We start from the raw sequence: 71,865 nt of genomic DNA, 5'->3' as shown, positions 1-71,865 counted from the left end.
AACACGGAGGGGTAAAATGGTTATTTCCGATTTTTTTTTAAAATAATTTAATTTAATTTTTTTATCAAAAATTCATTTTTTTTTCTCGGGGCTGTCGTCTAAATTATGCATATAATTGAACAACAATATGCATAAAGGTAAACACAAATATGCATGACACTGGATAGAAATATGCATAAGAAAGTACCAATGTGTGACCCGTCAAATGACCAGCGACGAGAGCTACCTAATAGTGTCGCATAGTACTATGCATATAGTTCAACACGAATATGTATAAAGAAAAGCATAAATATGCATAACATTACACACAAATATGCATAACATTTTTCGACAGCGAGAGACACCAAAGTGTTTGCATATTGATATTTTCCCATGCATATATCTATCCAGTGTCATGCATATTTAGGTTTATGTTTATGCATATTGGTGTACAATTATAGGCATAATTTTGACGACGACTGCGGGAAAAAAATGGATTTTCGGTTATAAAAAAAAATAATAAAAAAAAAGATATCCAAAATGACCATTTTACCCCTCCGTGTTTTTAGCCTTTGAAGGCTTTGGAAGCCTTGAGAGACTGCTGCCATATGGCGCCACATTCCTAGTGCGCCACATGGCCCCATTATGTGGTCCAAATTTGGACTTATATATTATTAGGGGAGCGGATACTACATAATCCCACCTCTATATATATATAACTAATTATGCGTCATGAAAGTAAAATAACCATTGATCAGCAACATATTTATAGCAATAAGGTTTTTGTAGGGGAATGGCATGATTAATCATATTGCTTTCCTACACATATGATCTAATGGATAGTTTCTATAATTCCAACTATATATATATATATATATACTTCAAGACAAGGAGACACATAACTCCAAAAAAATAGGACAAAGACAAAGAGCTACATGATTTATTTATTTATGGGAAAGTAACGTACATATGATTTACATGGTGTTGGGCTAAGCTTATAAGTTCTTTAACTTATAAGTTATTTAAGAATTTTTAATTATTTTTTGAGAAGTTTTTTGACAAAATAAGTTTTGTTTATAACCCTTGATAATAAGTTTGCAACACCTCGTAACCTTTCCAAAAATAAGTTCATTAACCCAATTTTAATTTTTCATGATCTTAAAGGAACAAACAAAACATAACAAAAACTTCAATGTTCACAAGAACTCACTAATTATTACTATATCGCATGCATTTTAGAGCTGCTGTTTTTTAAACTTGTCCTATTTTAATTTTGATCCGGAATTAGTTAACATTAATATTTTGATAGAGATTAGAGATGTTACTTTGTCCACAAGGCCTAGGATAATACTTTAGAGATTAGAGATTTTTGTTATTTTAAATTGTTCATGTAAATGTACTCATACAAATTAGCAAGAAAATAAATCCAAACAATAGAGATGGAGCTAAAACAGAAGTATATCATAGGCCTTCATGTGGACAAAGAGAATTTCAGTTATATAATTGACATGCTCTACAAGAACAGAGAGAAAACAAATTAGTTCTATGGATTTATATTGTGATAATAAAAATAATAATAGTACATATACATAGGAACACTTAAAAATATACATAAATATGTATAGTATAATTACATATCGAATGCTCACTCAGAGAAGGAAGGAAGGAAGGACCCACGTACGGTGGTTGGTGGCGGGGCACCCAACCTGCCTCAATTTCATGCATCTTGACACTTACACATCATATTATATTAACATAATAATTGAAATTAAATTGTCCCCCCACCCTCCCCCCCCCCCCCCCAAAAAAAAAAAAAAAAGAATCAGCCAACTCCTTCGCTCAATTGTAGAGTTTCATCCGGTATTCGCAAAATTGGAATTAAAAAGAAATCTTATTTTATCATTTTCTATAATTAAATATTTTAAATAAATTAAACTACTGCTATTTCACTATTTGCCAACTGTATATTGTTCCGCCTTTTTTCTTCCTTTTTTCCTTCTACGCATCTTTAGCCCTCAACATCTTTTTAGCATATAATAGTTCAACATTTGCAAATTCGCGAGGCCACATTTTGAGATAACTTAATTAATTACTACTCTTTCCGTTCAAGTAGAATAGTCTTTTCGGCACGGAAATTAAACAATTTATTTTTTGAATGTAAAAATGTGTAAATGTGTGTGGGGCCACATTATTAATAGTGTAAAATCATTATTAAAAATAGAAATATGACTATTCTAGTGGGACGTCCCGAAAAGGAAAATAGGACTATTAGAGTTAGGGGTGTAATCGAGGCGAGCCGAGCCAAATAGTGTCTTGTTCAAGCTTAGCTCGTTTAGCTAATCGAGCTGTTTGATTAATTATCGATCGAGCTTTAATCGAGTCGAATACGGTGCCGAGCCTAATCGAACTTTTAAATTTAAATTTTATTTAAAATTTTAGTTATTTTTCTAATACATAAGTTAATTTTCAAATATATAAGTTATTTTATTCACAAAAATATAATATATTTACTATTTTCTTGTAAATAAATGATGTTAATTAGATACTTAATCCAAATATTACTACATATAGTATAAAATATAGTAGTAAGACATTTAATGAATAATCTTATGTGTTTAAGATATATAAATCACTTCACGAGCTAACAAGCCAAGTATCGTCCTGCTCAAGCTTTGGCTTGTTTAGCTAAATGAGTTGTTCATTAAATTACAGATTGAACTTTTATCGAATCGAACGTTAAATAGATTACGAGTAGCTTGGCTCGTTTACAGCCCTAATTAGAGTGGGACGGAAGGAGTACTATATAGTTCTACAATAGCGTGAGTTTTTTTCTTTTTCGTTATATCCCCTAACTATTTATAGCTTAGTTTTTATTGATTATGCTTTGTTATTATCATTGTAGCAAATGATTTATTCTTGTAATTAAGAAAATCGAAAATCAATAGGCATTGGTAAAGCATAAATGAACGGATAGTCATTTTATCGGTGAATTGTTGTTGAATTATGAATTATACCTAGTGGTTGATCGGAAAAGTGAGAGAATCGCTAAGTGGCTGAGAACACGAGAATAAAATGCAATAGTATTGAAAAGTAGAGATAACGTAGATTACAGAGTGCGTATGCATGGGTATTTATAGATTACATGATAGGGGTAAAATAATAATTTCGCCCGCAAAGCATGCTTCCCGCGTGGTCGAGGGCATAATAGTAAATCTGCCCCTGCGATTCCTCTGTTCTTTTGGTGATCTCTCTGGCGAAGGCTATTCCTCTGGCAAGGGTCATTCTTCTGGCGAGAGCCATTCCTCCGTTGGGTATGACTTCTTTGACGGAGGCCATTTCTCTGGTGAGGATCGTTTCTCTGACGACATTCGTTCTTCTGGCGAAGTCCGTTCCTCTGGTAAGGGTTAATTCTCTGCTCTGTACATATTACTCCTCATCAGGCATGAGGACAAACGGAATTTTGACTTTAGATTATGGTAGTCTTTGATAAATTGAAATGTACTACTATTAGTAAAAAAAAAAAAATGGGTATGCCAAGCAACAAGGTAGAATTTTGTGGAGCCCCCTGCCTCCAAACTAGAAACCAAGAAAATGTTCAGAAACATGTTGAACCACCTGAAATTAAATATGTATAGTGTATAAGTGTGTGTGTGTTGGGGTAATAGGATAAAATCATAAGTAAGAAAACACTTTTGATTTTTCACACATTAAAAAGGTTGTATCAACTAGCTAGATAGAGGAGCAATAATATTATGTGTATTATTGGAGATTTTGAGAAAATTTATTATTGCATGTGATAAGTTTTGATTGAATCATTGTCCAAAAGAAACTCCAGAGAAATAACATTGGATTCCACAATACATGAACCAATGCATCCAATAATCTTCCTTGTGCCTTGCCTCCTAAAGTGTATGCACTTTTTCCATATATTCTTAGTATTAACCAATTAACGGGGATTAATAATCATTTAAATATTCTTCTTTCTCAACATCATCATTATTATTATTATTATTATTATTATTATTATTATTATTATTATTATTATTATTATTATTATTATTATACTACCATTGTCAGATATCAGGTTTTAATATAGTATATTTTCTATCCAAAATTTAGAAAATGTGTTAATTACGACTAATATTATATTTTGTTGTTAATCTTTCAAATTTAATAATAGATTCTCAACGGATTGTCGTTTACATTGGTTTTCGACAAAAAATTCATTTTTTATCTCTTTATTTTATTGCATATTTTTTTTCCGCCACAATTTTTTTTTTTTACAGGAGTAGACATGAGTTTTAAGAAAATCAAATTGTGTATTTAGTGAATGGATGAATGATCCCATGAATTTAAAAAAAGAAAAAGATAAGTAATGATAATTAATGAGATTATTTTAAAAAATTGTGAATCCATTAATGACAATTTACAAGTGTAAATATGTGAAAATTGTCTGAATACTTAAGGATTATTTTCAAAAATGGACGAGAAAAATGCTTCAAAAATAAATAAAAGTAGAAAATAAGAGGGATGTTTCGTAAAAAGGAGAGAAAATATTATCTATCCTACATCTAGGAAAGTTACTATTTCACCCGTGAATAAGCAAAAAACCTTATTTTTAAAGTTTGGTCAAATTTTACGTCGTATAAGATTTTACCAAATGTTCTTAACCTGAATTTTCTGCTAGAGCTATGTGAATTTTTCTAATAAAACCATGTATCGCAATCTATAGGCAAACATGAACTATGGAACACAAAGGAAAAAGACAAAGAAAAAGAAAAAAAGTCCTGTAAAAATTCATCTGATTTCAGTATATTTTCCGCAGAGAAGAAAAGTTGGTGCAATCATACTCCAATTAATACAGAGAAATGTATGCAGATGCAAGGTTTTGAACCTAAATATTACAATCTGGAGAAAACCAGTAAGCAAATTTCAGAGATATTGAATTTTACAGAAAGGTCTTGCTGAAAGCGACAGAATACAGAGGTTGAATTTCATGATGCTTTCTTCGATTTATACATTCTGGCACAGAAGACGTAGACCACCAGATTGAAGAAGCTGAGGGCTGCCAGAAGCCAAAAGAAGTAGTCCAGATGACCGATGTTCAAGTTGTCCGGTATCCACCCGGGCTGCCCTCCTTGTGTCGTTAGAGACGTGACCACGGTGAGGATGAATGAGCTCAAATAGTTTCCCAGCGCGGTCGTGAGGAGCGACAGGGCCGTGCACAGACTGCGCATGGCATCTGGAGATTGGTCGTAGAAGAACTCCAGTTGCCCGATGAACGTGAAAACTTCAGCAGCCCCCAGCAGGAAATACTGAGGTATCTGCCAGAAGATACTCATCGGGGCAGCTACTGCTATATCCACCACATACGACAGACGGACGATCTCTACGATAGCAGCAGCTGACATGCATAGAATCGAGAGGAATAGGCCGACTCCCATCCTCTGCAGCTCCGTGAAACCTCTGTCTTGGCCAGTGACCATTTTGGCAACTGGGACGAGGACCTTGTCGTACATTGGGACCCAGAAAATAACACTGATGACATCAAAAGTTGACAGGGAGGCTGCAGGGATCGAGAAGGAACCTATGGTGGTGTCCATTACCATGCCTTGCTCCACGAACATTGTTGACATTTGAGCATAGACAGCAGCAAAGACTATCCCGGTGGCCCAGATGGGAAACATGCGAATCAAGATCTTCAGTTCCTCAACTTGTGTTACTGTGCAGAGATTCCAAGCATTGGAATTGGAATAATCTTCGTGTTTGCTTTCAGCATCCGAAATTACAGCAGCTTTGTCGAGGCACCTTCAGAAGAAAGGAGCATTATCAGTGACATGACAAGCAATGATTGGCAGTTTCATACATTGGAAAAGAAGATAGTCTCCATATGTTGGAGAAACAGAAACAACGAAGCTTCAAACCTAGTAACAACGTCTAACTACAATTCTGGGGAACAACTATCATGCTATGGAAATGCTTCAATGTGTGTATATAAAGGTATATAGGAGAAAGAACATCAAAACCAAACAATACTAAAGTAAATTTGGATATTTCATTTGCTTCATTCTGCATTATAAAGGAATATCACATGAATTAACAGTAAGGCAGAATAGTTTTGTTAAAGCAGTAAAAATCAATGATCTTGAGAAACTGTAAGCAGAATTATAAGATCTAATCATCAACGCAAAGTTCATTGATTATGTAAGGAAAAAAAGGATTTACTTTAGTTCTTCAGTGTGCAGCAATTTCCGACTTCCTTCAATTGCAGAATTTTTATCAGGTAACTCATATAGAAGGCTACTATCATCAGGGACAGCCAGATTCCATTTGCGGAATGATGCAACCAGGACCTGACACATCCTTGTAACAGGGCTTCCTCCTGGTCTCTGAAACCTATAGAGATTGGTGCCTGAGAAGAAACTTGCTATAGCAAATCCCATAAACAAAGCAGGGATGCCAAAACCAAGACCCCACCCAGCATTATCTTGAATCCAGACAATCAAACTACTTGAAATCAAGGCACCAATGTTGATGGAAAAATAGTACCAATTGAAAAAAGAACCCTTTTTAACACTCTCTACATGGTCTGTATCATCAAACTGGTCTGCCCCAAAAGATGAAACACATGGTTTGATCCCTCCTGTTCCAAGTGCTATAAGATATAGCCCAAAGAAAAATATTGCATATTGAGCTGCTGAGGCAGAAGGGCATACAGAGTCAACACATTCAGGAGGCTTAAAATATGGTACAGTTGCAGATGCTGTCAATGTGCACATTCCCTTCATAAGAGAAGAGAAAGATTGGAATAATAAGATGAGAGCAACCAAAGAAGCAAGTATCATATGCAATAAAAATTAAAGTTAAAAACAACATTTATATAAAGTTAATGTAAGGGTTGACATATAGACACACTGGTGCTAAATAACGAAAACATCCAAGCTCAATAAAAATTTAAATGATTAATTCAAGCATCTAGACAAAAAATAATATCATAGTGTACCAATCCTAGAACAGCTAAAACAGCTTTAATCTACAGTTTTCCAGCAGATTCAGGCAGTTTTCAAGTTAAATCCTTAGTATGCAACCAGATCAACACCTCTAATTGCTTCAGAGGATTGACACAATTCTTAAAAAGTTAAATGCCTGTCAACAACATAGACAACCGAAACAAGCCCATATACTTGAGCTTAATGATACTGGGCATTCTTCACCTCTCAAAAACATTCTAAAATTCTGTTTATTAATTGTATGATGATAATATTTTACAGTAAAAAATCTGAAAATCACTTGCTTGCCTGCCCTCAGTTTCTAGACAACATATTTAAATGCTAGAAACTCCATTATTACTAACATTTACCAGTTCCACAAAAAGGTCAGACTAAATTCAAATTGTAAAAGATTCAAAATACAAGTTTGCTTGCACTAATGAGGAGATTAAAGTGTTCCGGAATAGCTAGTTCTAAGGGAGAAAATGTGTCAAAGGCACCAAAAAATACAAACAAACGAGGAGATTGTGATGTCTTTCATGTTTTGGACTCGTTGGGATAAACCAATTTCAAGAAGCTGCAAGAATAATTCAACTTTCTTACTTTGTTTAGTAAGAGAGTACACAGAGATTAGAGGACTATTTGCAAAAGCAGGCGCATAGTTCCAAATTACAGGAGAAAGTTGAATGAAAACCCACTCCTAGTTAAAAAACGATGCCTAACCATGTGAGCACACTAAAGATAAGAGAGATCCAGCCAACCAATAAATCCAATAGTAGGAAAAAATAATGTAAATAAATAATGAAATGGTGAAAAGGTTAGGAGATCACAATGAAGTAAAGAGTGGAAAAGGCAGCGATTGTCCAATATCTTCCCCAGTAAGCATCAGCCAGGACGGCCCCAATAAGGGGAGTTAAATAGCAGGTGCCTTGCCATGTTGTCACAGTTGTAGCAGCCGCCACATTTCCTTGGTGTAAATTTTTTGTGAGATAACTAACAAGATTAGTGGCAATCCCATAGTAAGCTAAACGCTCACAGCATTCGGTCCCTGCCATATGATACATACAAAAGATCAGGACTGAGGTGTAACAACTAATAACTATCTAATTAGTACAGCAATTATAATACCTAAAATGAAAGGACATGCCTTCCAATTTCCAGTTTTGCTCTTCAAAACAGGGTTCCCCTTAAAGTCGACAGAACCATCACCAGTACGTAGTCCATCACTTCCACTCTACAAAAAGACACAGAGAAAAAAAATTACAGTCTGCAGTCAAATAGACCACTTCAAAGTAAATGTAAAAATTCACCTTCCAAGATATACAATTTAGTAAATTTTCTTTTACACGAAAGACATTCACAAAATTTTACATCAGCCCTAACATCAGGATTCAGGTCCCATGATTCCAATCTTGATAACAACAAGAAAGATCAATATTTTAAAGAATTCTTGAAGGGAAGATCATCTCACATTTTGGGGGGAAAAGAAGTAAAAATAAAGAATACCTATTTCTTTATTGAGAAAGACATGAAATTACCAATAGAAGCAGTTGCCAAGTCAACTATCCAAGCATATTAAGATTGATCACTTGATTTTACAAAAGTTAAATAGTAATAACAGTAAATCTACAAAACCACTTCCCAGAAAACCACCTCCCATGATTGCCCCAAAATAAAAGGATACTTAAATACTGCTGAAATAGAAATTTTATTAAAAAAAAGGATACTTAAAATAAAAACTATTTTTCCTTTTTTTGGAATAATTGGCTCACCTAACAGATACTGGATGCACAGAATAATAACCTTCAGCAAAGAAACATTCACAAGTACAATAAATTCAGATCCAAAGGATAAAATACCTATCAACTCAAACATGTTTAGGCTTTTGGCCAAATGTAATTAAACAACTTTACAAGTATATGGTTGAAATCAACTGATAACAAGAACAAAAAAAATCTTAAAATGTAAAACATAAATAAATAAAGGTGAAGCACCTCTACATGACCCTCCTCCAGAAGCAATCTCTCCTCCTCGTGACTACCCATTAGCTATTAAGAGTTGGAATTTGTTTGAGCAGTTTATGCGCCTTATGTATTGAGAATTTTGGATGGGAGACGATGACGATGACGATGGTGATGAGGATTGCTTGAGGTGCAGGGCTATTATTCGTGGAGAAATGATGGAGTCTTTTTCTTCCCTTTGATTTTCCCTATGCTGTTTTTGGGGAAGTGAAAATTTAATTTGAATAAACCCAAAATTTCCTATTAGATAAATGCGGTTGTGGATTTTATTGATGGCCAAATATAATTGAATATTAGGTGCATTTGGAATGATATTGAATAAGGAGGTAGTTAGACCAGACAATAAAATATCTACTTCTGCTCGTGCCATGGTATGAATATTTCTTCAGTTTTTGATCCACATAAAAATAATTCATAAAATAATTAATAACATAGAGACTATTACCTTAAATTATACTTCATTCATCCCACTTATCTTGACACATTTAATTTGGACACGAAAATTAAGAATAAAAGGTTAAAAATGTAAAGTGAATAAATACCACTTTTTTATGTGTGTATAGATGGTAGAGATCATATACTATTTTTTGAAAAGTATCATTATAAATAGGGCAAACTAAAAAAGAAAGTGTGTCAAGATAAGTGGGACGAAGGGAGTACTTCTTTCATTCCAATTCAATAGGCCATATTTTCTTATTTGAATGTTTCTGTCATTTTCTTTAAAATAAAAAAATAAATACATAATAAACATTGCTACTAAACTCATTATTTACATCACGTGTCATTAGAAACTATACATAATTATCTATCTTTTCACCTAAAAAGAAATATCTTCAATCTCTCACCTACTTCTTTTGACAAATACTCCTATAACCTCAAAAAAATTATTTTCTCTCATATTATCATAAATTATTTGTTTCTTACATCCATGCACAAACCATGTGACAGAGGAAATACTAATTACTATATAGGCACATAAATTTTGTAATAAGCATAAACAATTCTTTATTAATTTCTTGTCATATATCCAAGATTAAATAAGATGTATTATCAATAAAGATTTTGATTACATTATAAAGTTTGCCAACTTTGATAATTAAAAGAGTTTAACCTACTCTTTTTGATGAGAGATTCAATTATCTTTATTTTTTCAATTTCTCCTTAGCTTAATGTCTCTTTTTCTTTTACTTTTTAATTTTTTTTGCAAATCTACACATTATTAAGCAAAATACTCAAAATTTGAATATCGAATTCGAATCAAACCAAAATTTAAAATTTGGTTTGGATTTTTTGAATTGTTGAACCAGATTGGATTGAATTTTATGCAAATTTTGGATTTTTAGATCATGATTGATATACTTCCTCTGTCTCATAATAAGTGTCTACATTTTTTTTAAGTTGTCCAATAACAAGTGTCTCCCAGCCCTGCTCTCCCTCTCTGCTCTTCCTCCTTGCTCTCCCAGCTCTGCTCTCTCAGTTCTATTCTCCCAGCCCTGCTCTCCCTCCTTGCTCTCAACTCCTCCTCATTTCTCTCTCAAAACCACCGCCTCTCTTTTCCCTCCATAGTTTCCACCGCCACCGCACGGCCGGAAGGCCTGCTGCTCTCGTCTCCCTCTCTCTCTCCCAGCCCTCGACACTCGACACACTCACATATTCTTGATACAGCAGTTCGAAAACGAAATCAAACGAAGCTTTGAAGTTCTACTTCTTCTTCTCTTTCTTTGTAAAAATAGACTCATATTTATGTATATATATATATATATATATATAGAGGAATGTTATGCTACATACCTTATGTGAGCACCACTCACGTTTAGCCCTCGTTAGCATTATCTTTTTTGTTTTAGACATTTATTTTTATTCTAATACTTCATAAATTGTTATTAGGATCATTAATTTTATAAATAACATAAAAATCAAAGTCCGATTTATTCATATTCCCTCCCTTCCGTTTAACTTCAAATAATTAATAAAAAAAGACAAATTAGACTTTGATTTTTATGTTATTTATAAAATTAATGATCCTAATAACAATTTATGAAGTATTAGAATAAAAAGAAATGTCTAAAACAAAAAAGATAATGTTAACGAGAGCTAAACGTGAGTGGTGCTCACATAAGGTGCTCACATAAGATATGTAGCATAACATTCTTCTCTCTCTCTCTCTCTCTATATATATATATATATATATATATATATATATATAGGGAGAGGTTCAAATAAGAACCACTAAATAAAATTAGAACAGAGAACCATTTTAAACCATTCGATCATCAAGATCTACGGTGGATGCATCATCTTGGTGGATGAATGCAGATCCTGGGTTCGAATCCTGAAGGGAGCAAAAATTTTATTATTTTCGGATGCATTAAATTTAATAGTGAATGCATTAATTTATATAGTAGATGCATTAATTTTAATGGTTCTTATGTTCTCACGATAAGTGTGGTTCTCACTATAATCGCACCCTATATATATATATCCTATATATATATATAGGATATATATATATATATATATATATATATATATCCTATACATATATATATATCCTATATATATCCTATATATATATATATATATATATATATATAGGGAGAGGTTCAGGAAAGAACCATAAATAAAAAAAGAACGGAGAACCATTTTCAGTCATTCGATCATCAAGATCTACGGTGGATACATCATCTTGTTGGATGAATGCAGATCCTGGGTTCGAATCCTGAAGGGAGCAATTTTTTTTATTTTTTTGAGTGCATTAATTTTAACAGCGAATGCATTAATTTTTACAGTGAATGCATTAGATTTGATGGTTCTCCTGTTCTCACAAATAATGTAGTTCTCTCTAGAACCACACCCTATATATATATATATATATATACACACACACAGATACATGCACATGAAGTTTGTAAATGTCACTTGTTACAAAATTTTGAATACAAAATCTGAATTGCTGCGTGGAGAGTTGGCTACTGGGAGTTGTTTATACATGAAATGAATTGGGATTCTTAATCGAAATGTGAAGTAGAGTAGCAGGGGAGTTAAAGGTGGAACCTTTAGAGGTTTACTCAAATTCTGTGATGGTTGGCTGCTTGAATTTGCTGGGTTGCTGTAGTGGTTAGAAACATGAAAAATCATTAACAATGAACTTGTTGTTCTTAAGGAAGAAGAAGAAAAGTGGTTTAAATCTTTACCTTGCTCTTGAAGCTCAGTCTGGGATGTTGGAACGAGAGAGAGGAAGTGAGTGAATTGAGAGAAAATAATTTGGCTATTATATAAGTGAAGTTGCGGAGGAGTTAAATTTTGGGGTTACTGCAATGATGAAAGAGAACATAGTAGGGCGGCTAGTAGGGGGTTACTGTAATGATGAAATAGAACATAGTAGGGCGGCTGATAGGGCTAGTGAGTGCTGATTGGATAGTGAAAATCTCTCAGGATTAAAATATCAAAACTGTAATATTCGTCGGGGTTTGCTAAATAAATAGCTCGTGTAAATGCTTGAATGCTTAATTAAATAAATATGCAATGCATATAATTTAAATAAATAAATTTACAAATACTCCTTTTTGTTAATCATCTTTGTTGGGATTAAAACAATTTCATTTTCTTTATCCGGCGTGAATCATCTAAATTCTAAGTTCCAAAATTATTCTAAACTTAGCTGTAAGGAAACGGGGTATTACAAAATGGATGGTATTTTCGTGCAGAGAGATTCATTGCAGTGGAAATCCTAACGAAGGTCGGTGGGTTGATGGGAAATTCTCAGCAAAATCCGGTGGCTTTGGTGCAGGCCAAGTTGAAGAGGTAGAATTGAGGTTCAAGGGGTGGCTGGCGAAATAGTCTCTCCCGTTTGAGGCCGTCGTCATCACCGTCACCAGCGCCGCCCAAGGCACCGCTATGGGAACACCTTCATGGGAACGCTCACCGGAGGCGATGGGTCATCTCCTCTCATGCTGCCGCCCAACGCTGCTAGCCTTAATCCCGATGCCGACATCCGCCGCTTTGGATTTCGGCGGCGTGGAAAATTGGCCAAATGTGGTAAATGAATAAAGGACGCAAATTACTTAAATTAGGAGTATAATTAGTTCTTTAATTAAGTGAGTGAGTTAAAAAGTGGGGTGGAGTAAAGGGTAGTGATTTTAAATAAAGATTGAGGGTAAAAGGGTACAAAAAGTAAAATATGGCTTTAATTTGTGGACAAAAATTTAAGGACAAATTGGGCTTTAAATTGTGGATGGATGGAGTATTATTTTTTGTGTATGCATCTATTATAATTATATTGAATATTATTTTGATTACATTATAAAGTTTGCCAACTTTTTTAAGTTATAATGTTGATTACATCTATTGGTGACCAATGCTATTTTCCTTGGATCCCAACAAACTCACCCCTTCACGGCCTATGTAATCTGCGATTTTGCCGCTTGTGATTGCGCTAATCATCGCTCTAAAAGTAGGTATATATGGAGCCAAACAATGAGTACTGCAAACATGTATATATAAAAAAGTGAAAGTTGAGATCGAATTCAGACATCTTTGTTTGAAGCATTTGAATTTAAAATGAAGTAATAATAGCAAGCTGTGAGCAAACCTCAGCTAAGGATAAGTTGACATCTTGTCTGATAGCAAATTGAGCAGGCGATGAATACCCTGCCTCTGAAAACACCATTGATCAAATGAGAGAGAGGAGATGAGACATGAGAGAGAAGAAGAAGTTAGATGGGACGTACGCAAGATCCAAAGGCGTAAGAGCCACATACTGCAACAAATGTGCTGAGATAGACCATGCATCTATCCTCATTTGCAGCTGCAAGAAGTGGAGCTCTACTCTCTTCTTCTCCTCTCTCGACGTCTTGCTTACCAGCTGTTAAGTATTGACGAAGAAATTGCGATGAACACAAAAGATTTACGTGGTTCGGGCTGAAACCCTACATCCACGGGACCAAGAAAGGGAGCTTCTACTATTGATTCGCGAACTGAGAATTTTACAAGGTGTTACAAGTGTTGACTGGTGTTGTTGTTTACATTAGACACCCAATTGCTCATTATATAGCAAGCTTTGAAAATAACGAGCTGTAAACAACCATCAAAGAAACCGTTATGCAAAACAGTTAGCTCTGCAAAAGAAACTTTGACTCTGTCTCTGGAGTGTTGACTCTGCCTTGGCAACTCTGACTCTGATATGCCTCGGCTCTGACTCTGGCATCAGTGGCCTCTCTGCTCTGCCAGTAGCGAATCATCTGCTCTGGCAGAAGATCGATTCCTCTGATGAACCGATTCCTCTGGCGAAGCGATTCCTCTGGCGTGGCGATTCCTCTGGTCTGCCAGCAGCGAATCCTCTGCTCTGGCAGCAGCGATTCTTTTGCTCTGGCAACTTCACCAGAGTAAACTTTTACAACTCCAGTGTATACAAACTAGATTATAAACTTACGAAATCATATACAACAAATCTCCACCTGATTTCTTAAGCTAATAATCGACAACAATAACAAAGGCTCCAGTTCTTCCTCCGAAAATTTTAATTCTGTATCAAAACTTCAAGTCAGCAGATTTACCAACTTAAGACAATGCTCAAACTTAGCAGTAGGCAAAGCTTTAGTCAGCGCATCAGCTGCATTCTCCTCTGTCCCAACTTTTTCCATCTTCACCAGTCCTTGATCAACTATATCCCTTATGAAATGCATTCTGACATCTATGTGCTTAGATCTCTCATGAAAAGTTTGATGTTTCATAAGATACAAAGCACTCTGACTGTCACACTTCAAAGTTACAGAACTTTCCTCAATATCAAAATCGTGCACTAATCCTTTGAGCCACACAGCTTCCTTGACAGCTTCGGTTGCAGCCATGTACTCTGCTTCAGTGGTTGATAATGCAACTACAGATTGTAGTGAAGATTTCCAACTAACAGCTGATCCAAAGAGTGTGAAAATGTAACCTGACTGAGATCTCCTGTTGTCTGTGTTAGCAGCATAGTCAGAGTCAGTGTATCCCATCAAGAAAGGCTTGCTGATGTCTTCCTTCCTCTGGAACAAAATAGCTCTGTCTGCACTGCCCTTTAAATACCTCAGCACCTTCTTGAGAGCTTCCCAATGCTCTCTACTAGGATCCACCATATACCTGCTCATAACACTTATAGCTTGTGCAATGTCTGGCCTAGTGCAGACCATTGTGTACATCAAGCTTCCCACTAAATTTGAGTAAGGTATATTTACCATTTGGTGTCTCTCTGCGTCATTCTTTGGTTTCTGTTTATCTGAGAGTTGCAGATGAACAGCTAGGGGCACTGTAACAGCCTTTGATTCATGCATATTGAATTTCCTTAACATCTTCAATATGTAATATTTTTGACATAACCATAGCTTTCCAGCCTTCCTGTCTCTCACGATATCCATCCCAAGAATCCTTTTGGCTGCACCAAGATCTTTCATTTCAAACTCTTGATTCAAACCATCTTTGATTACCTTGATTTCAGCCTTATCTTTGCTAGCTATTAACATGTCATCTACATATAGCAGCAAATATGCAACAGTAACTTCATTCCTTTTCTTCAAATAAACGCAGCTATCATATGCAGACTTTGTGAATCCCATCAACTCCATATGCTCATCAAACCTTTTGTACCATTGCCTTGAACTCTGTTTGAGACCATATAAGCTTTTCTGAAGTAAACACACCTTGTTGCTTGTCTCTGGATGTACAAACCCCTCAGGCTGGACCATATGGATCTTCTCCTCCAACTCTCCATGTAGAAATGCGGTTTTAACATCCATCTGCTCAAGCTCCATATCAAACTGAGCTACAACTGACAGCATAACTCTGATGGAAGTATGCTTAACCACAGGTGAGAATACTTCATTATAATCAATTCCCTCCTTTTGAGTGAAACCTCTTGCCACCAATCTTGCTTTGTACCTGGTCTGCTCCTTCCCAATAACCTCAATCTTCTTCTTGAAGATCCATTTGCAGCTTACTAATTTCTTGTTCAGTGGCTTTGACACCAGTATCTAGGTACCATTCCTTTCAAGAGAGTTCATCTCCTCCTTCATGGCTAAGAGCCATTGTTCTCTCTCTGGTCCCTTCATAGCCTCTGCATAGGATTTGGGCTCCTGATACTCCAGCTCCTCTGCAATGCTCAAAGCAAAGTATACCATCTCATCTTGGTTATATCTCTGAGGTGGCTTGGGCTGCCTTCTTGCTCGATCCCTTGCTAGTTGGTATGAGCTTAGATTATCAGAGCTGCTCCCAACATCTTCATCATCTGCAGCTTGTTGGGAGACTTCAGTTGCTCCACCTGATTCATTATCAGCATGGCTTCTATCAAACAATTCATCCAACAAAATTTTACCATCTGCATTTTCTTTCTCTGGATCAGATCCTACTTTATAAGGCATGAGAGCTTCATCAAAAACTACATCTCTGCTGATGTATACTCTCCCCATTCCTGGTTCAGTGCACCACAACTTGTACCCCTTCACACCCTTGGGGTAGCCCAACATCACACATTTTAAGGCCCTTGGTTCAAGCTTCTCTTGTCTGACATGTATGTATGCTCTGCACCCAAAGGTCTTCAAATGTGAATAGTTGGATGTAGAACTATACCAGAGCTCATCTGGAATTCTGAATTCAATAGCGGATGAAGGAGATTTGTTGATCAAATAGGCTGCAGTGACAGCAGCCTCTGCCCAGAATTTCTTTGGCATCCCTGAGTCAAACAACATACACCTTATCCTTTCCAGAATGGTCCTATTCATCCTCTCAACAACCCCATTTTGCTGTGGAGTTCCTGGGACTGTCTTGTGTCTCTGGATTCCCCTTCCAGAGCAGAAATCATTGAATTCCTTGGACACAAATTCCAAACCATTATCAGTCCTCAGGTACTTCACCTTGGTTGCCTTTTCAGTCTCCACCTCATTACACCACACTTTGAATTTCTCTAGTGCCTCAGTTTTATCCTTCAAGATGAAAATCCACAACTTCCTAGAGTAATCATCCATTATAGACATGTAATATCTCCCTTTTCCAAGACTTTCAGTTTGTGTTGGTCCCCACAAATCAGAGTAAACATAATCTAGAGGAGCTTTAGATGTATGTTTACCTGTATCATATGAGAGTCTCTTACTTTTGCTTAAGATGCACTGCTCACACATGTCCACCTTGAATGGAATAGGGTTGCTGATCTTGTTCTGTTTCAGCAACTGATTGAGCCATTTCTCTCCAACATGAGCCAATCTTTTATGCCACAAGATTGAATCATCCTTCTTCATGGAGTCAGACTGCCCTGTGATGGCTGTGGCTTCTAAGTAATACAAACCATTCCTCCTCACCCCCTTCAAAATGACCTTGTTGTCTTTGGTGACAACAACTCCACCCTTTACAGATCTCCATTCATACCCCTTCGTTTCAAGAGATCCAAGGGATATCAGATTCCTTTTTAGACTAGGGATGTACCTCACCTCCATCAAAGTCCTGATGGTGCCATCATGCAGTCTGAACTTTATACTCCCCTTTCCTTTGATTTCACAGGTCTGGTTATTTCCAAGAACCACTGTTCCTTCCGATTGAAATTGCAAATCAGTAAACCAACTTTTAACTGGACACATGTGGAAAGAGCACCCTGAATCCAGTATCCATTGGTCATCCAAATCACCTTGCATTCAAAGCCTCTGCAGTGTCACACTGCTCTTGCTCCTTGGGCTCTTGCTTCTTGGTAGTGTTGGACTGTTTTTGGTTTTTCTTCCAAATGTGGCAGTCCCTCTTCCAATGGCCCGGCTTCTTGCAGTGATAGCAAGTTTGAACATCATCATCGGAGTTCTTGTTTCCCTTCTCCTGTTTACCCCTTTTGAATTCCTTCTTGGATTTCTTGGATTTATCCCCTTTCTATTTTACAGTCAAGCCCTCACCAACAGACTCTTTCTTGTGAACTGATGTTGATGATGCCTTCTGCAGTTCCTTAGATTTCAGAGCAGATTGAACCTCCTCCACTGTGATGTCACTTTCTCTTCCATACAACATAGCATCCTTGAGTTGATCATATGAACTCGGGAGAGCATTGAGTAGGATAATTGCTTGATCCTCATCTCCTATTCGCACATCAACATTTTCAAGATCATCAATGATCTTATTGAATATCTCCAATTGATCATCAATCGGTTTTCCATCCAAGATTCTGTAGGAGTACAACCTTTGCTTCAAGAACAACCGATTCGCAAGCGATTTTGTCATGTAAATCGCCTCCAACTTTTCCCACACCGCCGCTGCAGATTTCTCCCTGGCTACCTCCCTCAAAACCTTATCACCTAGGCATAGGATGATAAGGCTATGGGCCCTCTCACGCATTTCTGCTTTCTTGAGTTCTGCCTCCACAGCTGCCGCGGAATCTCTTGTAACCGCCGATGAAGAAGATTCATCATCCCCTTTCAGAGCTGCCGCCAAACCTTGCTGGGTCAACAATGCACGCATCTTGATACGCCATAACCCAAAATCATTCTTCCCCGTAAACTTCTCGGTCTCAATTCGTGGCATCGACATTCCTGCGTCGGTTGTGGATCAAGAATTCCCACAGACGGCGCCACTTGTTAAGTATTGACGAAGAAATTGCGATGAACACAAAAGATTTACGTGGTTCGGGCTGAAACCCTACATCCACGGGACCAAGAAAGGGAGCTTCTACTATTGATTCGCGAACTGAGAATTTTACAAGGTGTTACAAGTGTTGACTGGTGTTGTTGTTTACATTAGACACCCAATTGCTCATTATATAGCAAGCTTTGAAAATAACGAGCTGTAAACAACCATCAAAGAAACCGTTATGCAAAACAGTTAGCTCTGCAAAAGAAACTTTGACTCTGTCTCTGGAGTGTTGACTCTGCCTTGGCAACTCTGACTCTGATATGCCTCGGCTCTGACTCTGGCATCAGTGGCCTCTCTGCTCTGCCAGTAGCGAATCCTCTGCTCTGGCAGAAGATCGATTCCTCTGATGAACCGATTCCTCTGGCGAAGCGATTCCTCTGGCATGGCGATTCCTCTGGTCTGCCAGCAGCGAATCCTCTGCTCTGGCAGCAGCGATTCTTTTGCTCTGGCAACTTCACCAGAGTAAACTTTTACAACTCCAGTGTATACAAACTAGATTATAAACTTACGAAATCATAGACAACACCAGCCAACCATCATAGAATTTGAGTAAACCTCTAAAGGTTCCACCTTTAACTCCCCTGCTACTCTACTTCACATTTCAATTAAGAATCCCAATTCATTTCATGTATAAACAACTCCCAGTAGCCAATTCTTCACGCAGCAATTCAGATTTTGTATTCAAAATTTTGTAACAAATAACATTTACAAACTTCATGTGCATGTATCTGTGTATATATATATATATATATATATATATATATATATATATACATAAATATGAGTTTGTTTTTACAAAGAAAGAGAAGAAGAAGAAGTAGAACTTCAAAGCTTCGTTTGATTTCGTTTTCGAACTGCTATATCAAGAATATGTGAGTGTGTCGAGTGTCGAGGGCTGGGAGAGAGAGAGGGAGACGAGGGCAGCAGGCCATGCGGTCGCCGGAAGGGAGGCGGTGGCGGCGGAAACTATGGAGGGGAAAGAGAGGCGGTGGTTTTGAGAGAGAAATGAGGAGAAGTGGAGAGCAGGGAGGGAGAGTAGAGCTGGGAGACACTTGTTATTGGACAACTTAAAAAGAAAATGTAGACACTTATTGTGAGACAGAGGAAGTATATCAATCACGATCTAAAAATCCAAAATTTGCATAAAATTCAATCTAATCTGGTTCAACAATTCAAAAAATCCAAACCAAATTTTAAATTTTGGTTTGATTCGAATCCGATATTCAAATTTTGAGTATTTTGCTCAATACTGTGTAGATTTTCCAAAAAACAATTAAAAGTAAAAGAAAAAGAGACATTAAGCGAAGGAGAAATTGAAAAAATAAAGATCATTGAATCTCACATCAAAAAGAGTAGGTTAATAATGTACATCGTGCAATGCACTATAAAAATAGAAGCATAATTAATTTAATTTTGTATGTGCTTGTCTTTTTGAATTAAAAATAAATAAATAATTCAAAAGCTACAATAGCCGAAAATCAATTTTATTTTTTATTTTTAATATGGCACGTACAAGCACGCGCTTGATGTTAAAGCCTTTGAGTTGGGCTCGTTTTTGCGAGCTGCCTATCGAGCATCAGGCTCGACAGCGGGGCGAGGCGAGCCCCTTGATCGAGCCCCACCGTAGATGTTCTCCACTGTAGATGTTCTTAGAATGTCCCAAAAATACACAATTTTATTTGTCACAACCCAAATCCAAACGACAATTTTGATTTTCCACACAACTATCATGTCATGGTTAATTTGGAATTTGTGAGAAATTCCAAAAAGAAAAAAAAGTTCATGTGTTCTAGGACAAGTTTTAAAGTTCACATGCAAAATTAAAATCTGCCCAAAGTTCATTTATATCTGATGCAATTACCCTTAATAATAATAATAGTAATAATAATAATAATATTGGTCAGCTATTTTCTGCGCTCACTTTTTCAATATATCAATCATTATCATGATATTTAATACAGGTTCAAAAATAAGCCAGCATTAACAACACACCTACAGCTGATAAATGTCTTCCCAAATTGTTTTTTACTCACATATACAATCCTTTTTGTCGCACATTTCCAAAATCCACAACCAGAAGATGTGTATCAATAAAACTCTCCACAATGGCTGAAAATATAACCAAACAACAAATTTCAGCATATGGCAATTGCAAAATTTTGGTAAGCATCAACATAGAAGTCAAGCCACTATTAGAGTAAAGGATGGTCAACTGTTTTTCTCGGCATTCAAGCATTCACAAGAACTAATGGGAAGAATCTATCAACTTCTAGGGGAATTCTTCGTTTTGAGCACCAATAGCAAGAGGGTTAAAGGTCATATCTTTTCTTAGCAGAGCCCAATATCAGGAACATTAAGATCACCAATTCATATTAAGCTATAAAACAATTAAAATGTAACAATAAAAATCAAGATACAAAGGATTCAAAAATGAGATCACGATAAAAATATGTCAGGCATTATCTTCCTCTAGAGTGATGAAGAGGAAAAAAGACATAAAGCAGCTTTTATTATGATCAGAGATTGAAAATGATGAGCATACATCAGTTGAGCACAGTACTAATCTTGAGTAAAACGGAATACTACACCAATATGACCAAGTCCCAAAACAAAAAAACAAGGCTGTCTAGAATACGTTTAGTACCTCAATGAAATCATTTCTTTTGAGGTTCCCCTTCAATTTGAAGTTCCTCTTCCTTTTCCCCATATTTACGCTTGAACTTAGCGATCTGCCCTAAGTTCTGAGCCATCTGCCGCTTTGCTCGCAAATGATAAACTTTACCAGTCTCATGAATCTTGGTCATCATCACAGTCATCAGACGACCACTTTGGGTCACGTACGATATCCATTGCATTTGAGGGTGAATCCCTTTTTTCATCTTTCCCTGTAAATGCACAATTGAAGCACAACTTAACTGCTAACACCATAAATTCAAACAGGGGTATCGCAGATTGATGATGTATTGAAATGCTAAAGCAGGAACGAGATCTTCCAATGTTCAAGAATTGAGGAAGGACAAAAGTCTTTTAGGCATATAATCAAACATGTTTAGGGTATTACTAATCTGCAAGAAAATTGAGTCCCACCTAAAAATAAAACATGAACTATCCAATGTTGTGAAAATCGCTGGAGGCGGACGCCTTGAGGCGCGCCTCAAGGCAAGGAGGTGCGCCTCTGTACGATTTTTTTGTACACACGCCTCGTCGGCGAAAGGCGGCCACCTCGATGCGCGGAGGCGCTGAGACGATGCAAGGCGGCGCTGAGTCTATGCGAGAATGTAGAAATCGGGAGAAGCAGGCATATTCAAATAAATATGATTTCGGCAACACTTTCAAATTTTCAGACATGATTTCAGCAATTTTATGCATAAACATGGATTTCAGTAATCACACCAACAAAGTTCATACAATATCTTCACCATAAAAAGAAATGTAAGGTGCAATCATCTTCTACAAATACCTTTTCTTGAATCTGCTGTTGTGCCCCACTCTGGAATTGAAGATGCAAACGCTGGAATTGAAGATGCAGACAAGGGAGAAGGGGAATTTGGGTTTAATCTATCAATGCAACCCTGGAATTGAAGAGGGAGACGGGGAATTACGGTTTAATATATCAAATAATAATAATAATAATAATAATAATAATAATAATAATAATATATGAGGGGTGTTTTATCTCTATTTTATCTTCATTTTTTCATCTTTCTTTTTTATTTTATTTTATGTTCTTTATTTTTAATTTTGATATTAATTTATTTTATAGTTTGTAAGTTAAATTTATTACTATATGGATAAAAAAGATTCTTTAATAGAGTAAAATTTTGAAATAGCCAAAATGAAGCATAAAACACAATTTATGGCCACACATTGAAAAAACACAAAATTTGGCCATTTTTATTGATTTGGACGTTTTTACCCTTAATGAGGCAGACCGGGTAGGATCAGGCACGCGGGTCGCGTGCCGGGTCGGGTTAGGCACATATGGCACTATTAGTGCCATAAGTGCCAAGATTTTACTTTGGTTTTATTTTGGATTTTCGTTGGCACTTATGGCACTATTAGTGTCATAAGTGCCATACGTGCAGCACAAATACAGACACAACAACATCATTTAAACCCTAAATGGATAATCTAAACCCTAAATGGAACATCTAAACCCCAAATGGATAATCTAAACCCTAAATGGAATATCTAAACCCTAGGGGGAAGTGTGCACTTATGGCACTAATAGTGCCATACATGCAGCACAGATCAGATCGGATCAGATCTACCGATGGCTGAAATCGAAGGAGGCGGAGATCAGATCTGCCGATGGAGGAGGCGGCGCCGCAACGATCAGATCAGATCCACCGCCTAGTCTCTTCGTCGGCGCCTGCGAGAGAGAGATAGAGGCGAAGAGGACAATCAGAGAGAGGTTGCAGATACGTCGATCGCGGTGAGATAGAGGAGGAGAAGAGGATAATCGTCTCTCTAATCTCTTCGTCGGCGCCGGCGAGAGCGAGATACAGGCGGAGAGGAGAATTAGCTTCATTCACATCGTCGCAACTTATGAAACAGGCGGAGAGGAGAATTGGCCGGATGAAAGTTCACGTCGCAGGCGAGATAGAGAGAGAGAGAGGATGAAAGCTGAATCATGTGTATGTGCTGCTGCATGGGTTAATCCCTAAATCTGGATTCGGGTCAAAGGAAGCTGTTGGATCTATTGGATTAAAGGGTAGATTAGGTAGAGCACATAAAAGATGGCCAAATATTGATATTTCAAATTTTGTGGACAAAATTTAAGTTTCAATCACCAATAGGGCCATCCGGCCCTATTGTTTCTTCTTTAATATTCCAAATGAATGTGTAGTACTCCCTCCGTCCCATTGATCTTGTTCTATTTTCCTTTTTGGATTGTACCATTAATCTTGTCCTGTTTCTATTTGAGATAATAATTTTAGAGTAATTTTACACTACAAATCAATATGTCCTCACACCTTTACACACTTTTACTACACTAATCAGTTTGGAGGGCTCGAACTGAGGAAGGCACTGCTATTCAGAAGGACGACTCCGAACAGACAATGGATGCTCGAAAGAACATTGGGGAGGTTCCCTTGGAGGCGGGGGTTCCTACTAATAAACCTTCGCTTTCCCCGTCAGCTGGTTCTGCGGACGTTGCCACGTTCAATGCTTTTGAGGTCCTTGAGGAAGGTTTGGATTCTGAGATGGGAAAAGGCCCGAATGATATGAGCATAATCAAAGAACATTCTAAGAGGCCGGAGAAAGCCCATGTCTGTGAGCAACAAGTAGGCGATAGGAGCAACTTAAACTCCGTCTCTAATGTGGGGGCTGATCGGGATTCTTTCCAAGCTGATGGCGAGACTATTACTGCTCCGGCTCAGTCGACTGAGCATAACCAGACGTCGGAGCACAGAAAGATAGCTGAACAGGACCAGGAGGCTGCTCCGAGAGACGCCCATCAGCACAACAGAGTTACTCCAGTTTTTGGGACGGATCAAACTGAGGAGGAGTCTCTTGATCAGAATACGTTTGGGGTTCATCCTACAGTGAATACTTCTCGTGGCTCCCAGCAACAGCACCCATTTGACGATCACAACAGAGATCATTTGGATGGTCAGGGCAGTGACAGCCCCTCCAGGCCTGATCGGAATCAGAACAATCAGAGTTGCGCCCCTCTCTCGACAAGCTCCGGCCGCAGCCTGGGTCCACATTCTCCGCACCCAAAATTCATCTTTGCTTCGAGGCCACCTCGCCCTCAATTTCAGAGTGCTAGGAACGACAGGTCCTCCTCGACATCAGATTCTTTAATGGTCGCCAGACGGGGCCGCTCGTATAAACCGACGGAGTTTTTAAAAAAAGTTTCAGATGCTCAATTGGCTGGAGCCTCTATACAGAACTTTATCATTGACTCTTCCCCGTCTGATGCTTTTCAGCGTATGACCGAGGTTTCGGTCCGGGCTTCATCCAAACATTGGGGAGATGAGGATGTTGATGATTTTTTTGATCCTTCTCAAGAGGATGACCTCACTCTCGGTTCTCAATGAATGTCCTTTGTTGGAACATTAGAGGCATTTCGTCGTCTATGCCTCTTCTTTCTCATTATTGTCGTACCTACAGCCCGTGTCTCCTGGGCATTTTGGAGCCTAAGACTCGGTTTTCCAGGATTCCTTCTTCTTTTTGGCGTTCTTTACATCTTGCGCCGGTTCATCAGAATAATAGAAACAGGCGTCGTTCCAATATTTGGGTGTTCGCTGATGATTCGCTTACTCCGGAGGTGGTTTTTTCCTCTGATCAGGTGGTTGTCCTTAAATGCTCCATTCTCGGGATTGTCTGCACTCTGGCCTTCACTCATGCTTCATGTGATTATGTGGAACGCCGTCAACTCTGGTCGGACATTGAGCATTTCATTGTTGGCCTTTTCCTCATGATCGGGGATTTCAACTCTATTTTAGGGGCTCATGAGCGGCGGGGACGCAGAGTTCCGGCCTCTACTCCCTGTGCTGAGTTCCGTGCCTTCATTGATGACCACGATCTTATCCAGCCGGAGTCCTCTGGGCCTTTCTTCACTTGGACTGATCGGCGAAGGTTTCCTTCCCCGACTGAGTCGGTTCTTGACAGGGCTCTTTTCTCTCAAGCCTTCGCTGATCTCTGGTACTCGGCGTCTTCTCTGGTGCTTCCTCGACTAGGCTCTGATCATTCCCTCATTCTTTTAAGATGTCTGGACTCTGCCACTACCCCGACGGGACGTCGTTTTCGTTTTCTGAATATGTGGTGTAATCATGAGGGTTTTCTTGATCAGGTTCGGGCTTCCTGGGCTTCCCCGCTGGACTGTCTCTGCCCGATGGTCAGGGTGATGAAAAAGCTGAAACGCCTTCGGCCGATCCTCAAGACTTGGAATAGGGACACCTTTGGGAACTACAATGTTGCTCTTGCCGAGCTGCAACAGGATTTGAGCTCTCTCCAAGAGAGTATTGACGAGCAGGGGTACACGGATGACCTGTTTGATCAGGAAGTAAATTTGCAAGCTTGCATTGGTTCTGTCCTTCTTCGCAAATCCGAACACTTGCGGCAGCAAAGTCGGGTTTCTTGGCTCTCTGATGGAGATAGAAACACCCGCTTTTTTCATGCTATGGTTAAATGGCGTCGCTCCAAGCAGAATATCAAGCAGCTGAGTATTGATGGGATTATTTCGGAAGACCCGGTCACCATGGCTGCTCATGTGATTCACTTCTACGAGGATCTCTTTTCTGAGCCGACTTCTGGGATGGTGGATAGGTCGTGGATTTCTGGCTACATTCCTGCTTTGGTCTCTCCTGCCCATGCTGCGTTGCTCACGGATATCCCTTCGGCGGATGATGTTCGCTCGGTGGTCTTCTCCATGGATAGGAATAGCGCCCCCGGTCCCGATGGTTTTAACGGGGCTTTCTTCCAACATTCTTGGGAGATCGTGGGAGAGGATGTTGTTGCCGCGGTCCGTCGGCTCTTCACGCATGGATATCTCCCTCAGGGCCTCAACTCCAACCTGCTTTGCCTTCTTCCCAAGAAGAATGATGCGTTGCTGGTCTCTGATTTCCTTCCTATTGTGCTGGGGAATTTCTTTTTCAAAGTCATTACCAAGATTTTGGCGTCTCGTCTGAATATGGTGGCGGTTGACATTGTCTCTGCTAATCAGTTCGATTTTATCTCTGGGCGCTCTATTCAGGAATGTATTATGCTCGCTTCTGAAGGGGTTAATTGCATGGAGCGATCGATCCAGGGAAGGAACATGGCCCTGAAAGTGGACATCAAGAAAGCTTTTGATACTCTGAACTGGGATTTCATTGAGACGGTTATGCTCAATTTCGGTTTCCCGTAGATTTTCTGGCTTTGGATCAGAGTTATCTTCGAGTCGGCTCGGATCTCTGTCCTCTTCAATGGGGAAACTCATGGTTTCTTCAGTTGCTCTCGTGGGGTCCGCCAGGGGGACCCTCTGTCGCCGATTTTGTTTGGTCTGGTTGAAGAGGTCTTGAGTCGACTTCTCCTGGAGGCTGCTGACATGGGCTTTATTGCTCGGATGAGGATGTCTCGCTCCCTGCTCTTCCATTCTCATCTTCTGTATGCTGATGATGTTCTTTTGTTTTGCAAAGCTACGAAGCGCAGTTGCAGGATGATTGACTCTATTCTTCAAATCTACGCTTCTGTTTCTGGACAATTATGCAATAAAGACAAATCCACAATTTTCTTTGGTAGAGGGGTGCCTGTTCAGCTGAAGCGTCGTTTGCAGAGAGAGTTGGGGTTCTCCATCTGCTCTCTGCCTTTTGTTTATCTGGGGGTCCCCATTTTTGCGGGACGTGCTTCCATTGGTCGTCTTTCTTGCATCCGTGACCGCATCATTGTGCACTTTCCTAGATGGCAGGGCATGCAGTTATCTATGGCTGGGCGTATTTGTCTTGTCACTTCCGTCATCCAGAGTGCGGCTGTCCATAGCATGTTGATTTATAAATGGCCGGCCAAGCTGCTTCATGATCTGGATAAAGCCTGCCGGTCCTTTATTTGGACAGGTTGCACTACTTCTAAACCTAGATCTTCGGTGTCTTGGAATAGAGTCTGTGCTGCTAAGAATCAGAGAGGGCTGAATGTGAAGTCCTTTACTCACATCAGTCAGAGCTTCATGCTCCGTCTGGGCTGGTTGCTGGTTACCTCGGATTCTATTGGTTTTCAGCTTTTTCGTCAGCGCTATCTGGATTCCTGTTTGAGGCCTCGCTCTCCTTGGTTCTCCTCCTCGATTTGGTTAAGCACCCGCGCCGCTATTCAGGATCTTGTTAGAGACACTCACTGTTCTATTGGTTCTGGTTCCACTGTGCTTTTTTGGCTGGATAATTGGTTGTGGTATCGGCTGGTGGACATAATCGAGATTCCTGCTAATGTTCATCAGATTCTCAGGCAGCCAGTCTCGGATTACTTCTTTGATGATTCTTGGCATTTTACTCTGGATTTCTTGCAGACTTTCCCGGATCTTGCTTTTGATATCGTGTCGGTTCCTATTAGTGATGGGAAGGATCATCGGGCCTGGATTCATTCTCATTTTGGAGAGGTTTCTGCCGCGCTCGCTTTGGATCATGTCCGCCCCAAGTTTCCTTTGGTTGATTGGGAAAGTTGGATCTGGGCTCAGTTCATCCCGACGCGCCGATCCATTGTGACTTGGCGAGCGATCCTGGGGCGTCTCTCTACCGCCAGCTCACTACGCCGTTCTGGCTTCATTGGCCCAAACTGGTGCCCTCTTTGTCGGACTACGGATGAGGATATTGATCACATCTTCTGGGATTGCGATGTTGCTAGACAGGTCTGGCAGTATCTTTTTCTCTGGTTTAGTGTCGACGCTTCGGGGTTTCATGATTTCGGGAGTTTGATCATCTGGGCCATAAAGAGACAGGCTAGCAAGCAGGTGGATAATCTTTGGAGAGTTGGGGTTATGTCTACTGTTTGGAGTATCTGGAATGCTCGTAATAAAGCTGTGTTTGAAGAGGCTCCGGTTTCTGTTGTGGCCTTGTCGATTCAGATCAAGGCTTTTATTTTGGAGTCTTCTCAAATATGTTTAGGTGAGATGGCTAACTCGGTTGAGGAGCTGCTGATTCTTCATGGTCTGGGGGTGCCTGGCAGACCTCGCCGGCCGATCTCTTTTGTCTATGTGTTCTGGATCCCTCCTCCAACCCCCTGGCACAAAATCAACATTGATGGTTCTGTTCATGGCTCTCCTCCTCTCCTTCATGCGGGCGGGGTCATTAGAGACTCTTCTTGTGTGCTGGGTTGCTTCCACTTCTCTGCTGGACGTGGTTGGCCTTTCGAGGCCGAGCTTCTCGCTCTCATTATTGCCCTGGAGCAGACGGTGGTCCATGGGTGGAACTATGTCTGGGTCGAAACGGATTGCACTTACTTGGTTGATCTTTTCCGCTCTCGCTCCGACACTGTTCCCTGGAGGTTCTTTAGCCGCTGGCGTAAGGTACTTTCTTCTATTGCGGGATTTCATATTATCATCACTCACATCTACAGGGAATGGAACCGAGTTGCTGATTGCTTGGCTTCGTCGGTAATAGAAGAGGGTTACTGGGATTTTGCAGTCCCGAAGATTCACCAATTTGTTCGGGATGACAAGAGGGGTCTGCCTTATATTCGGATCGTCTCTTGAGGTACTTCGCTTTCCTGGGGTGTGGTCACCTGTTTAGCCCTATTTTGTGATGAATTTGTGAGTCTTTTTGTTGTGCATTCGAGCATGCTTCGTGTCTTTTTGATTTATCCTTCACTTGCTCGATGTTATTTGGGTGTGCTACTGTCGTGTGCAGGAATCGGGAGATACCGAGCGTTTTGGCATCGTTGGGAGCAAGTTCTGGCGAAATCAGCGAAGGCCACCTACGGCGGCCGCCGTCCACAGCGCCGCCGTCTCACGGCGGCCGCCGTCCTGACACCGGCCGCCGCCTCCACACCGCGCGCCGTGCTTTTTCTTGGAGTTTCTGCGAAGGCCCCTCACGGCGGCTGCCGTCCACGGCGCCGCCGTCGCTGTGTAATCCGGCAGTTACGTTTTTGGGCTTTAAAAGTCGATTTTTAGGGTTTCTTGCACAACTTCCGACCCCAGCAGCCTCCACCTGCGATTTTATGCTTTTTCCCTTAGCTTAGGTAGAGAGAAACATTTTAGATACTTGTGGATTCCGCTAGATCGTTGTTTTCATTTAATCGTTTGTAAGTTCTTCATTTTGATTAGTTAATCTTTACAAGCTTTCTTGTTATTGCATTGCCTAGATAATCGAGCACTTAGATAATGATATTTGATTTATGCTTTTGATGTTTTCATCGCCTAGATAATTAGTGTTTATGATTGTTGATTTACTATTGCTTTCTAGATTGCTAGTTAAAACCCTAGGTTTTTGGCTTTCCTGCGTTCTTAATCTGCTTCCCATCTTTCGCCTAGATAGATTTATATGCTTCCTGTTGATTCTGCATTAGATAATTTACAAGCTTTATTTAATTACGCCTAGAACTAAAGAGAGAGTGTCAGACCCAATCTACCCGATTAGAGTGTTTAGGTTTTATTTCCTGTTTTCTGTGAGTAACATGATTAGAGCCCTGCTAAGCCTTCCTTGAGAGACGACTTGAGTCACCTTACCGCCCTAGGACGACCTCGTATAAATTCGAGTCCATCCGCTAGGTATTTTAGGATGAGTCATCACCCGCCTCCTTTGCTTGTTTATGCCTGTTCTGCCGGTCAAGGGTAATGACCTCTTCCTTTCCGGTTTTTTCTTGTCTGTTTCACTCTCTTGGTTGGGCTGGGATCCCGGGGGGACACTGGTTTGAGATTGTTCTGGTTGTTGACCTGGCCCCTTTTGTCCTGTGGTCCTTGAGTTGGTTTGCTGCTAAGGTTTTGGTCGCTTATTCTCGGCAAACCTTACTCGCCGTGATTTGTCCGGTTGATGCTAGCAGGAGTGTCTTCATTGCAATAGACTTAATATCTTCTCTTGTTTATTTGTTGACGTATGTTGATGGTCTCTGCTCCTCTGATGGTTCCTTCATTATGAGCATGGGAAACCGCGCGGGAAGTCTTTTGGTCACCCCCATTTGTTCAATCCCGTGAAGATGACCTTTAAAGCTTGTCTGGTTATTGTGAAGTTTGAAAATTGGGTCTTATGGTTTGTTTGAGAATTGATTATAAAAGTAATTGCATTAGGAGGTTCACTGCTAGCGGGGAACTGGGTCTGATCGGCTTGTTGGGTTTGCGGGTTGTAGCTTCTTTACTTTTGCTTCGGACTACTTTTGCGGCTGAGGGTACTTTTGGGGCCGGGTTTGGTTGGTGGCCATTTGGTTGTGGTGCCTCTCTGGGCTCCCTTCTCCCCGTGGAAGTGTTTGAGGTTCGAGGAGGCCTGTTGGTTGGGTTATTCCTTTGTCTGGCAGTTGTTTCGTGTTCTTTCTTTTTCTTTCATCTCTTGTTTTTTTTCTCTCTCGGTCTGCTGCTCTCTCTTGGTTGGTGTTTGCAGGTCGGCTGGAGTACGGCGACTTCGCTGGTGCATTCTTGCGCTTGATCTCTCTGGCGCTTGATCTCTCTGGCGACTTCTCTGCTCTGGAGAGACTTATCTGCTCTGGAGCGACTTCGCTGCTCTGAAGGGACCTCTCTGCTCTGGAGCGACTTCTCTGCTCTGGAACGACTTCTCTGCTCTGGAGCGACTTCGCTGCTCTGGAGCGACTTCTCTGCTCTGCTCTGTCCGGGCTGACACTGGCGGTTTTTTTGGCTCGGGCCCGGCTGTCTCCCTCGGCGGCTCCGTTCTTCCTCCGTTTTTCTGTCTTGTTTTAGCTTGTTTTTTGGTTGGGTTGCTGTTTTTTTCCTCGCTTTGGGGTTTTTCTGACTTTTGCCTTGTTAGCGCTTGTGCTATCAAGGGTTTTATTTTTTCTTTAATAAAATTTCTATTTCAGCAGCAGCTACACTAATTCAACTCTCCTTAATAACCGTGTCCAAAAGAAATGGGACAAGCCCAATGGGACGGATGGAGTATATATTAGTACTCTAATAATATTGATTGTAAAAATGGCAATAAAATTTTCACAATTAACGAAAGAGTTAATTACATATAAATTGACGAACTTTCGGCATTTTTTTTTTATTTTTTTCACGACATTTAAAATTGATAAATTTGTCCTCCAACTGAAAATTCATTCTTAATGTTTCCATATGTATAATAATTTCCAAATTAAAGTTAAGTCAGATATTGAAATTGCTAACATGGCGCAACTGTCTTCACGATACTCTGGCAATTTCGATGTCCAGCTCAACGGAAACATTAAGAATGAATTTTACTCCGCGGGAGCATTAAGAGTGAATTTTTTAATTGATGGATTAATTTTTTATCTTTAAAAAAATATTATGTGTCAATCTAATATGTGTCAATCTTGAAGGACCAATAAAATCGCGTTACATCAGTCTTACACCCATAATCATGCAGGCTCAAATCCAAAATTTGACTATTTCTACAACTATAAATATGGAAGTAATGAAATCAAGTTACATCAACCTTAGATCAATAATCATGCGCGCTCAAATTCAGAGCATGACTCTTCTTATAATTATATATATGAGTTTTCATATTAGTTGTAAACACGACAATCATAACTAAAGAGATCAAGAATTGGACGAGAATTTTTCTATAACGAAATTCTCTTTAATATTTAAGGTGTCTTATTGAGGTTCGAGACATTGTTCGTGGAAGCAGTCCAAAGCTCAAATCAGTTTTAACATTCGATCTGGAAAACAATATGAAGACCCTCCACATTAATATTATAAAGCCCAAAGCTCAAATTAAGTCCAACGTTCGATTCAGAAACAAGGCGAAGACCTTATGCATCAACGTTATAAAGCTCAAAGCTTAAGTCAAGTCCAACGTTAAATATGAAAATAAGGTGATGGCCCTTCGCATTGATGTCATAAAGCTTGAAAATTAAGTCCAAGAAGATCATAGGCATATTTATCCAACAAATCTCAAGGACTACTCAAAGCTCGTCCAAGAATCAACTTGAAGAGAAAAATCAGATAATCAAATAGAGATAGCAACTCTTACAAATGCATTTGATTTACAAATACTGAAGTTGTACATAATTTTGTATTTGTTAAATTAAATATAAAGTTTGTGTTTACACACTATATCAAAATATAAGGTAAATACTCTCCCTGTCCCAATTCAGTAAACCACATTTTCTTATTTGGATATCTCATTTCAATAGGAAAGTCAACATATAACAAATAACCTCACATAACTCATTATTTACACTATATATCATTGTGGCCACATATAATTAGATCTCTCCTCATTTAAAAAGGAATATCTTCATTTCGCTTTCCTACTTTTTTTGACAAATATAAATTCTCAATAAAAGTTATTTTCTCTCTCTTGTTTTATTATAGACCATTCATTTCTTAGTATTCGTGCTCAGGCAAGGTCTATTAAATTGGGACGAAGGCGAATGGTTGTATACTGAAAGCAAGACTTTATGCTTGTATACATTGATTCCTTAGTTCACTGTGATTCTTCTATCTGAAATATTGTTATTGCATAATCCTATAATAGTCCAATTTATTTCATACTATAGATTATATGGTGTGTTGTAGATCACAGAAGATCATGTAATTGGAAAAAGTTGAGATATAAATTGAGTTCACAATCGAGGCAACTATGGACGAGTTGCTGGTTTAGATTGTAGCATAAATGGATAAATAGTTTGTCTTGGCTATTTATTTATGCTAGTACCTTCGTGTATTGAACATGATTATAGTGAGATGAATTCTTATATTCTGACTAATTAAGAATCAAGATCTCGGCAACTTAAATAGTCTTAACCTTAGTTGGATTAATCGGTGTGAATAATATATTGACTATTGCTTTGATTTATCATGGGTGAGAGTTCTTTTGAAGCTCAATATACTCGATACTTTTGGTGATAACAATTATTATTTGACATGCGATTATATTGCAATAAGGATCCGTGTCCTGCTAATAACAGGATGGTAATATCCTCTCGAGAAACTTAATAAGTTTATCGTATTAAACCCTGCAGGTGGAATTAGTTCCGATATGATAATAAGTTTAAGTGGTAGCACTCGAGATGTCGTTTATAATTAAATGACTAATTAATTAATTAATTAATTAATTGATCGTCAGAGGAATTAATTAATTAATGGATATTGGATATCTTAAACACGGGGATTAATTAAGTCTAATGCTAGCCCCGACTCACCTAAAGAGTAAAGAGATAAATCAGTATTAATTTTCTAGTGGAATAAATGTCACCCCCCCTCCCCAATTAAGGCCCGTGATAGCGTGGATAAATCACCACGCAAATACTACACCAAGGATCGATTTATTCACAGGACTTTGATATCTTTATAAATTCAGTCGCTAATAACTAAATATTATAGATAGAAAGACTCATCCAAGGAACATCTTGCAAATAAAATACTAAACAATTATAGTCCAACATTAGAATTTCTCACATTGGGCTTATGCCCTTATTGCACAAACTATCATAAAGAAGTAGTAGACATCGGAGTTCAAATTATACACACACAACCAAAGCGTAGTCAGATTACTCGTATGGAGACGAATAATCCGTGAGGTCTAATCGAGACACAATACGAATACCCTCACAAGCGAGAGCATCGATTTTTCCTTTTGTAATAAAACAGAATTTAAAACACACAATAGAAGAAATTTTAAAGTTCCGAGTGTAACTTGTGCCACACACATAGAGCACTCCCCCCTCCATCGCCATTCAACCTGCACATTTAGAAATACATGCAGTGTATGATAGTCTTTTAGGGCATAAAATGCTTATATTGATAAGATATAGTATTTTTCATATACACTTTAAGGAATGAGGCATTTCAAATTTCCACTCTAAGTGTAATATCAATAACATATGAGATAAAAGTAATTGACATTGTCACGCTTCTTTAGTAAATTTAGACGCTGATAATTTGGATTATAGTTGTTTCAACAAAAGGTAAATTTTAGTGTATTTTATTTAAAATTTCAAAATTTGCGTTGCGTGTAAAGTTATAATTCGTCCAAATTTTGTGTATTTTGCGGCAATTCACCCTTAAAACCGTTTGAGTTGGTCGAACGATTTTGCCATATAGGCAAATTTGGCAGCCACATCAGCCTCAATTTTGAGAGAATTTTAAATTAGAGGAAAAGTAAAAAAAAAAAAAAAAATTTATGTATTTTATTTCAAATTTCAAATTTCAAAAATTATGTGTAAAATCAGAATTCGTCCAAACTTTATGTATTTTATGGCAATATTTTCTTTTAAAATTAATAGTACTGCATCTTATTTATATATAAATAAACTCAAATAAAAGCGACAAACACATGTCCCACATATCTCGTGACCTACGGGTTAGGAAGGTCGGGAGGGTTTCAACGGCGCGAGGTTCGGACTGAGCTTCGGAAACCCCGGAACCTGCATTTGCAAACACACACTCAGAGAGAAGATTTCGTCTGGATAGCCGTTAAATTTTTCCCTCTTCGATTTCCCTCCTTTTTTCACTGATTTCTGTGGTTAGGGTTTTAAGCTGCTGCTACTGCTGCCGATGGGGAGCAGAGTTCCCGTGGAGCACTACGATTTGTCATCCGCCGCAGCCGCCGCTAACTCCTACATCGGCACCTCATTGCACGACCGCAATTCCGGGGATGGAGTCGCCGACCCCGCCGCCGATGATGTCACCGACGATAACGATGACCGCTCCTCCGCTGTCGTCACTGTTAGTACGAAACTAGTGGATTTTTTATTTTATTTTAATTTTATTTTGGTTGCAGTGTTATGATTGCCATGCTTGATTTTGTGAAAAGCGACAGACTTGATTTCCATGGAAGGCAATTTTAACTGTCTTTCCTTTGAATGATGATAATCTTTGATCTTTGAATTTCACCTGGGAGGAATTGATGTACGGTGTTAAAAGTGTGAGCGTGGTGCTGCGTTATTGTTGTAGGGGACATGCTAATCGAGATGTTGATGGGGTTCGGTCTCTCCTACTTTTAGCCGAAAATATATTAGAACCTGTTGTTTGCTTGATATTCTCATTTTATTTGCATTTTCTTTAATTTATAATCCCATTTCTCTTGTTCCGTAAATGATTATGAAACCCATATACGAGAAACTAAGTTGTATGCAGAAGGGTCTTGCTCTTTTGCCACTACTAAGACAACTCCTTGTTTTTCCCCTTCCTTTCTTCGCCCCTTCAACTGCTCGAGACGTGTTCAGATTTATATTAAATTACTTGATTGCTTTTCCTCAAGTTGTTCTGAAAAGCTTTTTCTGCTCACTTTGTTAATCACAATATCAAAGTGACTACACTGTTCTCTATATGAATGTTTGTCTCCATGACAAGGTTTGCTATTTCTTGATGTCATATTGCCGTACAAACTATCAATTTTTGTTGTTGAATGATGTAGGACTGTATGCACGAGCCTTACCAAAGCTCTTTACCACTTCACAGCATGGTGGAGGACGAGAGGAGTAGTCTTGAAAATAATGGGTCTTCATGTGGTTCCTACTCAATTTTGACAATTGATGGTGACATTTTTGTTCCATATAATTACTGAGTATTTGAAGCATTTTAAGATCATCTAATTTGAATCTAACACTGCTACCCTTTTACCAGATGTGTCACCGATTGAAACAGCTAGGGCAAGGTTTATGGACATTGTCGTAAATCATTTTATTGATCCACATGTTATTGAGATGTCGGATTACGACACTGATTACATGGTGCAACAATCCTCACAGGAAATTTTAAGCAAGAGGAAGTCCAAAGAGATTCGATATGAAGGCGATGCACGCTATGCTTTGCCATTAATGTATGTTGCTAATCTCTATGAAACACTAGTCAATGAAGTTAACATGAGATTATCATCAATGAGTGGCATCCGTGAGAAGACCATTGGTGTGGCCCTTGAAGCTGCTGGTGGATTGTATAGAAAGCTTGCAAAGAAATTTCCTAGAAAAGGTTTGATTTCTTTTCCTATGAGTTAGAATTAACAGAACACTGAAGTTTCCTTCTGGAAATTTCAAAAGGTACCAGTAAATGTGATAAATTCTTTTCGATGTTGCATAGTGTCTTGGCTTCTCTAAACTCCTTACCATGTTGCATACATGTACTGGATATATGGAGGTCTCTCTTTTAGACTTGAGTTTGAATAGGCCATTTCCTTGTCGACAGATGCAAAAATGAAAAAAAAAAAAACAAAACAAAACAAAAAAACAAACAATATTTATGTAAATTGAGATAGCTGGATACGACACCTGGTTTTGAGACGGAGCAATGGATCTATTACTATTACATGCCTATTAATCCCTCTACATGGTTTATTTATATATGTTTGGAGATTGGCCTTTGTTACTTCGGAGATAGAGAATTATGTAGTTGCTAGTCTTGGAATCTATCTCATGTTGATATTCTACATGTAGGTAGTTGTACATTTAAGAGAAGGGAGCTAGCAACTTCATTTGAAACAAGATCGAAGTTTCCCGAATTGGTGATACAGGAGGAGAAGCGTGTTCGTTTTGTGGTGGTCAATGGCTTAGCTATCGTTGAGAAACCAACAAAAATTGGTATTGATGATGCTGAGTGGTATGATTTCATTATCATTCCCTTCAAAAAACTAGTTCTTTTAAATTTTGAAGTCCTATATATGCTTTTAGATCTTGATAAATGTGGTATATTTCATTGACCCTATACTATTCTCAATGCATAAAAAGGAGGTGTATTCCCTGTCTAGCTCTAATTTACTTAAAGGACTAGGTAGATATTCTTTCAAGGATCAAGTTGATTTGTCATTACTATGAACACGTAGGTAGCATTTGTGGATCTTGGATTCTTAACACTTAGTTGGTTTTCAGTAATTTAACATTATTTGTTAGGTTACTAAATATAGAATGGTTTTTGTGAGATTAATCAATTAATGAAATAGACATTATTTTTAGAAATGTTTTGTTGGATATGATTAATGTAAATGAGGGACAAAGTGATGTCATTGTAAACACAAATTTAATTTAATTTAATAAATACTCCCTCCGTCCACCAAATGGTAGTTGGAAGATGTGATTTTAGTGTTAAATGGTAGTATTGGGCCACCAAATTGTAAAAGTAAAGGGTGAGTATTTTGTAAATATTGAGTGTGAATGAGGTTTAAAGTATAAAGGAGGTTTTTAAAAAAGAAAAACGACGAAAATAGTAATAAACACACAATTTTTGTAGACGGAGCGAGTACAAAATTGCGTTTAAGTTCAATATTTGTACATCAAATGTATGTTTGTGTATGCGTGATGCTATCTCTATTTGATCCTTTGATTCTTCTCTCCAAGTTGATTCTTTGATGGTCCTTGAGTCATTGAGATTTGTTGGAGAAATATGTGTCCAATCTTCTTAGACTTGATCTTTGAGCTTTACGACGCTGATGCAGATGGCATTCACCTTATTTTCGAATCGAACGTTAGACTTGACTTAAGCTTTGAGCTTTATAACGTTGATGCACAGGGCATTTGCCTTGTTTCTAGATCGAATTTTGTACTTTGCTTGAGCTGCTTCAGTGAAGAACGCATTGAACCTCGATGGTACTCCTTGAATAATGGAGAGAAATTGGTTGTAGAGAATCCAATTCTCGAGATCTTCAGTTATGATTTGATGTGTTTAGAACTGATATGGACCCCTATTAATAGTTGTAGGGAGAGTCGAGTTTTAGGCCTGAGCTCGCATAACTATGGGTCTAGGGCTGACGTGGTGCAATTTCATTGGCCCTTAAAGATTGATTTATATCAATATCAAGATTTGATTTGTTCTCAAAGAAATAAATGTTGATCTTTAAGATATGTATGTATTATCTTTATTAATAATATAACTTATTCAATCTTGGATTTTTAATAATATATCTTGTTCAATCTTGGATTTTAATAATATATATATTGTTCAATCTCGGATTTTACAAGATTTCAAAACTTAATAAAGATATAAATTAATGAAAATATAATTTTCCTTTCAGGTTCATAACATATATGTTATGGCATAAGTAAAAACTAAAATAAAGTACTCCCTCCGTCCACAAAAATTTGTCACATTGTGGACGACAGAGTTTTAATAAAATGTGAGTGAAGTTGTTAGAGTAAGGCTCCCACTTTAAATGTGAGTGGAGATGTGTGGGACCCTACTACTATAAATGAAAGTGGCAATATTTTGTGGATGGACCGAAAAAGAAATTGTGGCAAATTTTTCATGGACAGAGGAAGTATACAAAATTGATAAGAAGTTGTTTGAAACTGGAGAATGCACGACATAAATGTATCTTGGTGAATCATGATTAACATAACAAGTATAAGGACTATAATTGAATGATGGAAAACTACAATATGCTACAACAAAACAAAAGCTCCTTGTGCTGTGTATTGAGTTAACCAAAAGTTGGCTTATCACAGTAATGTGTCTGGAAAAAGTATGTGTTGAATGAATTTGATTCTTTATGTTAAGTATTACCTTTTGGACTGTTCAATTGTTTTTATGAAGGGTGGCACCTCAAATTCTCAAATTGGTTTTAAATTCAAATTCAGGGAAGAGATAATATGGGAGAGCTGAGTGATCTCTCTCGCCCCCACCTTTAATTTGTAATTGATTAGTAAACAATGGTAAAGATTCACAAAGCCTTAGCTAGGCCATCTCACGTCACCTTCCTTGCCAAGTCTGTAACTTTCACTGCTGAGGGAATTAGTTGAATCTCCAATATCATGTATTGGTGAAGTGGAAAAATAAGGGAATTAATTTAGCCCATAGAATAGGAGAACACTTAGAAGACTATTGGCATAAATTATGGGTATCTGATTTGCATAATTTTATCCTTGATTAGCTAATGTGTCTCTCTACTTATGTGCATGTCAATAACTAACACCCTTGTTAGGAAGAGGGGCATGCAGTCGGTTTATGACTATCAGTCTTTTTGGGTTTTCATTCCTTAGGGACAAGATATTCATTTTCTTGGGTTTTTTTAACCCGCCCTTATTTCATCTCTTAATAAGTAAGTTCGTAATTTCTTTTTCACTTTTCTGTCGCTTAATTACATCTTTGCAAGATATTGTAGCTTGAGTAGTGCATTGTAGGTGATTTATGTTTTTATGGCTAACTGTGGAATGCTTAGATAAAACTTTTGGTTTCTAACTGCTGTTTTGTTGGTCTAATGAGGAATTTGTCAACATTGGAGGTGATGTTTTTAATGATGGAGTGATGGTGCTGTATGCATTGTGGTGTCATTTCAGCGTGTTTGTGCTGATGGTTATTTTGGAGGTTTAATCGAAACTAGCTTTAATATTTTATTCTAGACCTATTGATATTTTGGAGATGGCTTCAGTGCATCATCTTTTGAACATTATAAATATAACAGAAGCCTGTTTAGTATAAGTGAAATCATAATTTATTGTACTATGTGAGTATACTGCGACTCCTTACAATACATTTACATTCATTATGTTATTGTTTGCAAGTTGTGGTATATCAATTTGCACGAAGTGTTTGCAAGTTGTGGGTAATATCTAATTGATCATATTTTTTATACTTATTCTGTATCACATCCTGTTATCTCAATTTTAAATGTTATACCTTACATTCTGTATGCTTTTAGTATGGTGACAGCACTCTTGACCATCTACTACCCTATCTCAAATAGGTTTAAGAGGCTGACCGGACGGAATGAAGTTGCTGTTTATGCTAGAGACTACAAATTTTATGCTCCAAGGCACAAGTATAGGCGCGTTGTGTCGAATTCTAACTCCAGTATGCCTGGTTTGCCTGTAAGTAATATAGAATTATTTGAGTTGAAATGTTGGTTCTTGGCCTCACCATTTCAATGGTTTTATCAAATTAAAACTCCCAACATACTTTCAGGCATTTCCTAGTCCTGAAAATTCTTCTTCAATGGCGACTTCTCAAGGCTATCGAGCAGCAAATGAAGTGAGATAATCTTTCTGTTGGCAACTGGGGTGCATTCATTTTTCATGTTACTAGAGTTTGATGTATGTGAACTATATCAATTTCTATTGGCAACTGGGGTGCATTCATTTTTCATGTGACTAGAGTTTGATGTATGTGCAGTGTGCTATATCAATTTGTTTGTCTTGTTAGTGCTTCATTTGATCCTTCTTTTCTAGCTGGAGGATGATAAAGAAGCTTGATAGTAAAAGTAATGCGTTGAATCAATTATCATGGACATGATGAATATGTATTGTTTAGTTCCATGTACATCTACTGTCTAATTAAAGCTTTAGAAGATGTTGAATCAGCCTATTCCAACCGAGCCTTTGATTGGAAAATCACAGGAGAATAAGAAAAACATCAATCAATTAACCAATGATGAATTATATGTTAATGATCTTTGGTTGAAAATATTTGTAGCATATATCATACAAAGGATCTTCGGTTATACCTTAAAATCACAAGAGGAACAGAAAAAGCATCTATTAACCAATGATGGATTATCATACAAAGGATCTAAGCGTTATATCCTAAAATTATGCAGTCACTCAATGAAAATGTGTAAATAAGAATTTTTCTTTGAGGTCTTGTTTATAGTTCTTGTACTCCCTTAAAATTAATTCTCAGGTATTTTTGCCTTGTAACAGCATGTTGGGATATTTTATGAACTTCTCATTTCTATATGCATAAAACAGCTTGGATTGGCTTGGTTTTGTTTGTTTGTTTTATTTTTCATCCCTGGTTTGCGTTCCTTGTTTTATTGCTGCAAATGATTCTGATTATCATTATATGCTAACCATAAAAGTGCAGAAGCTTGTTAAAAGCATAATGGCACACAGTGTCTATTTTAACAGACACTCACTCCTATGGACGCAAAAAATATATTGGATTGCTGATTCTAATTCAATTTGGCAGTCTAGTATATTCTCCACATTCGTAGGTGGTTCTTTTTTGGGGTGAATATGAGCAGACTATGTACTGTCCTTAGATTGGCTTTTTATGTCAATTAGAAAAAGACTTTGTCATTGTTTTCGTCATTTTGTTTTTCATTTAGGCAAGGATTACTTTTGTCTAACAACATATGCAAATCAGGCACAGTATCATCCTATGCACCCGGGCCATAACAATTCTATGAATCACAGTTCACATTCGACTGAGTATATGCACGGCCAACAGTGTATTCCCCCACCTCAGTTGCCTGAAATGGTTCACAACCAGCAGCCCTCAGCAGTTCTCAACCATATAGCTTTACAGTCTCTTGGAGGGCGTCTGCACGCTTTGGTGGGTTCATTCTTACTTTGCTTGTTGCTTTTCACCGGACGTTTGGTGGTTTTGAAATCTGACAAGTGGTATGAAAATAGATAGTGATATGTTTTGCTGGTTTTGGTTTCAGCCAACAGGTCCGGCAAAGTTCTGCGACGGATGTGGAATTCCTTATCTGAGGGAGTCCTCAAAGTACTGCTCAGAATGTGGTACCAAGAGGTTAGGGACTTGAAATCTCCACTCTACATTCCATTCTCTCCAAATTCTCATATTGTAACTTACTCTAAATTCTTGCCTAATCTATTTTCTTGCAAAAAATTAAATATGACGCTTCCCCATTAACTTTATACTTCTTGCTGCTCTAAAGAAAACAAAATTAGGGAATTTGCTGCTCTAAAGAATCACACTTCTTCAACTCAATTTCTAAAATTACTTTTTGGATATTTGGAGCATTGTAATTGTAATAATAATAATAATGTAATGCCCCAACTGCCCATTGGCGCCCAGCCACCCCAATAAGACCACAAGGTCTCCGCACGTTGTTTATGACGAGTGTCAAGCTGTAATTGATCGGTTAAATTTATATTTAATATTAGGATAAATGTTAAGTATTTTTATATGATATTATATTAAACATCAAGTCTTTTATTTTTTTCATCATTTATAAATAGACATCAATATTACCATAATTATACATACAATATAAGGGAAGACTATGAGGGATGGAAAGTTTATTTATTTTCAAACACAATTAATTTTACAATGAATGTAATAATTTTATATATTTGCAATATTTGTATGTTTTCATGAAAAAAAATACTTTTTTCGTCTCACTCTAATAGGTTCATTTATTTTGGGCACGAAGATTAGAAAATTTACTTTTTAGAAGGAAAGTGGTGTGGTTCACACCAATTAAGTATATTTTTGTACTCAAAATAAAAAAGAATCTATTCTAGTGCAATGTCCCAAGAAGGAAAATGAGCTTATTAGAGTTGGACGAAGGGAGTATAATTTTTTATAACTAACTACTACATATAACATCAATTTCACCACTAAAAACTTTATTTTTCTCGATATATTTATTGTTAATGTTTTAATTTATATCTAGTACAATTAAAAGTACCCCTCGTCCCGCAAATAATTTCCCATATTTCATTTTTAGGACGTTTCAAATAATTTTCTATTCGTTTTGGGGCATTACCCTTACTAATAATATTTCCTCCGTCCCATTACAAATATTTCACTTTTCATAATGGGATGTCTCATTACAAATATCTCATTCCTTTTCTGGTAATATATTATCTTTCTATACATAATATTTAAATAATTTTTATAATCTCCGTGCTCAAAAGTAATGGGTCATTTGTAATGGGACGGAAGTAGTTTTTGATTAAAACTAACAATAAATAGTTTTGTAAAATATTTTGATTGGGTAATTGAAATGATTATTGATAAACTACGAAAAAAATAATATAATTGGATGGGAAGAGAAATTAACTACAAGTGGTTGATAACAGTCCAAGACAAAAACTTGCATGAAATTTGAATACACCATGTACCTAAATAGGGATGTCAAAAAAACCCGAAATCGACGGGTCGACTCGAATAGACCGATAAAAAAGGTGGATTAGGGTTGAAAATTTTTAGTCCAAAAAATATTTAGCCCGAATGGCCCTAACCAAAAATAGCCCGAACCCGATAAGGTTGTCCCCCGATTAACCGAATACTTTCTTAATAATTGATTTCTAAACTTTAATACTTTACTTTTTAATTTGATAATAACATTTTGATGTTTGTATAATATGTTTTGATTTTTTCTAACGATTAATAATAAATATTTATGATATAAAAGTCAAAGAAAGATAGTAATTTATGTTATATCTATATACAATTTTTATTGGAAACAAAGTTCAAATTAGATACTATTATGTAAATTTACATTAAAATAACACTAATTTTTGTATCTAAAATAAAGCGAAATATTTTGATTTAAAAGCACGACATATTTTTATTACAATAATATGATCATCCATATAAAAAAATTATACATATAAAAAAATCGTAAATTTGTGGACCCAAACGGGTTAGCCCGGAACCGAGTAGGTTAGGGTTAAAGTCGAAAAATTTTAACCCAAAAAATAAAAAAATCAACTAGCCCGGACTGAAAATAATCCGAAACCGAATGGATTGGCTTGATTGACATTCCTACTTATAAACCCATCACATTTCTTTTCACAACCTACATTGGATCATGGTCTCGTCGAAGACAGTAAATAAACAACAGGACAAGATACAAATACTTGTGAAAGAATTTATATAATATAGAATAGGGTAAAAAACAATAAAAAGAAATTCTGATTAAAGAAAAGTCAAGCAATAGATAGATCAAGGTTAATTCCAGAGAATTCATGGGAAGAATTAGAAGAAATAGCCTCACTAATCTCAGTGGTACAAGACACATTACTTTTCTGGAGATGATCAGGAATCGCATTATTGTGTAAAGCCAAACACAGAGACAATTCGCATCCATCATCATTCCCACTGCTAAACTGCTCCATCTTGCACATCCCCTTCTGCAACTAAATTTACACAACTCATTAATTTTTTTCCATCCAACCACAAAATCAAAAATCAAAACTTGTCAAAAAGCAACATCCAAATATAGCAAGACCATGCAAATTATTACATGACATGTAAATGATATACTAATAAATATGCCCCACAACTTTTTACGTAATACTCCCTCAGTCCCCACAAGTGATGTAAATGATCCACTTTTATTATAATATTATAATAGTGAAATAAAAAATAAAGCATTTGTAGTAGGTCCTTGGGGTTTGATAAAATGAGAGTAAAATTGTGAAAAGAGGCTTGTAGTAGAGTAATGTCTAAAAATGAAAAATGCACGTTTTTATGGAATGTATTAAAATAATATAAAATGTACATTTTTATGGAATGAATGAAATATAAATTTAACGAATATAAATTTAACTCAACCCGTGAAACTTTTGGAACTCACGCTGCACTGAAACCAGACCGACGGTCGGACCAGTAGTCCGGCCATCAATAGAAACCGATTACATTGGTTAGAAGCATTCTTTTTTTTTTTCCCGTTCTATATTTATTTATATGTATTACAAGGTTTTAGAGGCAAATTTAGGTGTCGTATCTTGTTAAAGAAATAACCCAAATGATTCTTACTTATTTTAAGAATCTGGCTAGATTCATATTTTTTCAGCAACATGTATTACCTCCTCCGTCCCATGAAGCTTGAGTAATTTTTTTTGACACAAATTTTAAGGAATTAAGTAAATTGTGTGTTAAGTGTGATATGTGGATAAGTGAAAAAGTGAATAAAAGGAAAAACTTTTGTCATATAAGAAAAGTGTTCAAGCTTCACAGGACAACCCGAAAATGAATATTATTCAAGTTTCACGAGACGGAGGGAGTACTTACTATAGTTTAAATTAAATACAGATAAACTGACGTAGAATTCCAAAAAGTTAGAGATTATTCAAAGTATATTCTAAATCCTACGTGCTTTTTCTTATAATTTTAAACTAATGGATCATTTATTTTTCATGATTAATAAAATATATACTAATTGAATATTTCTATCTTCATTATTAAGATATTTTCAATCTCACCCTTTTAATAGAATACAAATCAAGTAAAATTGATTTAAGCGATAAAAATTATCAAGGACTTGAGATATCTCTAAATTCCAATCTATCAGAATTAATAAGGGTAATAGTACTATTTTTTTTTATCTATCTAGACTAATACTCAAAATTAATTGCAACTAAAAGAACATAAATAACCTACATTATTATCATTTTATGAAAAGAAATACGGTCAATTTTCGATAATAACGTAACGTGTCAACGAACCCAATTTTGAAGGTGACAAATGGAAAACCAAGTTATTTTAATATTTTTTTGGCCACAAACTTAATAACCTAAAAGACTCCTGCACGAAGACTTACATAACAACATTTTTGCATAACGGCATTACACAAAACCTAAAGGACATTTTTATCCTGTAGCAGTGCCAGTGGAATAAATTTTTAGGTATTATTTTTAAACTTAAAAAATAAATTTTAAAGAAACAACCACCAAAATAGTTTAGATAGTAGAAAGTATAGGATATAACGTTTTATTTGATGGTCCATTCAAAATTAGTAATATAGTACGAAATTCAGTGCATTAAATAGGTTACTGGAAGCCCTATTTTTGCAGCACTATTATTTTCACCAGTCAAACTGCTCTAAAGCCCACCAAAATACATTTATTAGATGGGGGCGAAAATTTTACAAGAGGGGAGGGAGACAACGCTAGATTTTGTACAATTTTCCACCTCAATATCTATTACTATTAAAAAATAAATTTTAATACTGCTAGGATTATAGATTCACTATTTAAATTAATAAACCTTTTACGTGCCATTTTTAGTAGTAAAAATAAAATGTCAAATTACTATATAGTCCACTTAACATTTTTTTTTTTTCCATAGAATTTAATGTACATATATATCCATGCGACAAAATGAAACACAGAGATTTCAAATACGTCCAAAATCCAAAGAGGGTAAGGTAATATTCCCTCTTAGAGAAACAAAAAATAAAGAAGCAAAGAATGTTCCCCCCTTATAAAAAAAGAAGCAAAGAATGTTAGTAATTTGTCGAGAATGACAACAAAAAAAAGAGAGAGAGAAATATTTTGACCAAAACTCAGTATACCAACTCTAGAAATATTCAAATATGTTCGTCAACAACTAATTAAACCAACTTTGCTGGGTTCATGCACCTTCCCTAAATCATCTACTCCTTTTTAAACATTTGAACGACGGTTGTGTGTTCCTAATCTAAATTGAGATGAGAGAAAGAAGAGAGAGAGAGTTTAGGGTATTGATTATACCTTGAAAAAGTCAGAATGCAGGAGCAGTGCATCTGCAGCAGCAGTGGCAGAAGAAGGGTTTTCATTTTCTTGAGGATTTTGTTGAATATGCACTCTCTTTTCTTTATCTTTTATTCCAACTTTCTCACCCATGTAATCATCATCACCGTACGGATCCCCGACTCCTCTTGTTTGGCTGCATTCCTCCACTTTCTCTCTCATCTTCTCCACTCTCGCTCTACACACACACACACACTATTAATTATAACTGAAAAGGAAGATGTAAAAGCAGATGCAGAAATCCAAATCCTACCACCCCGGCCCTTCTCGAAATCTGCAGAGAGAGTTTATTAATAAGAGGTCACCTTTTTGTAGGAGAGAGAAACACGAGCTGCTTCTCCTCATCGAAGCAGTGCTTCCTTTGCTGTGAAACGCCCCTCTCTGGAATTAAACAAACACATTTGCAGCTTCAGACATTGTTCAAATTAAATGATAGTATATGCCATTATTGGAAGATTTGGAGGGAGTGTGTTTGTTGATACCAAATGCTATAAAAATGGGTTACTAATAATAAATGAAGTGGTGACAGCCTCCCTTCCCATAAAAGATATAAACATGGAGTTTATTTGATTACCTTGTCTGGTAGCTTCAGTCTTCATGCTTCTGTACATCTATTGAAACATGAAGAAGAAAAAGATAAATTATGGAGAAATTAATTAATTAATTAAAGTAGAATTATAGAAACCTGTAGATGGCTTTTGACATGAGATATGGTGAGACCTCTCACATCCATCAATTGAAGAACCAGTTTAGGAGTGGCTTCTGCTCAAAGTAAAAATTCCAACTCAATCCATCATATCATATCATATCCATAAACAAAAGAGAAGAAGAAGAAGAAGAAGACATACTATCTTGGCCGCCAAGTCGGTCAACGGCGTTGACGAAGCAGTGGTGGAGATCGGGAGTCCATCTCAAGCGCGGCACCTTTGATCTTATGTACTGCCTGACGCCATTATTCCTCCCCACGCCGTAGCTACTGCTACCCATTCTCTCCCTCTACTATTTAATTACTACTTGTTTGAAAGAGAGAGAGATCGATGAAGAAGAAGGTGTAGTGTTTTGTAGCACCTGAGGATTGAGAAACTTCAATTGCGACCTGCTTTAATCGAAGGGAACAAAAAGAAGGAATCCTTGCTTATTCTCTTCTGACCCCAATTCCACAACACAAATATAGGAGAGAGAGAGAGAGAGAGAGAGAGAGAGTGTGTGTGTGTGTGTGTTATTAATAATAGGTGAAGGCGTGGAAAAATGATAGTAGGGTGGTATGCAGCTACAGCTGCAAATTCCTGCTAGTGAAAGTACTGTTGTTTGCTGCGTAGTGAGAGAGAGAGAGAGAGGGGGATTATACATACATTATATGTATATGTATATGTATATGTAGAAGAAGAATTGGTGGTATAGTATTATACTCCATGAGCATGTATTGATAGGTATTGTTTTAGGAGTGCAAAAGAGAATTGAAAAGAAAAAAAGAGAATTGAAAAGAAAAAAAAGGAGATCACGAGGCATCTGATCTTCTTCTCCGCACGAAATCATTACCAAAATACAAATACCAACTGCTGCGCTGCAACACTCTGCTACTCCTTTGACTCCTCTCTCTCTCTCCCTACAATCTTTAATTGCTTTGCCAGCCTCCTCATCATCACAATGCTGCACATTCTTCTATTTTTTAATTTACAAATACTACTACTTTTTGCGTCAATCTACCACCAAAATAATAATAAGAAGAAAAAAAAAAATACTAGTCTTTCTTTTTGCCCTTTTATTAATTGACTTTTGGTACATTAATTCGGAATATGGAAGCTCCTTTTTTCAAAAAACTAGAATTTTAAGATTTATAACTCGGTGATTTGTTTTATTGGATATTGCATGAAAAAAAAATACACTTCTTATCATTTTCAGGCATGGACTGGTGATTGGTACGATGGAATGAAGGTAGAAATGAAATGATAATTTTTATTTTGATTTTATTTATTTGATTGGTATTTTCATTTTATTTAGAATCATTATTTTTATATTCATGAAAATAATCATTTCTTCTACCTACCATGTAATTAGTACATTCAATTCATGAAATGAAATTAGTCATGAAAATATTATCAATTTTATATAAGGAATAGTCTAATATATGGATTAAAATTGATGCAACACATTACATAATCATATATAATAAGATTCTATGTATTGTTATGTTATATAATTTGTTATCCTTCTTCCTTTCACGTGTCTATTTTTTATGTATAATTTTTTTCTTATTTATTGTACATCAACAAGTACTCTAACTAATTGATTTTTGGGTTAAGGTACAAATCCATCCCTAAACTAGACACCCCTAGAGCGTATATCCCCTCATTCTCGACTTTGGCCCAAATACACCCCCAGAGTCCATAAAAAGGGTACATTTAAACCCAACGAGTTAACACCGTTATCTCTCCGTTAACTTTTTTTTTTTTTAATTTAAATTATGGAGTTTGCTCTTTAAAACTTTTCTGGCTAGCCTCCACCAGAACCCTGACCTTCACTGCCATTAAATAAACTCTTAGCCGCAGCTTCGGTCTCAACTCCTCCAGCTTTACCTCCCGTTGTGACCACTCCACTGGCACCAGTGCCAATGAGCTCACCCCCAGTGTCGACACCGACAGCTTTTCATCTCTGTTGTGTCATCGTCGCCATCTCCCGGGTAAATTAAATTGTGCATTTTGCCGTTCAGGGGCGCGTTGGAGTAGAGGGACACGCCGAAGAATTTTCTGCCGTCACTGAGGATGATGTTGGTTGGGAAATCGCGGTCGATTGTGCCGGCGCCAACGGTGGTGAGCCACGGCGCGAGGTTGGTCACCAACATCCGTTGGGGCTGTCGTTGCCAGCTGAGGAGGAGACGAAAATCTCCCTCGAAATGGCGCCGTATGCGCCGATTGCGATGTGATCGAGATAGTAAGGGGATGAGATCCCCCTCTCCACCACCGATTGGGATCAAAATCACGTCGACGCCACTTAAAAATTAAAAAAAGAAAAAGAAAAAAGAATTTAAGTAAACTTGCGCGTATACCCCTTCATTCTTGACCTTGGCTCAAATACATCCCCAGAGTCCATAAAAAGGGTGCATTTAAACCCAGCAAGTTAACGACAAGAAACGGTCGTTAACTGCCGTTAACTCGTTGGGTTTAAATGCACCCTTTCTATGGACTCTGGGGGTGTATTTGAGCCAAGGTCGAGAATGGGGGGGTATACGCTCTAGGGGTGTCTAGTTTAGGGGTGAATTTGTACCTTAACCCTTGATTTTTTTCTAGCTTATATATACGAAAAACATTGGGTCTGTATCATTAAAAAATGGGTTTAACTAAAGTAACTATTTACAGTATAACGAATACAGTAAAACTAAAATAATATTATTTTTAAATGATAATTGATATGCTTATAGTTTAACTATGTATATAAAAATAATACTATGTGAAATTTATGCTAAATTTTATAGATTCTTTAATAGTAATATTTATTCTTAACATAATTAAGTAGTAATTAATTCAAACATAAGTTCTATAAAGTTAAAAAAAATTAGAATTACAAATACTTAAATATCTATCCATCGACAATCGATTTTATTATTTTTTTAGGAAAAAAGTGTACATTATATGAAACTATTAACATCCACAAAATTACCATTTTAATTTAAATTTTTGCAAATGTTCTTCGTTAAATACACCAATAAATTATATTTATCTACTCAATTATATTTATAAATTTTATACTTTGAAAGTGATGTAAAAGTTAAATTAGTAAAATAAAATAATTTCATTCTATTCATAAACTTTATTTCTAGTTATGAATCATAAGAATGAAATCAAACAAAGAATCAGTTAATTAGTGATGCTCTAAGTAATTGATTCTACCGCTTTAAGTGGGATAATAAGTTAATTAGCCATTCAACTTTAAAATAACAATGAATTTTAAGTTTCCAAAAATGAAAAATAAGCATTTCACATAATTGAACAATTTCTAACAAATCATCCTTTCACACCAAATTAAACAAAACTTCACCTAACTATTTGAAACTTAAGAATCAAAACTATTTAGAAATAAATTGAATTGTTAAATCGTGTGCATAATAAGGAGTAATGCTTGAGCATGAACGAGTTAATTGAATATGAGGTCTATCGTTATATACTTGTAACAAAAAATAAATGCACATATTTTTTTGTGTTTTGAATATTTACATGTTTGGAGACAAACTCATACCAGTTCTAGAATAACTAATTGTAGTAAGTACACAATATTGTCTTTCTCACTTGCAAAAATAACCAAATAATTAATTATCATCATAACATTCGAATAATTGATTTATTTTAATTTTATTTTGTTCGTAAAATTATTAATATTAGTATGCTTGAGACTCTTTTGATCGTCCTTAAAACTTTATGATACAGCGGCGCCCTAGAGGCGTGCGAAACAGGCGGCAGCCTCCACCGAATGATTGGGCGATATCTCCTGTTCCAATTTTGACCCGATCTCGCAACAGGCGGCAGCCTCCACCGCCGTCGTCCCTCTCTCTTCTAACGGCGAGAATTGCTGCCGCCGTGACAGCAACACCTCTGCCTCAACTCTCTCTCTCTCTATCAACCGAAGCAATCAGCACAAGCCCGGCGTTGACTGCCCGTCAGCCCGCCATCCGCGCTCGGAGCAACCTCGCCGCGGATTGACAGCAGCGACGCCAGCCGCGCCGCCGCATCTGCTGCTCGTCCGCTGAAGAACCGCTGCCTGGAGCCGTTGCTGCTGTGCACTCTTCACAGCGGCGCAGCAGCTGCTGCTGCGAGCTTCTTCTTCGCGTGCTCCTCTTCCTCGCGAGCTCTTCGCCCGATCTGTCCTCTTCTCACGGCGGAATCTGGACCGATACGCGACTGAGACGGAGGCGGCGGCGACGGCAGGTCGATTCACATAGTGGTGGCTGCGAGCCTTGGCGGAGGAGCCGAATTATTTGCAGGAGGAAACGGCTGAAAAAGGCGACCTCGGCGACCTCACGCCGCTGAGTCCGATGGCGTCAAACGGCGGCAATGGCCCCTCCAGCGTTGGTTGGTTCCCGCCGCCGTCTTTGGCTTCCGGTGGACTCAGTTCACCGGGCGACAGAGGTGCGCTCAATCTGCCGGTCGTCTCTACAAATTTTCTCCCAAATACTCCTCGTTCCTCCTTCGTTGTAGGAGAGAACTCCGAGACCGCTCCTCTGGATCGAAGTTCGGGTGTTGCTGCTCTTCCGAAACCTTCGATGGCCCCCCCGTCTGGTCCGAAGGTGTCGCCTCCTCCTCAGCCGAATGCCTCTTTTGCAGATAAGCTGAAGGCTAGGGATGGCAGTCCGACCAAGCAAGTTTCCAAACCTAGGGACGTCCCCGCTCATGACTATTCAATCCTCCGGCCGGAGTTGGTGGATCTCAAGCGTTGCCTTGTTTTGGACCCTTCTTTCCACCAACGACAAGTCCGGCGTTTCGCCCATGCGGTTCACGGCCGACTGATCCTCCGCAAAGGTGATTCACCTCGGTTTGCAGCGGATCTTTGGGAGGAACTTCAGCAGCTTTGGAAACCGTCTGCCGGTTGGTCAATTCATCCTCTCGGAAAAGGTTTCTTCACTTTTAATTTCACAACCGACGAGGATAAGGCAGCGGCTTTCACTAAAACGACTTGGCGTCTACGCTCAGGTATACTACATCTCCAGGCTTGGGTGCCGAATTTTGATCCCTACAAAACGCCTTCTACCCTTGTTCAGGTATGGATTAGAATCTTTAACTTGCCGCATGAATATTGGCACCCAGAGGTTCTTTCCGGGGTCGCACGAGAAGTGGGAATGCCTATCTTGATTGATGGTCAGTCTGCACAGGCTCATGTGGGTCATTTTGCTAGAATTCTTGTTGAGTTAGATGTTTCGGCTGATATTCCTGAGGCTTTAGATATTAAGTGTGGCGACACTGATTTTACTGTCAAGTTTCGATATGAGAATTTGCCTTTTTACTGCTCCGTTTGCAATGTTGTGGGACATTCTGCTAACCAATGCAGAAAGAGTAAAACGACCACGATGGGCTTTACGGAACATCAGGGCCGGGAACGTGGTCACTACAAGGTGGATGACCACAGGGTTGATCCTCGTCCCTACACCGGAAATCAGGAATCTCCAGCAAGGGCTGGACAAGCTTTAGCTGAGATTGGACAGTCTTCAGATCCTACCTCATCCAATCCCTTTGCTGTGTTGGTTTCTATTGATGGTGATGATAACATGGACAAACCGCCTTCTGATGGAGGCCGAGCTTCAGATGCTTGCATCCCTCAGGACAGTCAGGGTAGAAAGGATATAGAACAGTCTGGTTCAGATGACGAAAAGAGCCAAATTGAGATAGTTGAGCAGGAACACAAGAGGACTTCTGCACCTCTGGTTGTTCAGCCGCTTGCTATTATGACTGACAACAACGCTGTGCTAACTTTGACTGGGACGACAGGACCCATTTCTCGTACACGAGGGCGTCCGAAAGGGGCTATCACGAAGAAGGGGAGAGTTTCTGATTCTTCTATCAAGCACAGGCTCCGTCGCTTCATAATTAATGGCATGTCTTCTGATTTCCAAAATTCAGCACGCAGTGATGATATGCATGGCCCTGGTCTTGACACTTCTTCGCCTGTGGAGTTCCTGAATAAAGTGAAGTTTGCTCAGTCTGGAGGACAGATACTGCAAAACTTTGTGATCAACTCCTCTAACTCTACCGATGCAGCCCATGCTATGTCGGTTGTGGCCTCTTCAAAAATGAAGAAAAAATGGGGCGATTTGTTGGACGATGAAGAGGACGATGTTTTAGACGAGGACGACCCGCTTAAAATATTTTCTTAGTCTTGGTTTCTTTTTTGGTTACCCGGGGTTTCTTGCGGGTTATTTTGCTTGTTTCCTTTGTATCTGGTCTCTCTTTTTTCCTTTTCTTTTTAATAAAATTTCCATTTCAGCAGTCCTTAAAACTTTATGAAAATGTTAACTCATCTTACCTTTTGCATCATGACTATATTGTTTCTTGAGGTGTTCTAACCATTTGACTCATGTATTTGTTTTTAAATACAACAAGCTTCACTTTATCACCTTCAAAAATATCATCATATTAAAAAAAAAATGTACAGTTAATCAAGAGATCTTTGCGTTGCATTCTTCCTTCCAACTCAAAAATATCAATTATGACTGAAAGAGTATCGACTGATACTGAAGAATTTGGATTGAAGTCAACAGTCAAAGATATTTTCAGTTGAAAAGGGGTTGTAGACTGATATTGAAATAACTTCAGTATTTTGATTTCAGTTAGGCTCAAAGCGTTAACTGATAATCCACGTAAGGCTTCAGTCTAGATTTTGAAATCAGAGAAGTGTTATGAATCTTACTGATTATCCAAAGATTTATTAGTTAGACTAATAACTCCAGCAGTGGAAAATAAACTTAGAAAATAGCCTTTGTGATTAACACGTTGTCAGATTAAAGTTTCACTTTGCGATTTATCAGTTTCAGTTCATTAAGAGGTTTGTGCACAAATAAGAAAGATAAAAACTGAAAGCGATAAACAACAAGGGATTTTTACGTGGTTCGGAACAAGTTCCTACGTCCACGATCAGTTAAACACATTGAAAATCACTCTGGCCTTGTGCTTACGGGTGCACCCGCAAACCTTCAACCCCTTTTTAAACCAAAGGGCCCGGCCATAGTTGCTAAGGCCTTACTAATAGCATTTTTTTTGTTTGATAGGTTTGTTTGAATTATAGTTTATTTTTTTCGTGGTGTTCGGTAGCATTGTGAAATCGCATGATTAAGCTCTCAAATTACAAGATTGTCCTTCAACATTTTTTCAAATGTCCGGCGTATCCCTCTTTTCATTTTTCAATGTCATCGTCTGAGAAGATGGATCGTTCGTTGCTTGGAGGGAAAATTCCCTCGATTTTTGGCTGGAGCGACTCTTCGTCTGATTCCCGCCATTATATATTGGATTATAATGGCTCAGATGGTAATATAGTTCTTTGGACACACAATTTGCTATCGACGGCTGGAAATAATGGCTTCTTCTGCACACAGTAACCTAGTGTTGAAATCTCCCAAATGTGGTTAGGGTTTATAGTGTTGATTCAAATACTTGAAACAATATTCTGATTTTATGAATTTTTTGCTGGTTATTTCGATTTTTTTTACAGTTGGACCATTGTTTTTACTTTTTTTTCATATGTTATTCGCGTTTTCATTTTCATTTTGGTGAAGATTAAGTTTTTTTTTTTTTTTTAATTTTTGTAAATAGAATGCGAATCACAGTGTCAACATCCAAACCATTGATCTATTAATAAGGTTGCATTGTTTTTGTTTAAATAATGTATACATATGAATTCATACTTCCACATTCTCATTTTGTATGTAATATGCTTTATTCTTTCTTTTAATCCGTTCATTCTATTCATTCCCTGTAAACTGCTTGGTATATTGATTAGAGTTCTATCTGCTGTAACTTTGTTGAAATTACATAAGGTAATGAGACGGCTAGCAGTGACATTTGCCGCGGCCGATCAAACAAAACTGACAAGTCACGTCGTTCGTGGTCAACGAAGGAAGAAACTGTGCTGCTGGTGAATGCCCTGAAGTCGTTGGTTGCCGATGGGTGGAAGTCGGACAACGGATTTCGCGTGGGATTCCTAGGTAAGCTGGAGGAAGCACTAAGAAAGGAGTTCCCCAGGACTGACTTAAAGGTTAATCCACATACACTACTACAAAATTACACATACATAACACTTCATACATAACGGTTTTTTTATAAAACCGTTATGTATGAGCGCATTTTTTGAAAAGATAACGGTTTTGACAAAAAACCGTTATCTATGTACTGTTGTCCATGGAAATAGATAACGGTTTTAGTGAATCCGTTATGTATGAGCGTTATCTATTAGTTGCATACATAACGGTATTATCGAACCGTTAAGACAACTGCTATCTATTAGCGTCTTTTTATAACGGTTGTTTTAACCGTTATATATGAGCGCCTCAATACTGTTATGTATTAGTATTTTTTATATTTATTTTTAAATTTAATATTTTATTATAAAATATCAAAACCCTAACATTCCCCACCAAATTTTCCCAAATCGAACTTGGCCTCTTTCTCTCTTCACCATCGTCGCGCCCTGCCACCGCCGTCGCGACTCGCCGCCACGACCAGCGCCGCTGCCACGCCGGTCGTCTGCTCGGCCGGATTCCACCATCATTTCCCCTAAATTGGTTTCCGACCTCAGGGCTAGGGTTCCGCCGAGCAGGATTTTGAAGAAGGCGTCGGACGACGCGGTCGTCTCCTGCCTGCGGATTGCCACTCCCATCGACCAGCTGCCCCGAATCGACGCCTAGCTTGCCCAGTCGCAGCAGGTCGTCTCCAAGTATTCCATCCTCGGCCTCGCCCACCACCCGTATGATAAAGACCTCGACAATTTCATGGTAATTTCACCTATTTTTTACAATCACTTTGGATTTTCTAAGAATGAGTTTGTTGTCTCCCACCCCGTGCAATCGATGGAGGTCTAAGCATCCACCCACGCCGCCGGAAGCCGCCGCCACCAACCCGCTGCAAGTGTCCGACAACGCCCCTGCTTCCGCTCCACCGCCGTCGCACCGGCATCTCTCTTTTATCTCCGGGTTTAGGTCTCTCTCTCACACAGTTTCTATATAGTTTCTTCTTTATCTAATTGATCTCTCTCTCTCTCTCTCTCCAACAGTGTGTGTCTTCCTTACCCCCAGCCGATTGCAGTTGCTTCACCATTGCGCGGTTTGATTTTCCTCCTTGCATTATATGTCTCTAAATGTGAGATCGAGCTATTTGTGTGTTAGATTTCTGAAAATTTGCAGCTTTCTTTGTGTGTGTGGATTAATTTTATTACTATGTTGATGAACTTGAATTTAGTATTAATAAATTTGAAATTAGTGTTGTTGTTGAGGCTATGTTAGATTTCTATGCTTTAGTCCATTGTAAGAAGGAATGCAACAAAGTTGTCCATTGATAGACTACCATCTTATGAGATAATGTGCTTATGAATAAGTAATGTTTAGCGATTTGGACTGATTCTCGATTGGTGAATGCTAGTAGATGAAGTTTTACTTAAGTTGCATTGACTATTAGCACGCTGTTTATTTGAGTGATATATTGGTTAGCGCTTAAGAGAAATTCGGTTGAAATATAATTTTTGTTGCTTTTACTTGGGCATTGTTGAGTATTTGAGTGATATATTGTTTAATGCCCACTATTACAATTGAACAAGCTCAAAAGAACTTTTGTAAGGTATATATATTTATGCATCTTTTCTGCATTTATTTGGAGCATAATTGTTTTGTCCTAAATTTAAATGCTTGTTTTATACTTGGTTGGGTATGGTAAGTAATAAGTGTTTGATGTCTATTTCAGGTTGTCAAATCTGGCCTTCTGAAGATTCTCTCAAAAATGGGCATCTCAATGCTCTCCAGGTATTTAAACTTGTAGTTTTAATTTTCTTAGGTGTGGCTATGGGTTTTTGATGTGCTGTGGGTGACAATAAAGTGTATCAGCCCAATATTTCTCCTTCTTAATTTGAACAAATTCTTGAATTCTGCAGTTAATTGTTATCATATATATATAGAACTGAGAATTGAAATCAAACTCTCTACAGTTTACATGAATTAGAGAGTGCCCTTTCTGTTTATTACTTTTTACATACATAGAACTGAGAATCGTTATCAGCAGTTCCTTCTTTGTTTATTACTTTTTTCATTTATATTCTTACCTTGGTATTAGAGAGTGCCCCTTCTGTTTTGGTGGAGCTTGATCTTGAGTTACTTCAAATTAATATTCATTGGAAAATCTAAATTATGTGAAGTTGCTCCAAGTTGATCCCTTCACAATGAGGATTCATCATTATTGATCGAATGTATGTTTACCAATGATAGGTTCTCACGGATCTATTTGAAATTAAAAGGGATCGTTCTCCAATCCCACTTGGAAAGGTTGAGCCTACTACCTCTATTGTTCAGCGATTTTGTACTGGTGGCATGTCACTTGGTGCAATATCTTGTGTTAGATTTCTGAAAATTTGCAGCTTTTCTTTGTGTGTGTGGATGAACTTGAATTTGGTGTGAATGAATTTGAAATTGGTGTTGTTGTTGAGGCTATTGTAGCTATGGCATCTTGTATTCCATGTGCAGCAGCTAAGGTGGTTACTTAAATCTTCTCTTGATTTTGAAGTATATTATTTAAGGCAAGAGAGAGAATGCTCTTATCTTTTCATAGTGAAAATATAGCTGAACTGAGTACTTATTAACTTCTGCAGTAATAGTCAATGCTAAAAGCTCATACCACCAAGTCCTGCTATCTTTTATTTTTCACCAGTCTCTCTCTATAATCATTTGTAGCGGATGCTTCTTTAATTGACATTGCCATAGCAACAGTGGCTTTGGGTCTTTCAGAAAATTGGGGCCACAGTTGTTTTGCATCTGCAGGTATAGTTAGATAACACTAATGTGTATTCCGTGTTTGATACCTTGAGTCGATATGTCAATGTCCTGATTTTAGAAGTTTCTGTGACTTTTTTATCCACAGCAGCAGTCAGGAAATTATTTCTTCAGTTTATTATCTCTTTGAAATGCTTACATGGATGTACGTGCAACATCATATGCTGATTGCCATGGATGGAACTAGCCGACTAGCTTCCCTGCAGTTTCTTGCTGGTAAATCATGCAAATTCGGTTGCTGGCTTAATGGTATGTAGCATCTCCTTATATGATAGGTTGATATGGGCATCATCTTTTTGGCCACAGTAACTTGTTCCGGTCATTGCTTCGTTCTGTTATATTGTTCTGCAAACTAGAACGCTGGCATTTTCTTTAATTTGTATGAACATTTAGCTAGTTTTGCTTCGTGATAGCATCTGACATTCTGGGCAGAACATTTGATGCAGATGCACAAACAATTCTAGCTCGCGAAGGAAATATTGATTTATCATTTTTCCAAAGGTACTATTATAATGCCATGTGGTCTAGCTACTATTTGAGATTTTTTATTTTGAGGTTCCTCATTTCTTTAAGGTGAATGCTTGATGTGTTCTTTCTTGAAGAAATGAACTAAGATCCTTCATCATCCCTTATTATATCAGTGCTTTATTATAATGTTCTATCATCCCTCATCATCATAGTATTAAACAAGAGCTGTCATTGGGTGCATTTTTCTATTAATTACTTGCTATATCATCCTCATCTACTCAGTGTTTTTCTAATTAAAGTTTATTATGTTTCAGCATTAAGTTTGTCATTTTGTTCTCACTTTTCTTGAGCAGGTCATTACAGGGGTGGAAGTCTAAAATAGTGGAGGTCTAATCGTTGCTTGGCTATTGCAACCAGTGGAGGTCTAAACCAGCAAAGGACCGGGGTGGAAGTCTAAAATAGTGGAGGTCTAATCATTCTTTCACTTATTAATTGATTTTTTTCTATGGGAGTATCATGATGCTCTACATTGTGATTCTTGGTTGGCTCTTTGTATGATTTTGTGGCAGGTTTGTGGTGGATTAAATGAGTCGTACGTTGAGCTGGAGATACTTGTGAATTCACAAGAAAATTGTACCGGATGGCTAGCTAGTTGCATATTTAATATGTTTAATATTTTTGTAAGGCATAATAGTATAGATAGAGCAGTTGTTGAATTTTGACTATATTCAAATCTTGTATGAATTCTTTTTTATGATAATAATATAAAATTAAATATTTTGGATGATATATAATACTATTATTGTTGGTTTTATCATTTATACTGTTATGTATAAATTAATAGATAACGGAGAAATAGAAATCTAATTACGGTCAAAAACGTTATACATAACGGATTACCAAACGTTATTAAAATCAAAAAAACCGTTATGTATAGGTGTGTACATAACAGTGAATATTAAACTTTCATGATGGTTTGAAACGTTATGTATAATACTATAGATAACGGATATAATCCGTTACGTATATATAAACAATCGTTATGTATAATAGAATAGATAACGGATATAATACTATAGATAACGGATATAATCCGTTATGTATAATAGAATAGATAACGCTTAAATCTCCGTAATGTATGAAATCCACATACATTACACCATTATATATTACGGATGTTTTCGCACATAGATAACGGAAAATCCGTTATCTATGAGCGAATCTGGCGTAGTGATATCAACTCCAAAATAGGGACTTGGAATAAAAACTACTATTCGCTTAATGCAATGTTTGGTAAGAGCGGGTTCAGATTCAACGTCAACGGTGACTACATGATAGACATTAACAACGAGCAGTGGGAACAGATCGCCAAGGTATGCGCGCCATTTTTTCTTGAGCTGTAGATATGTGAGCAATATATATGAACTTATCTATACCTTGTTTTCCTTTATGGGTTGACAACAACGCGCGAAATATGCACTACAAAAGCTGGCCCCTATATGATGACTGGAAAATTATATTCGGCAAGGACCGGGCAACAGGGGACAAAGCTGAAGATTTCATGGAAGTTGTTAATGAGATGATTGGTCGTGACAATGTCGCGTACGATGTAAACAGCGATGACATGACTCCACCGCCACAGGGTGGGGAAGAGCTGGTGAATGATGTGGCTGAAGGTAGTGTCTGCGATAGTCAAAAGTGTAGACGAGAGAGATGGAATGCCAGGAAAAAGCACAAGCAAGATGATGGCCTTGATGGAGTTCGCGAGCTGCTGCTTGAAATTGGTCGCAACACAGACAAGAGGCTGGAGCACATTAAAAACAAAATTGGCTACGAATTTGATCTAGCTCAAGCAAGGACTGAAGTGTTCGAGACTGTGTGTGCCATACCTGGACTCAATATCAGCGACAAGTTCAATGTATGTGAGATACTCGTGGATAAGAGAGAGAGGCTCGAGCTTTTCATGAGCCTCCCTCAAGAAGCAAGGCAAGAGTACCTTATGCGCGTGCTGCAAATGCGTTGCAAGTAGACTGAAACAAGCCAACCTATCCTTTTGCCTGTTTGTGGGAAGACAACTGCTGAATTTCCTTCATTTTTAGTACTCTGTTTCAATTTGGTTTGGTTTATTTTTGTGGTTTCAGTACTTTATTTCAATTAGGTTTGGTTTCTTTTGTTCTAACTATTATGCATGTTTTTCTTTGGCTATATATGCTATGTGGATGTGTAACTGGTGTTTTGAAAACTGTACTTAGTTACATGCTATGACAATTGTGGTTATTAAGTTATCTTTGTGGTGTTTGGAGTTATATTTATCTCCTTTTATTTGTGGATTATATCTGTATTTATGTCTTCAACACTACATCCATGATTTCCATTCATAAGTTGCCCAAATACTTTCTTCATCTCGCATTCAAGCTTCTATCAATGTTTCTAGTGATTTGAAACTGCATTTTGGTCTCAATTATTATGAAAAACAGGGTCAAACAAGCTGCTAATTTTAATAAAATACCGCATTAGTTCATTCATATAGTTCAAAATATGATAATAAAAACTCCCCCATCTTAGCAATAAGATCACCTTTCACCCAGGCATCTTGATTTGAGGGAGGGACAAAATAAAATTCAATCTAAAGAAACATAAAAACACAGAAGCCATCTCACAGCTAGAAATGCAAGCTAACACAACAGACAAACTGAGAACAACCTAGTACCAAGGAGCCCACGACGAACCACACGAGGCCTCTGGTATGTTATCAAATGCATCATCACCAGTGCTCATTCGTCATCATCAATGCCAAGAGCAACGACATTTGGCTCCGATAACCACAGGCTCTGCTTAATCTACGACCACTTACTCCGATCACCAAATAGCCGGCGTGCTAGACGAGACGGTCCTTGTAGCTTGGGAGAGGTCACCTCACCTGGAGAATGAGGAGAATAGATCGGGGTGCTAAAGCTACAACCAAGCTTCTCAGTAGGTGTATCACTGATAACGATCACAGTGCGGGAAGTCGATGACTCTGCTTTGACATCAACGGGATCGAAAAGCTTGCAAAGGTTGCGCCACTCGGGTTCCCCCTTCCAAAAATAAGCCTTGGCGAACTCGTCATCCTTAAACAAAAAAAAATGCAAAAAGGGCGAAGTTTATGGGCAACATAACAAAAGCTTGCAAATCATATTCCTTACCTTGATGATTCCTTTCCACACGATGTCCGTTGCAATCACCATGTTCTTCTCCACATCCCAATGGGCTCCATTATTCTTAGACATGCGCTTGAAAGTCGAATATCGCCCTTTAAGAAAGGCAATCCTTTCTTCAACAACGCCGATCTCGAACATGGTGTTGAAAGCTTCGTTGAGAGAGCTCAGTACGCATAATTTTGAGTGGACTGACTTGTGCGGCGGAACAGGTTCACACTCATCCTTCTTCGCTATCAACGACTCAAGAAGGAACTTGTCGCGCGCTGCATTCCATTGGTCATCGTAGATGTACCAAGACTGAACGTCAATATCCCTCAAAGACATTCTCTGTTTTTTGATGTAGAAACATGTAGTGAAAGGAGAAGGATGATGCATTAACAATGAGAAAAACCTTGATTTTTAAAGAAAAAAACCGAGAAGAAGAAGTGCAGTTGAGGAGTGTATTAATTACAATCAGTAAAGTGATTTGATATATATCCATCGGATTTGTGGAATTTGGATGGATTTGTTTGGATTGGTTTAAATTCTTGCTGTAAGTTAATCATCATTACTCTATGCATCAACCAATGTTCTTTGCACAAGGGATTAAGCTTTAAAACACTTTTGCATGCAATTAATTACATGAAACGACGAGGTAACCACCACCTATTTGCTTTGTATTTAATTTTTCACAAATTTCATAAGCTATCTTCCCTCATTGCTTAATGGATGCATTTTTTAAATAGCAAAGAAATTCGTCCAATCCAATTGATATGAATTGCAGAAGCTATCTTATGAATGCAAAAAAAAAAAAAAAATAGAAATAATAAATGCAAACATAGCAAAGAAATTCGTCCAATCCAATTGATATGAATTGCAGAAGCCATCTTATGAATGCAAAAAAAAAAAAGTAGAAATAATAAATGTAAACACTAGTATGAAATTTTAATAAAATAAAAATATTATAAATATGCAATTAATTAGTGTAACCATCTTGAGATTAGGAAAAATAAAATCTCAGATAAATTGTGTTGAGAGTGAGAGGAGTAAGAATTATGAAATATTTGATTAATTTCCTTATTTTTAGCATTTTGATTACTTTTTTAATTAGGTTAGAACGTGATTAATTTTTCTTCATATGCAATTGCTATGAATTGCAGAAGCCATCTTATAAATGCTAAAAAAAAATTATACTAATTCACAAACACCCACAAATGTCACAAGAAATAAGACGAAAACTGAAGTGTGTCTTGATATAATTTTGGCACCTAAAATCCCACAAATTTAAGACACCTAAACACCCACAAAATATAAATCTCCCATGATCAAAAGTGTTAGGTCCGGAGGGTCTCGAATAGGTGTATGGGGAGGGGGGATACACCTATGGGCTATTTTTCTCCTCTAAAACAGAGGGATCTCAAGATAGAGATCAAAACGAAACATTACAAGCAAACAAGACACCTGTTAACTGAAAGGAGTTTTGACCAAATAGGGCTGACGACTGATACTGAAATACTCTTCAGTAAGGAGTTATCAGTTAAGTCACTGGAACTTAACTGATGCACGTTAAGGTTTCAGTCGAGTTTGCTAAGACAGAGATGTTACAAGTCTTCCTGACTATCAGAAGATAGATCAGTCAGACTGATAACATACGCAGCGGAAATAACTTTGTTTCGTAATAGCCTCGGTTGAGCACGTTGTTAGTCTTAGGTTTCTCTTTGGAGTTAATCAGAATTCAGTTTATCAAAAGTAAGAACACAAGTAAGAATGTAAAACTGAAAGCTATAAATAACACAGAGACTTTTACGTGGTTCGGAAAACACTTCCTACATCCACGGTCGGTTGATCAGACCAACAATCTACTCCGCAAGTGCTTAACTGGTGCACTGCAAACCGAACCGTGTGCTTGTCGGGTGCACACAACCGTACCACTGAAGATTCCACTCTTCAGTACCAACACTTCACTCGCGTTGGATTTATCACTCCTAGCACGACCTTGCACTAGGATTTCACGGAGTCAGAGTACCTTCCTGAACTCCTTTTCACTCAAACACTCGATTCTATCTCGAAGGGAGGTTTGAAATCCTGGCAACTAAACTTCAAAGAACAAGTTCTTTGGATCTAGTTTGACCTAGGCTTCTGGGTGAATAGAGGTTTGCCTAAGGTCTAAGATAATGTGTGTAATCAGCAGTGACTGATTTTTGGCTTTGGAATTATCTTCTTCGATTCAAGCTTTGGGGAGGTTAAACTTTTGGCTGAGAAACTATTTTGACAGAGTTTCAGCTTATGTTGTTGAATCGGTGAAGATTGAAGTGATCCTCAAGCGCTTTTTATAGGAGAGGTCTTGAATAGATCCGTTGGCGGAGAACGTCTTCAAGATTTCTTCCGTTGGAGAGCTTTTCGAATTTGGGCTGAGGCTTCAATCTTCGAGGTTCCTTGTTTGGTGAGAACGACTATGTTGAAGAGCAGGAGATGTGACGTCTCTGATAAAGTAGCCACCAAATAGGAATGAACTCTGCAAAGAGGGATGATCCTGAGATCTCTGCATTTAATGCGGCTGTACTTTTTGAGTACGTGACTTCCTTTGAACGTTGGAGGTTCAGTCCGATGAAGAATGTTTAACTGATACTTGACTTTTTTATCAGTCCGCTGAATCTACGCGGCACGCATTAAGTAATCAGTTCCGAACTGATTCTTCAACTGATACTTCAGTTGGTATCTTCAGTCTTCAGTCTTCAATCATTCGTCCTTCAGTCTTCAGTCTTCAGAACTGCTAACTAAACTAGAAACGAACTCTAACACTTGAGTTCAAAAGGTTCTAGTCTATTACAATTAAGTCCTATAGATTTTGGTATCATCAAAACAAGGATTATGATATTCCATAAATTTCCCAACAAAAAGATTCGAGTGAAGTATTCCATGGGTCTTTAAAATTGAAAATACCTAACCTATGTCATCTTAGCAATGACAAATCCTAGCAAAACTCCAAGTAATAAAATAACAACAGCCATGAACACATAAACAAATAGTAAATCAATTTGATATATATACGGTTGGCGTGAATTGCAATGATTCCCCGGGAACATTGGTACATCGCGTTGTTCTGAAGTACACGAACATGCGGATTGTGAGGTGGCTGCCAACCGCTATCACCCAAGATACAGAGTACTCAAGTTACTATATAACCCTCGCTCATAGTAAGTCAAAGTGATAGACGAATCAACATATATATCTGACATCTTATTAGTATTAAGATCTTATAAGTCACCGAGATCTCTAATTCTTCACTTAAGTCAGATAGAAGAATATATCTCACTGTGGTCCTATCAATACGTATTACGTACGAGTATAGATAAGTAGTCAAGACAAACTACTTCCATCTATACCGCAACCTAAACCAATAACTTGTCCTAGAGTTATTTCGGTTGTGATCATATTATATCTCTTAAGGTTAATCCAATTATATGGTCTTCTGTTATCTACAACACACCATATAATCTACTTATATAGAGATAAAGAACATACATATGCAATCATGAACCCAATCAGATAGGAGATTAAATAGTGAAAACAGGAATCATTGTATACAAGCATAAAACGTTCTTGCTTTCAGTATACAAATCCAACAATCTCCCACTTATACTAAAGCAAAAATTTTAGTATACAATGTGTCTAAATACTAGCTATTACAATATCCACTTCACTCTTTGTCAGAGCTCTAATTAATTAATGGATGTCGGATATTTTAAAAACGAGGATTTAATAAGTCTAAATACAAGCCCCGACTCATCACCGGCAATAAAGGGGTAAGTCAATATTGGTTCTCTAGTGGAATGAACTAATATTTATAAATTAATTATGGTCTGGGCTGACCATAGATAAATTAATTTATTTGAGGCCCATCTTTATTCCTTGTATCTGGTCCCTGGACTGGCCCAAAGTCTCCTAGCCCAGAAAGAGCTAGAAAACGTCCCATACCTAAAACTGCCGCCTCCTCTCTTTTCTGTATTATATAATACAGCTGTCAGCTCTTAGGAAATACACACTGATAATTATTAGAGTTTGAGAACTGAGAAGGGGCGCAGAAACACGTTGGGGATTTCTAGCTTGGGATTTCTCACAGTTCGTTGTCCATCCAACGGTGAGACTTGAGCGGGATACAGTCGAGAAGATCAGAACTGGAGTCTTTCGACACAATCATCAACAACCTATGCATCCTATTCACAAGTAAGTAATTCCTAACACCTATGTGCAGCTGTTAAATTCATAGGAGCATGTTAGGATTAATCGTTGTATGATTAATTAATAATAACCAAGAAACGATCATCGGGCAAAGCGGAACGTTAATTCAGTTTAATATTCCTTCAATGTGCACCCGACAAGCACACAGTTTGGTTTGCAGTGCACCTGTTAAGCACTTGCGGAGTGGATTGTTGGTCTGATCAACCGACCGTGGATGTAGGAAAGTGTTTTTCCGAACCACGTAAAAGTCTCTGTGTTGTTTACTGCTTTCAGTTTTACATTCCTACTTGTGTTGTTTCAATTGATAAACTGAATACTGATTAACGGCAAAGAGAAACCTAAGACCAACAACGTGCTCTATCGAGGCTATTGCGAAACTAAGTTTAATTTCCGCTGCGTATGATATCAGTCTGACTGATCTATCTTTTGATAGTCAGGAAGAGTGTTATCATCTCTGTTTTAGCAAACTCGACTGAAGCCCATAAGTGCATCAGTTAAGTTACAGAAGCTTAACCGATAACTCCTTACTGAAGAGCATTCAGTATCAGTCGTCAACCCTGTTTGGTCAAAACTGTTTTCAGTCAACAGGTGTCTTTGTTTGCGTGCAAAGTTTCGTTTAGATCTCTATCTTGAGATCCATCTGATTGAGGATTTTGTGATAATAGCCCATAGGTGTATTCCCCCCCTCATACACCTATTCGAGACCCCCCGGGACCTAACAATTGGTATCAGAGCAGGTTGTTCGCAAGAACACTCTGTGTCTGATTAGGTTCTAATTGAACTAGATCCTAATGGGGACATTTTGTTTTTGATCAAAATCTTTTCTCAAACTTCCCTTTGAGAGTGCTTGCTCTGTGTCCTCCTTCTTGCTTTCTGTGTGCCTCTCCCTGCTTTCTCTCAAATGTACAGGAACAAGAAAGATCCCTCCAGCGACTATGTTCACACATACTTTCGAGGAGTCAACGGACTAGAGATTGGGACGCGAGATTCTGATCAAGACGACAGATTCATCTTTCCAGAATAAAATCAGAGTCCAACTCACTCTCAACCAGAAGGAGCAAGTAGATATGATCAAACTCGGCTAGAGTATCAACACCTAAGAATGAGATTTGAAAATCTCCTTAGGGAGCACAGACAGATCATCAGAGAGATCGATCATGTGCAAGATGCTCGAAGGATCACCATGCGCCACTTCATTTCAGATGAAGACGAAGCTGACAGAAGAGATGTTCAAGAGCGTAGACTGATCAACAGACTGAGACTGCTTCAGTCTCAAAAACAAGAACTTCTGCTACGTCTCAAGGAAACAGAGACAGAATTCAAAATGACGTCAGAAGTCTTTGAAGAAGTGATTCAAGAAGAAACACTTCAGCTCAGAAGAATGATGAAACGAGAAAGGAACATGCAGCAACAGTCGACAGTTTTGTAATCAAAGGAGAACCAGTCATATACTCCAGGGGGAACTTGCACTTCAGTCAACGACTAATCTAGTGGTAGTCACTGTGTAAGCATCTCTCAACAAACTCACTTGTATTTATGACTAATTTTCTCTATCTCTTTCGACTGAAAAAGTGTTTTGTCTGACGTGTCATTGTATTTACTTATTCATTTCTCTTATTTGACACGTGTAATCATCGTTCAAAAAAAATGGGTGACACACGATCACACGATCCTGTCATTTTTACTAACAAGCGGAGTGATCCACGTGCCACGTCTCCATTTGCACGGATTTCAAAAGTTTATTGAAACCGCTTCGTGCACGATCTTCCACATTCTCTTCTAAAACGTTTCATCTTTGACTAAAGATTTACTCAATCTCTGAGAAATCATTTGTGCAAAATTCTTTGAGTGTGCTTTCTCTACAAGACTAACAATGAAAATCCACAGTTCAATCTCTGTGAGAACCAATTTACAGATTTTTGCAGAAATCTCCTATACTCAAAATTCCACATGGGAAAATCAGCATCTCAACAAGTTGTATGTTACGAATCCCTTGTAACATTTGAGGCACTCCAGAATCTTGCTGAGTTCAACAAGATTAACGAAATCTTGGAATGCCATGGATGGATGAAATTTCTTCAATGCTCACCGGAGTTTCTCCTCGATGAGTCGACCATCAGAGAATTCTACGACAACATCGAGACTGATGGGTCAACTTGTGATCTCAGAACAGAAATCTCTGTTTTCACAAATGGAAATTTCTCAGACTCTACAAAGATCACCATCAACATCTCTCGAGCAGCAAGAGAAGTGTTCAATCTTCCAACTGACGGACCAGCCCCATTCTTCACCGATGACGAAGCCACAATTCTCATGAGAGATACGCTGATGAGTGTTGCATCTGCCAACCACAACATCACAAATGTTCTGAGCTTATCAAGACTACATCCTCATCTCAGATCAATCGCCAAAATGATCAAGAAATGCTGGTTTGGCATACTTGGATCTCCTGGTCATCTCTCAAGACCACACAAACTTGTGCTGATTGCCCTGATCCAGAAAGGCCCATTCAACTGGGAGAAGGCCTATCTTCAAATCCTTGCTGAAGAGAAGAAGGAATCTCATTCCACCAAGCATCTTCGTCAAGGAACCAGAGTTTCATCACTGATTCTTCACAGTGTGAAACAAACTCGTTGCTTCTGGAAGAACACCATCCAAATGTCTTCCTCCATCTGTCTGTTCGAAGGACAGAAAAACTCAAACAAAGGGAATGTCAGTCAGATAACTAAAAACTCTCTCTCCTCTTCAGAGCCACGCTACAAGACTCGAGGCTCAATCAAAAGAAGCCGTCACAGTTCACCATCCCCAGTCAAGACCCTTCTTGACAATCCTCAAGAGTCCGCCCAAGAGGATCCTGAAGAAGCTACACAAAAAGCTTAAGAAGAAGTGCTAATTCCAAGCACTGAAACATCTCAGCAACAGTCTCCCACTGCTCCTCCACAAGATGAAGGAAATCTACAGCCGAAGGAGACGCTTGCAACTGACAACAGAGGAACTGACGCAGAAGAACCTCCTCTCAGAGGATTCTTTCACTTTTGCCTGGAAGGATTCAACAAGAAAGCAAAGTTTAATGAGCCTGCAGACATCAATGCTGCATCCTCATCTTCTAACAGTCAAACTACTCTTCTGAGAGACTTTGTGACACAACTAGCCCAACACTGTGTCACAACCACCTTTCCCTCAATCATTGCAACTCTGAATCCTTTTGAGTTCCGGGATCTTGTCGACTACTTCTTCTACATCTTTGTCAAAACCTTGCCCAAATCTTAATACAAGGAGATTGATGAAGTCCTCACTGAAGAGGAACTGGAAGTCTTAGAGAACAGCGTCTTTGAAAAGTTCAAAGTCTAATCTTTGGGAAACCATTCATGACTGGGCACCCAACTTCAGATTGTACCTGATTTCCAGAGGTCTTCTCAATGAAGATGATGCTGAGAACACTAAAGTCCACCGTGAGTCTTCACCGCGTCAGACTGCTCCCGCCGACGCAAGAGGTGAAGAGGCGGCTGCTGAAGATCAAACACCTGCAAGACCTCTCAACGATAAGGAAACTCAAATGCTTTATGAGAGACTGATCATTCAAGAGGAATCAACCTACGAGCTGAAAGTCAAAATGGCTATTCTTGAATCAACAGTCATGCATCTTCAATAGCAACTGGAATTGCAGAATAAGTACAGCGGTGTTCCTGAGTCCGATGACAAAGACAAACGAGAAGAAGACAAGAACGGAAAAGGGAAAATGAAGTCCTCCAAGGAAACCAAGCAAGAAGCTCCGCATCAACTAAGGACAAGGGAAGATCCAGGAATGTCATCTGAACAGAAAATTCTCATTTTTGCAAATGATGTTCTTAGGATGTCTTTGATCATTCTGTTTTGATCTGTTCTTCTACACTTTCATGCAACTATGTCTTTAATTGAATACAAAACTGATTTGCTTTTGCTATTCCTGCTCAAATTGTTGTTCCATGTGCCTAACTGTTTAAATTGATAATGGATTATCAAATTTAGGGGGAACTCTGTTTGAGTATCATCAGTTCTTGATTGTTTTCCTAACTGATTGTTGGGAACTTGAGTTTATCGACTTATATTTTTTTTAAAGGAAAAATAGGGCTTGTGTGAAATAATGATTAACTAGCGTCTTTGCATTAGGTTTCAGACTTTTAAATTCTGAACACCTCTTTTTGAGCAAATCTTTTCAAATCATTGCATGCACTGTACGCCGCCTATTTTCGGCAAAAGATCATGCCTAATATTCCATATCAGATTAAATCTCTTATTTTAAGATATTCTTCTGACGGGCATTAACTACGGACGTCAAAATTCATTAAACCTGACTTGGCGCGCAAATGTCAAACCGCCCACGTCTTTTCGATTGCCCTAGGAAACTGTTCATCCTCCACGATCACACTTTCCTCAATACGGCCACTTCTCCATCTTCCATTACTTTTGCATTTTCTCTAACTTCCAAAATCCACAGCACTCTACTGTGAGACTACTTTCTGCAAAACTTTTCTTCTTCACAGATTTCAAACTAGAAATGGCCAAGACAAACATCAAGAAGAACGACAACAAGAAGGAGGCTCTGATCGAGAAGGAAGTCAGATACGAACAGTCCGTGCACAAGGACTCATTTGAGAAGAAGCCTGAATACGAGAAAGTTTCAGCAATTCTCAACCAGCACGGATGGACCAGATTCGTCACCAGTGAAGCGAAATATCTACTGGATAATGTTGTCAGAGAATTATATAAGAATCTCAAGTTCAACGAATCCGGAGAGCTCATCTCCAAAATCAGCGTCTACACCGCAACAGATCGTGTTGAAAAGACTCTCAACGTCTCTAAGATTGTCAGAAAATTGTTCAAACTTCCGAACAATGGAACTTCATTTTCCAGTCTGACTGATGAGGAAGCAAACAAGACTCTCAAGTCTGCTCTGAAGGATGAATCTGAATCAACGGAAAGCCAGGTCACACTTTCCCACCTTCATCCTGAGTATGCCATGCTGGGCAAGATCATCCAGAAATGCTGGATAGGTGCAACCGGAACCCCCGACAAAGCTTCTCAACCACAGAAGAATGTTATGGCTGCTCTTCTGAAGGACGAATCCATCAACTGGGAAGAAGCTTATCTGAAGCTTCTCTACAACGAAGCCCACAACACAAGGCCGGTGACAATGGTTCGATAAGGGAACAGGGTCTCCCAGATTATCATCTGAGGAACAAAGAAGCACAGCTTTGTGCAATGGTAAAAAATGATTGACTTCACAGACAGTCTTCATCTCTTTAAGCCTGCAAGAAGAGAACCTAAACCTTCTCCGAAGATGAAGGTAATCAATATCTCCTTCCCACAATCATCTGCGTTTGACGCCCTTGAATCCCTTTCATCAAATCCTCCTGCTCACACGAATGTGCCCCGTCGATCCCGTTCCATCCTCCCCCAAAAATCCACCAGAAAGCCAAACGAGATGCCTTGGAAATCCTCTCCGAAAACCAAAGGCAAAGCTGTCTTGGAAGCTTTCCCTGAACCAGATCCCACCATTTCTTCAAAAGGTTCTCAGGAAGTCGTTGACCTGCAGTCAGAAGCTCAACGAGATGCTACAAATTACCTCCGTTTTCTCCTTGGTGATTTCGATACGTCACTAGAAGTCTACCGGAATCTACATAGACTTCTCACGTATACCTTCATGAAGACGGCACCCTGCCCACGGATAAACAGTCTTCAAAGCAGTCAAGCCAAAGAATCAGCTGACAATGCTGATCCCCCAACCTCTGAAGGACAAGTTGAAAATGTCATAGAGACTCCTCAGCCTTCATCACCGTCCCTCTTCAACACTGATGAGCCTACTTCTCTTGAAGGCATCACCATCAGTCAAGAGCAGACGAGTTCTCAGCCTCCTGCTGAAGAAAAAGCTGAATGCTCTGCTCCACCGAGCAAAGCCGAGGCATCCACCTCAAAAGCTCCATCTGACGATCAACAAGCGAAGGCCTCTTCTACTGATCCAGAAATACCAATAGAACAAGTCGAGCTTCCTCGCCCAGTGGGACCTATATTCTATTTGATTCAGACGAAGAAATTGATGAGCTTCTTACAATCTGGAAACA

At 38.1% G+C, this 71,865-nt stretch overlaps 3 protein-coding genes and 3 long non-coding RNA genes across 10 annotated transcripts; 2 read left to right on the top strand and 4 right to left on the bottom strand.

Annotated features, from left to right (window-relative positions):
* Positions 1–4,814: 4,814 nt before the first annotated feature.
* Positions 4,815–9,342, bottom strand: LOC130996226 (protein NRT1/ PTR FAMILY 8.3-like). Its single transcript, XM_057921737.1, has 5 exons — positions 8,963–9,342; positions 8,097–8,202; positions 7,799–8,016; positions 6,205–6,761; positions 4,815–5,787 (listed from the first exon to the last, which is right to left on the bottom strand). Exons 1-5 carry the CDS (start codon positions 9,011–9,013, stop codon positions 4,974–4,976), a joined length of 1,746 nt encoding a protein of 581 aa, XP_057777720.1. The 5' UTR covers positions 9,014–9,342; the 3' UTR covers positions 4,815–4,973.
* A 4,090-nt stretch (positions 9,343–13,432) lies between these two features.
* On the bottom strand, positions 13,433–13,854 carry LOC130996225 (uncharacterized). The gene is made up of 3 exons (XR_009092446.1): positions 13,720–13,854; positions 13,581–13,643; positions 13,433–13,472 (listed from the first exon to the last, which is right to left on the bottom strand). It is a non-coding gene; the product is annotated as an uncharacterized LOC130996225 (long non-coding RNA).
* Positions 13,855–21,113: 7,259 nt separating this feature from the next.
* LOC130996224 (uncharacterized) lies at positions 21,114–22,215 on the bottom strand. The gene is made up of 2 exons (XR_009092445.1): positions 22,083–22,215; positions 21,114–21,507 (listed from the first exon to the last, which is right to left on the bottom strand). It is a non-coding gene; the product is annotated as an uncharacterized LOC130996224 (long non-coding RNA).
* Positions 22,216–34,497: 12,282 nt separating this feature from the next.
* On the top strand, positions 34,498–41,736 carry LOC130996223 (uncharacterized protein At2g02148-like). 3 transcript variants are annotated; one of them, XM_057921734.1, is made up of 8 exons: positions 34,498–34,898; positions 35,590–35,710; positions 35,799–36,143; positions 36,605–36,767; positions 39,844–39,967; positions 40,062–40,127; positions 41,241–41,429; positions 41,542–41,736. In XM_057921734.1, exons 1-8 carry the CDS (start codon positions 34,728–34,730, stop codon positions 41,641–41,643), a joined length of 1,281 nt encoding a protein of 426 aa, XP_057777717.1. In that variant the 5' UTR covers positions 34,498–34,727; the 3' UTR covers positions 41,644–41,736. The 3 variants fall into 3 exon arrangements, with proteins under 3 accessions (XP_057777717.1, XP_057777719.1, XP_057777718.1); XM_057921736.1 differs by having other exon boundaries at positions 34,498–34,902; XM_057921735.1 differs by lacking the exon at positions 34,498–34,898 and adding an exon at positions 35,065–35,154.
* Positions 41,737–43,713: 1,977 nt separating this feature from the next.
* Positions 43,714–48,007, bottom strand: LOC130996222 (myb family transcription factor MOF1). Its single transcript, XM_057921733.1, has 6 exons — positions 47,215–48,007; positions 47,052–47,128; positions 46,941–46,977; positions 46,672–46,747; positions 46,328–46,544; positions 43,714–43,990 (listed from the first exon to the last, which is right to left on the bottom strand). The coding sequence occupies exons 1-6, from the start codon at positions 47,351–47,353 to the stop codon at positions 43,781–43,783; spliced, it is 756 nt and encodes a 251-aa protein (XP_057777716.1). The 5' UTR covers positions 47,354–48,007; the 3' UTR covers positions 43,714–43,780.
* Positions 48,008–55,166: 7,159 nt separating this feature from the next.
* Positions 55,167–59,118, top strand: LOC130996221 (uncharacterized). 3 transcript variants are annotated; one of them, XR_009092443.1, is made up of 5 exons: positions 55,167–56,163; positions 56,797–56,855; positions 57,315–58,376; positions 58,697–58,810; positions 58,913–59,118. It is a non-coding gene; the product is annotated as an uncharacterized LOC130996221 (long non-coding RNA). The 3 variants fall into 3 exon arrangements; XR_009092444.1 differs by having other exon boundaries at positions 55,168–56,163; positions 57,315–58,124; positions 58,308–58,376; positions 58,697–59,118; XR_009092442.1 differs by having other exon boundaries at positions 55,168–56,163; positions 58,697–59,118.
* The last annotated feature ends 12,747 nt before the right edge of the window (positions 59,119–71,865 follow it).

This window comes from Salvia miltiorrhiza, chromosome 7 (genome assembly GCF_028751815.1).
Source record: "Salvia miltiorrhiza cultivar Shanhuang (shh) chromosome 7, IMPLAD_Smil_shh, whole genome shotgun sequence".
Lineage (NCBI taxonomy): Eukaryota > Viridiplantae > Streptophyta > Magnoliopsida > Lamiales > Lamiaceae > Salvia > Salvia miltiorrhiza.
Note: the sequence above shows the minus strand (reverse complement) of the source record. Positions and strands in the feature narration are given on the sequence as shown.

Excerpts from the sequence above, each read along its gene's own strand:
- LOC130996226 (XM_057921737.1), bottom strand. The coding sequence starts at position 9,013 with ATGGGTAGTCACGAGGAGGAGAGATTGCTTCTGGAGGAGGGTCATGTA. Across the intron at positions 8,017-8,096 it reads GGCATGTCCTTTCATTTTAG|GGACCGAATGCTGTGAGCGT; the intron begins GTATTATAATTG and ends ATCATATGGCAG. Across the intron at positions 6,762-7,798 it reads TTTCCACTCTTTACTTCATT|GGAATGTGCACATTGACAGC; the intron begins GTGATCTCCTAA and ends TCTCTTATGAAG.
- LOC130996223 (XM_057921734.1), top strand. The coding sequence starts at position 34,728 with ATGGGGAGCAGAGTTCCCGTGGAGCACTACGATTTGTCATCCGCCGCA. Across the intron at positions 40,128-41,240 it reads GCTATCGAGCAGCAAATGAA|GCACAGTATCATCCTATGCA; the intron begins GTGAGATAATCT and ends TATGCAAATCAG. Across the intron at positions 41,430-41,541 it reads GAGGGCGTCTGCACGCTTTG|CCAACAGGTCCGGCAAAGTT; the intron begins GTGGGTTCATTC and ends TTTTGGTTTCAG.
- LOC130996222 (XM_057921733.1), bottom strand. The coding sequence starts at position 47,353 with ATGGGTAGCAGTAGCTACGGCGTGGGGAGGAATAATGGCGTCAGGCAG. Across the intron at positions 46,545-46,671 it reads TTTCTCTCTCCTACAAAAAG|AGCGAGAGTGGAGAAGATGA; the intron begins GTGACCTCTTAT and ends GTGTGTGTGTAG. Across the intron at positions 43,991-46,327 it reads TGCATTCTGACTTTTTCAAG|TTGCAGAAGGGGATGTGCAA; the intron begins GTATAATCAATA and ends GTGTAAATTTAG.